The following is a 72,089-nucleotide window of genomic DNA, read 5'->3' on the forward strand; positions in this document are numbered from 1 at the left end:
AGGATCAATTTAAAATCAACTAATACAGCATGTTCTACCATAGCATATATAATAGCTGAAACCCATTTTAGAGTCAAATAAAAATAATGACATTAATAGAGATAATAGGCGTGATATTTACAAGGAAAAATTATATAGAACCACCAAAAATACTGGTTTGAAAATCTACATCAAGCCGAAGCAGTTACAGACCAACAAAATGTTTCTGTTAGTATCCAGCAATCATTTCCCCCTCATTCTAACTTTTCTTCATTAGGATAGCACTGACATTATGATACAGGCTTTATGCTTTTTGTTTTTTATTTTTCATTTGTTGTATTGTTTTCCCATTCTGCTACTAAGTAGTTGACATTTTATTGTCTATGGGGGAGGAGTGGACATTTAGATGTGAATCTAAGAATATAGGCGTATATGACCAATAGATCCTCATTCACAGATTCTATATTTGTCAACTTGCCTATGCATTAAAGTTTAATTTTTTTTTCAACGTTTATTTATTTTTGGGACAGAGAGAGACAGAGCATGAACGGGGGAGGGTCAGAGAGAGAGGGAGACACAGAATCGGAAACAGGCTCCAGGCTCCGAGCCGTCAGCCCAGAGCCCGACGCGGGGCTCGAACTCCCGGACCGCGAGATCGTGACCTGGCTGAAGTCGGACGCTTAACCGACTGCGCCACCCAGGCGCCCCTGCATTAAAGTTTTTTGTAACCCCCCAAATCAATACTTGCAGCTCATTCACGGTCATGCTTGGATTTGTATGGAGTGGCTAAAAATTGAAGTCATTCTATGTGTATGTTTGCAGGGAAGTTGAAAGAGTACAGTGCTCTGCCTTCTTATTTCAGCTCACATACTACAAATGCACCTTTTTCATAGTCTATTTAGTGTGACATATTTCACATTTTTTAGCTTTTAGTGATTTTACTATTTAAAATGACCCCAGATATAGTGCTCAAGTGCTGTCTAGTGTTCCTAAGTGCAAGAAGGCTGTGATGTGCCTCATGGAGAAAGGAAATGAGTACATGTGTTAGATAAGCTCCCTTCAGATATGAGTTACAATGCTATTGGCCATGAGTTCACTATACATGAATCAGTGATATATATTAAGTAAGGTGCTGTTGGAAGGAAACTTCTATAAGACAAAGCTATGTACTGATCAAGGCTAAGCTGATGAAAATGTTGTAACCAGAGTTTGCAGGAACCAGCTCTGTAGTTCCCCTAGGAACACTTGTTCAGTATTAGCTAATGCAATCTTTGTAGAGACTATACAGAGCACAACTATATGAAGAGGAAGAATTGACTGTATAATCAATTTTTTCTATATGTGATTTGGACCTAAAATTTACTGGAAGTTATTAAGGAAAAGTATACATACTTTGCTGCACTATAAGTCTGTCAAAAGCTAGGTTTTGATTATTTTGGAGAGAAGACATTCATTTCTCACACAACCTTAAGGTGCTATGGAAATCAAAGTATGATTAACAGTTATGCAAACTTGCTACTAGTTCATAGCCTCTTCAAAAGATGAAGCAATCCCACTAACATCACATATTTGTAAGGACTTGTTAACTTTTTGAAAGGTGTGTAAACCATGGCAATATTCAGACAATATGAATTGTAAATTTGATTTCATACTTTTTGAATATGCATATTCTTAGTTTTGACGGCAGGACCCAAGATGCTATGTAAAAATTTCAAAACATTATCATTTCAACTTAACATTCAGTAGCAAAGTATAATGTTTAATGTGTCTTTGGGAAATTTTACCCTCTGAGAAATTTATACCCTCCTTGCACTCTGGATTCTTTTATCAAACTTTTCGACCACATGGTTCTTTGGATGCTTGATAGGCATCTAATGGGCATCTCAAATACGTTTTTCCTAAGACCTTACTGTCTCTTCTGTTTTTTCCTTCAGACTTAAAAGCAGTTTCATCTTTGAAATGTTCATATCAACCACCTCAGTCTTCCTTAACTCTTTTCTTCACTTTATATGTTCATGCCATTAGGAAATCCTGTTGGGGGGATTAAATCCTTCAAATATATGCCAAGAACTCAGCCACCTTGTTACTATCCCTGCTGCTACCACCTTGATCATTTCTTGCTGTTTTCCCAGTTCCTCTCTTGGCCTCTTCAGTCCATTATCAAATGAGTGACTAAAGTGAAAGTTTTTAAACGGAATCTTACCATATTTTTCATCAGTGAAAATTATCTAATGGCTTCTTATCTTGCTTGGAATCAAAATCAGTGTCTTTCTGTGGGCCACAAGACCCTTCATAATTTGACTCCATCAACCATCACTCTTTTGGCTATATTAAATCAAGTTCCCATTTTTGAACTGAAAAACAATAAACTGTCAGGCAGATAATCCAATTATAAATGTGATGACAGAAAGAATATAGTTAGCACTTGATATGAATGGATACAAGAAAAAAAATTGGCACAGTATTGATTAATATATTGAAGGAAACTATTTTTGTAGAAAGTATTATAGAAATTTATACCAGCAAACTTAAACATAAAACTTACACGTTTCTTTTTACATTTTGAACAGCACTTATTTTTCTCAAGAAGTAAATAGATTCATAAACTCTGTTTCTGTTCAACTACTTAAATTATTACCCAACTTTAGTGAACAGAAGTAGAATATTGGAAAGGCTGCTTTAAAAAAAACTATTTGCAGTGATTCCAGATAATATATAATTTCTAATTTGCTCACCTCATTTTCTTTTTTAATCCATTAATAATATATTTAATGTTGAGGTGCTATTCATATCAGTGTGAAACCCATCTCAATATAGTCCTATATAAGAAAATAAAATCCTGAAGACCGTGAACAAAATGGTATATGTTATAGACATATGTATATTCATCATACTGCTTCATGTAAACTTACTACTGACTAGTAAGAAGGGATTTTCTCATATGGTTATTAGGAAGAGCAAAATATAAATATTACATATTTGATTATTCACATTGACTGTCTTCCTGGTCTTGAACAGTGTCTACCGTTGAACATATACTTTCCACAAATTATAATGGAGTGAAGAATTAATCAAAGGGTATCATACCTCTACCATTTTAATTTAAAATGGAACATTTAGGAAAAGGCAGAGCAAAAACATTAATGATTACGAAGAAGAGAGCATGATAGTGAAAGTCTTTCATAGAGAATTGCTTTTAGAGCAAAGACGGAAAGAAAAAAAGTGAGAGAGAAAAAGAAGGCTCAAAGATAGAAAGAAGAGAGATACCTAAGCCCCTGGGATTTCTCTTGGGAGAGGCTATTATTTGTATTGATTTTAGTTTGCAAGTTTTCTTCTTCTCTTTCTCTGCTGGCCCACCATGTAATCCATAAATAATAAATAGACGAATAGTGAGTCATTCTTTCGATCACAAGCATAGCAACCATCACAACACATTAATCCACCAGCTGAGCACCACATCATGCCCGTCATAAAATGCACTTCATCGTGGCATCAAGACCCGAGAACTTAAACTTGCTATTGGCCTCTGGACTCTAACAAATGGAGTAGCACAAAATGAAAGGATCCTTACATGCCAAGTATGTCAGCTCTTACTGTTACTTGTGCTTTCATTCACATGCTTGCTTCTTTTCCCATAAACCTTGACTTGAGTATTGAGTTTCTAAGGCAAGAATGGTTGTTGTTACATTTAACAAAGTGTTATACATGACCTGTTTCTGGGCGCTTGTGATGGGACTCATACAGTTTTCTCTAAGTAATATAACTCTGTTATTTGTCACATAAATCTGTGAGAAATGGAAAGCTTCAGACTGTGAGCATGTAACTGAATGGCTACTTTATAAGCTCAAAGAAGAGACGCATAGAAGTGACAAATGTTAATTAAAGGACTCTTTAGAAAGTAACATCAATAAAGATAATTGGGAATTAATAATATTTCGGTGAGTAATATGACTGGATAGGAATATCGTATCCTACCTGTATGAAGATCTTTCTTATTCTATTGAAGAACCATCTTATTTTTATGATTTTTTTAAGTCTTTCTAGTAGTATAACAAACATCCAGAAAACAGTACCAATCATTAGTGTGTACCTTAATGAATTTTAAAATGTCAGCACACTTGTCATCCCAGCACTAATAAGAGCCAGAAGATTAACAGTTATCTCCAAACCCACGTCTTGTCTGTCCAGATACTTTCTTCCCCAAAGGTTGACTTTTGTTCACGGAGGCTGATTTCTAAGTATTTGCTCTTTGTCTGACTTCTTGCATACATAATAGTTTGACATTTCTCATTTCTGTACAGTAGGAAACTGCTTAAGTATACTACCATTTCTTTTTCCATTCCATGGCTGATGGGCAGCAGTTATTTTGAATCTCAGGCTATTACGTATAGTGCTGTTATGAACACTTTTGTACATATTTTTGGTAAACATACATGTCAGGTGATACACTATGCACATATTCATTTTAGTAGATATTGGCAAACATTTTGGACAAGTTTTTATACCAGTTTGCACTCTCACTATCAATTTGTGAGCATTCCAGTTGCTCTACACTCTTGCTGGAGCTTAGTATTATGTATATTTTTAATTTTTATTTTGTTCATCTTAGCTTTTCTGGTAGTTGTAGTGTTATCACATATCACATTTTGGATTTAACTGGCATTTGCTAATGACTAATGAAGTTTCATATATTTTCATAAAATTATTGGCCATCTGGGTAGCTGTCTTGTTTTATGAAATATAAAATCTTTTGCTTATTTTTCTATTGTGTTCTCAGCCTTTTGTCATCATTTGTAGTTGTTTTTATATATTAAATGAAAGTCACTTTATATTTTTGATTATTTAATTGTGACTTTTGATGAATATAAATTCTTATTTGAACATAGTACAATTTTTCATTTTTTACTGTTATGATTAATGGGTTTGATAATGTTTCTGTGTAAGAGCTCTTTGCCTTTTCCAAAGCCATAAATGTGTCCCTAGTATTTTTTTCCAAAGACTGTATAACGTAACTTTCACATTTAGATCTATAATCCATGTGGGATATAGATTTGGAGAGGTGGTACAATTTAATTACGATAACTAGCACAAAAATCTTTATTTTATACTTCAGTATCATAAAGTGTCATAAATTTGATTGTAGAATGTCATTTGGTCAATGTGTCAGTGTGGATCCAATCAGGAGAGAGCAACCATGCAGGATTTGAACAGAGAATATCAATATAAAGAAAAATGAAGTGAGTTAGGGAGAAGAGTAGGGAAGATGGCGGCCTAGGAGGACGCTGGGCTCACCTCGCGTCCTGCTCATCACTTAGATTCCACCTACACCTGCCTAAATAACCCAGAAGACCGCCAGAGGATTAGCAGAACGGAGTCTCCGGAGCCAAGCGCAGACGAGAGGCCCACGGAAGAGGGTAGGAAGGGCAGCGAGGCGGTGCGCGCTCCACGGACTGGCGGGAGGGAGCCGGGCGGAGGGGCGGCTCGCCGGCCAAGCAGAGTCCCCGAGTCTGGCTGGCAAAAGCGGAGGGGCCTGACGGACTGTGTTCCCACAGCAAGCGCGACTTAGCGTCTGGGAGGTCATAAGTTAACAGCTCTGCTCTGAAAGCGGGAAGGCTGGAGGACAAAGGGAGGGAGAGCTGCGGAGCCCCCGGTCGACAGAGCTCAGTTTGGCGGGGAACAAAGGCGCTCGCCAGCGCCATCTCCCCCGCCCATCCCCCAGCCAAAATCCCAAAGGGAACCAGTTCCTGCCAGGGAACTTGCTTGCACCGTGCAAACACCCAAAGCTGTGCTTCTGTGGATCCATCCCTCCAGCGGGTCTGACTCCCTCCTGGTGCCGCAGGGCCCCTCCAGAAGCTCATCTCCGAAGGAAAAGCTAGCTGAGCCTGCCCCTCCCACCCCTGTGCACCTTGCCGATCCACCCCAGCTAATACGCCAGATCCCCAGCACCACAAGCCTGGCAGTGTGCAAGTAGCCCAGACGGGCCACGCCACCCCACAGTGAATCCCGCCCCTAGGAGAGGGGAAGAGGAGGCACACACCAGTCTGACTGTGGCCCCAGCGGTGGGCTGGGGGCAGACATCAGGTCGGACTGCGGCCCCGCCCACCAACTCCAGTTATACACCACAGCAAAGGGGAAGTGCCCTGCAGGTCCTCACCACTCCAGGGACTATCCAAAATGACCAAGCGGAAGAATTCCCCTCAGAAGAATCTCCAGGAAATAACAACAGCTAATGAACTGATCAAAAAGGATTTAAATAATATAACAGAAAGTGAATTTAGAATAATAGTCATAAAATTAATCGCTGGGCTTGAAAACAGTATAGAGGACAGCAGAGAATCTCTTGCTACAGAGATCAAGGGACTAAGGAACAGTCACGAGGAGCTGAAAAACGCTTTAAACTAAATGCATAACAAAATGGAAACCACCAAGGCTCGGATGTAAGAGGCAGAGGAGAGAATAGGTGAACTAGAAGATAAAGTTATGGAAAAAGAGGAAGCTGAGAAAAAGATTAAAAAATCCAAGAGTATGAGGGGAAAATTAGAGACCTAAGTGATAAACTAAAAAGAAATAATATATGCATAATTGGTATCCCAGAGGAGGAAGAGAGAGGGAGAGGTGCTGAAGGAGTACTTGAAGAAATAATAGCTGAGAACTTCCCTGAACTGGGGAAGGAAAAAGGCACTGAAATCCAAGAGGCACAGAGAACTCCCTTCAGACATAACTTGAATCGATGCTCTGCACGACATATCATAGTGAAACTGGCAAAATACAAGGATAAAGACAAAATTCTGAAACCAGCAAGGGGTAAATGTGCCCTCACATATAAAGGGAGACCTATAAGACTCGTGACTGATCTCTCTTTTGAAACTTGGCAGGCCAGAAAGGATTGGCACGAGATGTTCAGTATGCTAAACAGCAAAAATATGCAGCCGAGAATCCTTTATCCAGCAAGTCTGTCATTTAGAACAGAAGGAGAGATAAAGGTCTTCCCAAACAAACAAAAACTGAAGGAATTTGTCACCACTAAACCAGCCCTACAAGAGATCCTAAGGGGGACCCTGTGAGACAAAGTACCAGAGACATCACTACAAGCATAAAACATACAGACATCACAATGTCTCTAAACCCGTATCTTTCTATAATAACACTGAATGTAAATGGATTAAATGCGCCAACCAAAAGACATAGGGTATCAGAATGGATAAAAAGACAAGACCCATCTATTTGCTGTCTACAAGAGACTCATTTTAGATCTGAGGACACCTTTAGATTGAGAGTGAGGGGATGGAGAACTATTTATCATGCTACTGGAAGCCAAAAGAAAGCTGGAGTAGCCATACTTCTATCAGACAAACTAGACTTTAAATTAAAGGCTGTAAGAAGAGATGAAGAAGGGCATTATAAACTAATTACAGGGTCTATCCATCAGGAAGAGCTAACAATTATAAATGTCTATGCGCCGAATACTGGAGCCCCCAAATATATAAAACAATTACTCATAAACAGAAGCAACCTTATTGATAAGAATGTGGTAATTGCAGGGGACTTTAACACTCCACTTACAGAAATGGATAGATCATCTAGACACACGGTCAATAAAGAAACAAGGGCCCTGAATGAGACACTGGATCAGATGGACTTGACAGATATATTTAGAACTCTGCATCCCCAAGCAACAGAATATACTTTCTTCTCGAGTGCACATGGAACATTCTCCAAGATAGATCATATACTGGGTCACAAAACAGCCCTTCATAAGTTTACAAGAATTGAAATTATACCATGCATACTTTCAGACCACAATGCTATGAAGCTTGAAATCAACCACAGGAAAAAGTCTGGAAAACCTCCAAAAGCATGGAGGTCAAAGAACACCCTACTAACGAATGAGTGGGTCAACCAGGCAATTAGAGAAGAAATTAAAAAATACATGGAAACAAACGAAAATGAAAATACAACAATCCAGACGTTTTGGGATGCAGCGAAGGCAGTCCTGAGAGGAAAATACATCGCAATCCAGGCTTATCTCAAGAAACAAGAACAATCCCAAGTACAAAATCTAACAGCACACCTAAAGGAAACAGAAGCAGAACAGCAAAGACACCCTAAACCCAGCAGAAGAAGAGAAATAATAAAGATCAGAGCAGAAATAAACAATATAGAATCTAAAAAAACTGTAGAGCATATCAATGAAACCAAGAGTTGATTTTTTGAAAAAATAAACAAAATTGATACACCTCTAGTCAGGCTTCTCAAAAAGAAAAGGAAGAGATAAAATAGATAAAATCATGAATGAAAATGGAATTATTACAACCAATCCCTCAGAGATACAAACATTATCAGAGAATACTATGAAAAATTATATGCCAACAAATTGGACAACCTGGAAGAAATGGACAAATTCCTAAACACCCACACGCTTCCAAAACTCAATCAGGAGGAAATAGAAAGCTTGAACAGACCCATAACCAGCGAAGAAATTGAATCGGTTATCAAAAATCTCCCAACAAATAAGGGTCCAGGACCAGATGGCTTCCCAGGGGAGTTCTACCAGACGTTTAAAGCAGAGATAATACCTATCCTTCCCAAGCTATTCCATGAAATAGAAAGGGAATGAAAACTTCCAGACTCATTCTATGAAGCCAGTATTACTTTGATTCCTAAACCAGACAGAGACCCAGTAAAAAAAGAGAACTACAGGCCAATATCCCTGATGAATATGGATGCAAAAATCCTCGATACTAGCAAATAGAATTCAACAGCATATAAAGAGAATTATTCACCACGATCAAGTGGGATTCATTCCTGGGATGCAGGGCTGGTTCAACATCTACAAATCAATCAACGTGATACATCACATTAATAAAAAAAAAAAAGAGAGAAGAACCATATGATCCTGTCAATCGATGCAGAAAAGGCTTTTGACAAAATCAAGCACCCTTTCTTAATAAAAACCCTTGAGAAAGTCGGGATAGAAGGAACATACTTAAACATCATAAAAGCCATTTATGAAAAGCCCACAGCTAACATCATCCTCAATGGGGAAAAACTGAGAGCTTTTTCCCTGAGATCAGGAACACAACAGGGATGTCCACTCTCACCGCTGTTGTTTAACATAGTGCTGGAAGTTCTAGCATTAGCAATCAGACAACAAAAGGAAATCAAAGGCATCAAAATTGGCAAAGATGAAGTCAAGCTTTCGCTTTTTGCAGATGACATGATATTATACATGGAAAATCCGATAGACTCCACCTAGAACTGATACATGAATTCAGCAAAGTTGCAGGATACAAAATCAATGTACAGAAATCAGTTGCATTCTTATACACTAACAATGAAGCAACAGAAAGACAAATAGAGAAACTGATCCCATTCACAACTGCACCAAGAAGCGTAAAATACCTGGGAATAAATCTAACCAAAGATGTAAAAGATCTGTATGCTGAAAACTATAGAAAGCTTATGAAGGTAGTTGAAGAAGATACAAAGAAATGGAAAGACATTCCCTGCTCATGGATTGGAAGAATAAATATTGTCAAAATGTCAATACTACCCAAAGCTATCTACACATTCAATGCAATCCCAATCAAAATTGCACCAGCATTCTTCTCAAAACTAGAACAAGCCATCCTAAAATTCATATGGAACCACAAAAGGCCCCGAATAGCCAAAGTAATTTTGAAGAAGACCAAAGCAGGAGGCATCACAATCCCAGACTTTAGCCTCTACTACAAAGCTGTCATCATCAAGACAGTATGGTATTGGCACAAAACCAGACACATAGACCAATGGAATAGAATAGAAACCCCAGAACTAGACCCACAAACGTATGGCCAACTCATCTTTGACAAAGCAGGAAAGAACATCCAATGGAAAAAAGACAGTCTCTTTAACAAATGGTGCTGGGAGAACTGGACAGCAACATGCAGAAGATTGAAACTAGACCACTTTCTCACACCATTCACAAAAATAAACTCAAAATGGATAAAGGACCTGAATGTGAGACAGGAAACCATCAAAATCCAAGAGGAGAAAGCAGGGAAAGACTTCTCTGACCTCAGCCGTAGCAATCTCTTACTCGACACATCCCCAAAGGCAAGAGAATTAAAAGCAAAAATGAACTACTGGGACCTTATGAAGATAAAAAGCTTCTGCACAGCAAAGGAAACAACCAACAAAACTAAAAGGCAACCAACAGAACGGGAAAAGATATTTGCAAATGACATATCGGACAAAGGGCTAGTATCCAAAATCTATAAAGAGCTCACCAAACTCCACACCCGAAAAACAAATAACCCAGTGAAGAAATGGGCAGAAAACATGAATAGACACTTCTCTAAAGAAGACATCCGGATGGCCAACAGGCACATGAAAAGATGTTCAACGTCGCTCCTCATCAGGGAAATGCAAATCAAAACCACACTCAGGTATCACCTCACGCCAGTCAGAGTGGCCAAAATCAACAAATCAGGAGACTATAGATGCTGGAGAGATTGTGGAGAAACGGGAACCCTCTTGCACTGTTGGTGGGAATGCAAATTGGTGCAGCCGCTCTGGAAAACAGTGTGGAGTTTCCTCAGAAAATTAAAAATAGACCTACCCTATGAGCCAGCAGTAGCACTGCTAGGAATTTACACAAGGGATACAGGAGTACTGATGCATAGGGGCACTGGTACCCTAATGTTTATAGCAGCACTCTCAACAATAGCCAAATTATGGAAAGAGCCTAAATGTCCATCAACGGATGAATGGATAAAGACATTGTGGTTTATATACACAATGGAATACTACGTGGCAATGAGAAAAAATGAAATATGGCCTTTTGTAGCAATGTGGATGGAACTGGAGAGTGTGATACTAAGTGAAATAAGCCATACAGAGAAAGACAGATACCATATGGTTTCACTCTTATGTGGATCCTAAGAAACTTAACAGAAACCCATGGGGGAGGGGAAGGAAAAAAAAAAAGAGGTTAGAGTGGGAGAGAGCCAAAGCATAAGAGACTCTTAAAAACTAAGAACAAACTGAGGGTTGATGGGGGGTGGGAGGGAGGGGAGGGTGGGTGATGGGTATTGAGGAGGAGACCTTTTGGGATGAGCACTGGGTGTTGTATGGAAACCAATTTGACAATAAATTTCATATATTGAAAAAAAAAGAAAAATGAAGTATAACAAGAGTTTAAAATAATGAGAGATGGGCTAATAAGTAAGGACAACTCTAAAGAGTATAAAAATGTCAGCTATAAAGAGTAGTCACCAATCCTAGTATTGATATGAACACCCAAGGAAAAGCTCCATATAAATCCCCATCCTGCTGAGATACAGACCTTGTTGAAGAGTGTACCACCATGACTCACATGTTGCCAGAAAGTTGCCTATGGTGGATGATGGTGGAACTTGCTGGAAGCAAAGCCCTTTCTTCCCACAGTGTCTCTCTAACATTCTCTACTGTGAAAGCTTCAGGACCACCTGAAAAAATACCACATTTTAAAGGCCCATATCCATTTACACAGAGTAGAACGATGGGGTTACTTTGGAGCTGATAGACAAGGAATTAATAATATCAAGGACAAATTCAGGTTTAAATTATAAAGACTAGGCAATTGGATACCCAGGACATCTTGATTTAACTCTAGTATCAATGAAATATGGCCATTCCTGTGACATGGTTTGGAAGGTAGATCGATTCCCACAACCGGTGTGCCTGTGGCAGATGAAGACCACACCATACTAATCTGAGAATGAACTGCTCAGCACGTTCTGAATATGAAGTCCTCGGAATCAGCCTCTGTTCAAGACAGGCACCATGGACCATGTAGACTCTTTACAAGACAGAACCTGGGCACAAGTTATTAAAATGTATCATGACATTAAAAATACTGTTTCCAAGTTATCTCTCATAAAATTTACCCACATTAATAAATTCACTCATTTATGGTAGTAATATCACTTACGAGTTAAAATAGACTGGCAAGTATCACTCCCTGAAGTATCTTATTTCTATCTACATATAAGCATCTTGGTTATATGTTTTTTTGAGTGTGTACTTCCAATTAAAAACTTTGTTTGCTTTCATAACACTGCATTCTTCTAGTTTTCTTTTTTTTATGTTTACTATTTTTTTAGAGAGAGACTGGAAGAGGGAAAGAGATAGATGTAGAGAGAGAAAATCCAATGCAGGCTCTGTGCTATGAGCATAGAGTATGACGTGGGGCTTGATCCCACGAACCACAACCTGAGTTGAAATCAAGAGTTGGATGCTTAACCAACTGAGCCACCCAAGTGCCCCTTTTCCCCTAGTTTTCTTTCTATCTGTTGTAATTTCTTTCCTAATTCTTTTCCAAATGTCAGCATTTCTCACTATCTCACCTTTTTCACTCACTTTTTATTCTTTTTCTTTAAAATTTCACCTATTTCTGTGACTTCAACCCTCAACTCTCTGTGAAATATATAGGTATCTCCAACCCTTAACTCATTGTCAAGATTCTAGAGTCATAAATTTCTAAATACTTTTAAAACTATTACACCTTATTGAATTTCCAGCAACTCAGATTCAAAATAACCACAATTTTTCCCACTAAATGTGTTTCCATCCAGAATTCCAAATCCTTATTAATGTCAGGATTAGTCATCTAGTTGTCACTGTTCGATATCTTATCTCCACCTTCCATACTTCCTAGTCCATTATATTCATTACATTTTTAAGTTTTCTGGATTCACTGTGTTTCTTTTTGGTCCTATATTCTCATTCCCAGTATACATGCACTAAAATTTTAAAAGTACAAAGAAAAGTGACATATGGTATTTAGAATAAATTGTCTTTTGAGGGTATAGGCTAAGGAAGCCGAGATTCTACAATCTATTATTAATAAATCCAAAATACATAAATATCCTAGGTCTTGGAGTACATTAACAGGCCATGAGGTCAGCATTTAGGTTTTGATTTCAAAAGATATCATCCTAAGTGTAAAAAACAGGTTGAGCTTAAAAACAAAAGAGAAGGAGAGACTAAAGACCTCTTTCGGATTCTCACTTGAATGAAGCAAAGCAGATAGAGGACAAAGAAAAGTAAAGTTGGAAGACACTGGAAGAATACCTTAAGATCAAAAAGGGAGACTTAATCTTGATGGAGAGCCTACACAGGAACTCTCATGATGAAGAGAAAGGTAGCTCTAAAACAAAGGGTAGTAAGACATTTCTGAGATGTTAAGGTCAAAGGTAAAGATTAAATGTTGGATTATAAACATAAGAATAAGTTAGTGTACATCTTAGATAAATATTGAACCTGAAATGGTGTTTTAAAAATAGGATATGAAAATGATTTAGAGTCTAGATTTTCCTCTTGTCTAATTCCTTATAGCAAAATTCTTGGTACTGTTGGAAGGTGCACAGAAACACACTGAAAAAAACATTCACCTACAAGAAATTTGATTCCCAGGAGGATGAATGAGCTCTTGAGGTCAAGTGTAGCTCTAGAATTTTATGAATGTGTGGGATTTTTTTATTTACTGCTCTGTGAATTGCCTCCTAAACTAAGGTAAGAATTATTTATCTTTCTTTTTCAGAAGTGAGAATTGAAAGAAGGTTAAGTGACTTTACCAAAATGTGAGAGCTGTTCAAAAGTAGAATTCTAAGAGGAGTTCTAGAAACCCTAGTAAATTGCTAAAGTTGTTTAAAATTACATATGGTAATTTAGCAAATTCCAAATGAGTGGTCCTACTCATCTACTCATACCTTATTTGATCACATAGTATTAAAATTATTTCTTACGTTTTTATTTTCTAAGTGAACAAAATATCTTCAACAGTTTAAAAATAGTGCTTAATAGTATATATTTTAAAACATTTAAGAAAATAATTTTTATTAAACAGTCTGACCTCAAATTATTAGTCAATACATATTTACTGAGTTCACATTATTTGTAGAATACTGTGTGTGATCCTGTGAGGCTATACAAATACATTATAGTATAATGTGTAAAAGCATGGGTTTGAGTCTAATTGCCTGGGTTGGAACTATTTCTGTAAACTTGGGAACATTGTTTAACTTCTTTCATCTATGAAAAGTGGCTGATGATAGCGCTTCACTAGGTTATGAGTAATAAGTGAATATGTACTGTGAAGTAATTAGAACAATACTTCACACATAGCTATTTCTCAATATTTGTTCCCATGAATATATTATAACAAATAAATATGGTGCAAGGGATTCAAGCCACTGTGCCATGATCTTGTACTATCAAGCTTTATCAAGAAAATTATTTGTGGTATAGGGAGGTGTGGGGAATAAGCTTAGGAATTCCTTGGGGCTGCACCATGGGTTAACAAGGCATAAAGAATTAGAAAGGCATAGGATGTACACACCCAAATTTGGGTAAATAAGATTAGGCAAACCTGGCAAAGGCCCCAGTATAGGACAAAGGTATAAGAGGAGGAAATCTCAGGATGAAAATATCCAAGATTAGGTAAGCAAGATTAGGTATTCAGGGAAGAAAGGCCCCCCAATTTACTACAATACAAGAAAACTGCTTTCACAGAAAGGAAGGACAAAAACAGGATAACAGGACATTAGACTGAAGCAGGGCAAAGTTGCCCAGAGGAAGCTAATTAGCAAAAGAAAGGTGACTTGTCCCTAAGGTGCTTGCTCTTTCTTGTCCCCTAGGCCAGTTTAGGTAAACAGAGTTGGGGCTTCATGTCTGCTGTAAACAACCTTCCACCCAGCAGAGCAATTTTGTTTTGTATTGACCTAAACCCCTAACACCACATATCTTCAAAACTCCCTTTCCCCATGCTCATGAATTAATGTTCATGGTTTCATGGTCTCTTTACGCACATCCATCATGCTTGTAAGCCTTATGATCTTAATGAAAACGGAGCAAGGACCCTTACTCGGGGCTCTAGTCTCTTCCCAGACACTTGCCTCTCTCGCATTTTAATTCTGCATCCCACTGTCTGGCTGGACAAGAGAGAACTCCAGACCCAGAGTCTACAACAGGGAGGAAAATTTCCCCTGTATCTTCCAGAGTCTTTACTGAGACACCTGCAATTAAAGGCAGATTAAAAAGAGTTAAAGAAACATACATTTGACTAACATGTATGCCACAGGTATACATGGAAGATGCCCTTGGGGAAAATGAGTAACTTTGTGAGGTGGCTTAGAATGCAGGCTTAGATGCCATTCTAAGAGACAAAGGGGAGGAGATGTGGGCCTCTTAGGCGAAAGGAAATTATTTTTAGGAACGATGATGGGTACTTGGAGAAGAGATGGGAAGTGTGATAATTTGTGACAAAGTTTAGGTGTGATGTTGACTTTCAGGTTCCTCTCTTGTGACAAGAGTCAGTCCTTCCTGGTTAATGACACTCTTGGAAGGAGATTTATGACAAGGAGTTCCCTTTGGAAGATCTGCCTTTAAGCAGATAAGGGAGGTTCAGAGAAATCTCCCTGCATTTGCTGTTTTCTCAAGTACCTACAGCCCCAATAATCGATATCCCAAAGTGGCAGATTTCGGAGTGGCATATTCCACTATTCTTCTGTGGATTTGGAAAATTTTGGGGAAATTGTCCAGTGATCATGCTTTGAGAATCCCTCGATGTTGTAGAAGCAGAGGGAATGGAAAGTGATTCTGGGAGGAAATATGATTGGGAATCAGAGAGGAGAGAGGATCGGAAACCAGGTGGTAGCCTTGTCAACCAGTTTCAAAAATGGACTGAAGAACCATGTATACATAAGTCAATTAACTAAAGCTACTTGGCTTTCTTCATCTGTTTTCCTTTTATCTCTCCTGCCAGAAAATGCTCAAGGTTCTTTTGGATACAAGAAACGTCTGGGTACAATGTTCTTATACCAAAAGTGACCGCTGACTATAAAGAGAGTTCTTAGAAAGAGAACATGAATGAAAGTCAATTAACAATGAGTTACAACTCCTTAAATACAAGAGTTCCTTATAACCTTACAAAAGAGCATTTGTAATTTCAAACTACTAAGAAGGAGATGAATCGAACCACCCACCTTCCAGCTAATGATGTTTTCTTATAAACAGATTTCAGTAAATGACAGTCTTAATCTAAAATGTGGGTCTGTGATCCCAACTGCTACAACATTCTGGCATTGTCTTGATTGTTCATAGCAATATATACACTTACTACAATAGAGAGTACTGCATTGTGAGTACCGACATCACACAGTTGTCTTTATTTTAATTTTTATTAAAAAAATTTTTAACGTTTATTTATTTTTGAGACAGAGAGAGACAGAGCATGAACAGGGGAGGGTGAGGGAGAGAGGGAAACACAGAATCTGAACCAGGCTCCAGGCTCTAAGCTGTCAGCACAGAGCCCGACGCAGGGCTCAAACTCACAGACCACGAGATCATGACTTGAGCTGAAGTCGGACACTTAACTGACTCAGCCACCCATGCGCCCCTTTTTTTCACAGTTGTCTTACTTTAAATATCTCCTCTTCCAACCTCTCTATTGCCAGAGACTTCCATGTCTGACTTTGTTTCTGAAAATAAATCACATTGAAATACAGTGTTATCTCAGATAGGAAACATAAAATGGGCTTGGCTGCTTGTCAATCTGTCAAGTGTCTCTGTCAACATCTTTCCCTCTTTCCTTCATATTTGAGGAAAGAATTTAAAAAAAGGATCTTTCCCCATCTTAGGGTTCAGGGGGACATCTACCCAACTCATTTTGTGATGGACAAGAAAGGTTCCTGGCCTAAAAAATCATACTTAGGATAGCAGAAATGACATCAAATTGTAGTTTTCTCTTCATGGGTTCTGAGTATATTTTTCCTGATATTTTTAATGGAAAATTAAAATTAAACTTTCATTCTGGCTACATGAAGTCATGGTATATATAGAAAGATGAGTCTTGCCACAAATTGACTAATATACATTGGGATCTTGAACCAAGAAACTCAAAAGTGGAGAAGGTTTCAAAGGGGTGATGAACCCTTACAATTATTAAGTCCCTATTACCTCATTTAAGTATTGTCCCCAGAGATTCTCACTTGGTTTCACTGCCTTTATAGGAGCTGAAGAAGCTAGTTCTTCTTCTCCTCTGCTTTTGGTGTCAAATAAATCTACCTTTAAAATTATATCACACAGCCTATCATTTTCCACTTCTGCAGGTACCAGGAAACTCTTGGTCAGATCACCTCAATAAAAGATTTATCCCTCTTGTTTCTGTAATTCAAGTTCCTAACCCTTAGATGAATCTACATTAGAGATAATGGACACCTAGATAACATGCCAAGAAATGTGGCATGCTAGTACAGGCTATTAAATCAATATTAACACATGTGCCCAAAAGAAACCTATTTCACTAAAAACAATCCCTTAACTTTCTATACTGTAAAGTTCATCAAAAAGTAAAAGTGAAATAAGACTTTACTTGAGTAAGTCTAAACTTACAAAAAGAGCATAGAAGAATTATTTGCATGTACAATAAAAAATCTTAGATTAGCAACAAATGTTAAGTAGATAAATTTGACTACAAGTAGGAAAGTTGTCTGTAGTATGTTATATGACTTTGTTTATACTTAGGATTCTGTCTTCCTCCAAAAGACTCTGGAGTTCTATAGTTAACACAAATATTATTTAATTAAATTGGTGTTTGGGATTTTTGTCCTTCAGTCTATGAAGGAGTAATTTCTATGAGATTTGCCCTCTCACACAAATAACTAGAACCCTGGACAACATACAGGAAATAATAGGTTTCCATCATTGGACCACAGGTAGTGCAGAACTGTTAATACTGAAAGAAAGGAAACAAGAGATGAGTCTCATGAAGTGCGTTTTCTGCCTGGAGACAATTTACAGAAGGTAGTGTGGGAGAGGAAACCCCAACGGAGTCCAACACTTTCCCTGAGCTGAAGAAACTGAATTTAGTGTTCGAGAAAGGGAAGGCAACTACATTTGTGGGTCAGCATACCTAAGAGGCAGAAACTACCCAGAGAAATAAACTGCAGAAATTCAAGGTGCCTGAGTCTTTGGCTAAATACCAGTCCATACATGCTCAGGATTAAACTCCATAATGCCAAACAAGAAAAACTAGTAGAAAGAACAACTTCCAAACTTCCCTGATTCTTTTAGAGTAATGAACAACCAGAATGGAGAGAATCTGCTTAATACGAGAAACACAGGATACAGGCGCATGGTAGCATAGAAATAAAGCAGGCCTGATCTTAGAATAATGACATTCCCCTGTCTCTCACCAAAAAATTAAATAAATAAATAACTTAATGTGACCCATCAGGACAAAAATCTGGCAATAAAAAAAATGTAAGAAGTAAGAATATGGAATTAGCAAAGATTCTAAAAGGTATAAAATAGAATTTATGTCTGAAATTTTCCTAAATGAGATTAATAGCAGAATAGACACTGAGAATGAAATAACTGGTGAACCTGAAACCTCAGGAATAGAATATATTCAGAAAGAAGCACAGAGATAAAAGAGAGTGGAGAAAAAGTAAAAGAATCTGAGTGACTTGTAGAACAATAACACACATCATTGAAATCTTAGAAAAGAGCAAGGGACAGAACATATATCTGAAGAAATTGTATCTGAAAATGTTTCACTTTGATGAAAGCCACAAACCCAGGAAGTCAAGAAGCAGTACAAAAACAAGAGATACAAAAATGAAAACATACAATGTCACATTATAATCATCCTGTTGATAACAAGTACTAAAACAATCAAGAAAACACACATGCACACAATCATTACATACTGAGAAACAAAGATAAAAATTTACATAACTTTTTCATCAAAATGATGAAGCTTTAAAGTGTTCAAAGAAAAAGCTGTCAGTCTTCGATTATAAAGCCAGCAAATAAATAAATAAATACATAAATAAACTCAAACTAAAGAGTAACATGAACAAATCTGAGTGATGTAATTGCCAGCAGACTTGACCTAAAAGAAATTTTCTTTTTTTTTTCTTTTTTTCTGTTTTTTGTTTTCAATATATGAAGTTTATTGTCAAATTGGTTTCCATACAACACCCAGTGCTCATCCCAAAAGGTGCCCTCCTCAATACCCATCACCCACCCTCCCCTCCCTCCCACCCCCCATCAACCCTCAGTTTGTTCTCAGTTTTTAAGAGTCTCTTATGCTTTGGCTCTCTCCCACTCTAACCTCTTTTTTTTCCTTCCCCTCCCCCATGGGTTTCTGTTAAGTTTCTCAGGATCCACATAAGAGTGAAAACATATGGTATCTGTCTTTCTCTGTATGGTTTATTTCCCTTAGCATCACACTCTCCAGTTCCATCCATGTTGCTACAAAGGGCCATATTTCATTCTTTCTCATTGCCACGTAGTACTCCATTGTGTATATGAACCACAATGTCTTTATCCATTCATCAGTTGATGGACATTTAGGCTCTTTCCATAATTTGGCTATTGTTGAGAGTGCTGCTATAAACATTGGGGTACAAGTGCCCCTATGCATCAGTACTCCTGTATCCCTTGGATAAATTCCTAGCAGTGCCGTTGCTGGGTCACAGGGTAGGTCTATTTTTAATTTTTTGAGGAACCTCCACACCGTTTTCCAGAGCGGCTGCACCAATTTGCATTCCCACCAACAGTGCAAGAGGGTTCCCGTTTCTCCACAATCTCTCCAGCATCTATAGTCTCCTGATTTGTTCATTTTGGCCACTCTGACTGGCGTGAGGTGATACCTGAGTGTGGTTTTGATTTGCATTTCCCTGATAAGGAGCGACGTTGAACATCTTTTCATGTGCCTGTTGGCCATCCGGATGTCTTCTTTAGAGAAGTGTCTATTCATGTTTTCTGCCCATTTCTTCACTGGGTTATTTGTTTTTCGGGTGTGGAGTTTGGTGAGCTCTTTATAGATTTTGGATACTAGCCCTTTGTCCGATATGTCATTTGCAAATATCTTTTCCCGTTCTGTTGGTTGCCTTTTAGTTTTGTTGGTTGTTTCCTTTGCTGTGCAGAAGCTTTTTTTCTTCATAAGGTCCCAGTAGTTCATTTTTGCTTTTAATTCCCTTGTCTTTAGGGATGTGTCAAGTAAGAAATTGCTACGGCTGAGGTCAGAGAGGTCTTTCCCTGCTTTCTCCTCTAGGGTTTTGATGGTTTCCTGTCTCACATTCAGGTCCTTTATCCATTTTGAGTTTATTTTTGTGAATGGTGAGAGAAAGTGGTCTAGTTTCAACCTTCTGCATGTTGCTGTCCAGTTCTCCCAGCACCATTTGTTAAAGAGACTGTCTTTTTTCCATTGGATGTTCTTTCCTGCTTTGTCAAAGATGAGTTGGCCATACGTTTGTGGGTCTAGTTCTGGGGTTTCTATTCTATTCCATTGGTCTATGGGTCTGTTTTTGTGCCAATACCATACTGTCTTGATGATGACAGCTTTGTAGTAGAGGCTAAAGTCTGGGATTGGGATGCCTCCTGCTTTGGTCTTCTTCTTCAAAATTACTTTGGCTATTCGGGGCCTTTTGTGGTTCCATATGAATTTTAGGATGGCTTGTTCTAGTTTTGAGAAGAATGCTGGTGCAATTTTGATTGGGATTGCATTGAATGTGTAGATAGCTTTGGGTAGTATTGACATTTTGACAATATTTATTCTTCCAATCCATGAGCATGGAACGTTTTTCCATTTCTTTGTATCTTCTTCAATTTCCTTCATAAGCTTTCTATAGTTTTCAGCATACAGATCTTGTACATCTTTGGTTAGATTTATTCCTAGGTATTTTATGCTTTTGGTGCAATTGTGAATGGGATCAGTTTCTCTATTTGTCTTTCTGTTGCTTCATTGTTAGTGTATAAGAATGCAACTGATTTCTGTACATTGATTTTGTATCCTGCGACTTTGCTAAATTCATGTATCCATTCTAGCAGACTTCTGGTGGAGTCTACCAGATTTTCCATGTATAATATCATGTCATCTGCAAAAAGTGAAAGCTTAACTTCATCTTTGCCAATTTTGATGCCTTTGATTTCCTTTTGTTTGTCTGATTGCTGATGCTAGAACTTCCAACACTATATTAAACAACAGCGGTGAGAGTGGACATCCCTGTCGTGTTCCTGATCTCAGGGAAAAAGCTCTCCGTTTTTCCCCATTGAGGATGATGTTAGCTGTGGGCTTTTCATAAATGGCTTTTATGATGTTTAAGTATGTTCCTTCTATCCTGACTTTCTCAAGGGTTTTTATTAAGAAATGTTGCTGAATTTTGTCAAAAGCCTTTTCTGCATCGATTGACGGGATCGTATGGTTCTTATCTTTTCTTTTATTAATGTGCTGTATCACATTGATTGATTTGCGAATGTTGAACCAGCCCTGCATCCCAGGAATGAATCCCACTTGACCATGGTGAATAATTCTTTTTATATGCTGTTGAATTCAATTTGCTAGTATCTTAGTGAGAATTTTTGCATCCATATTCATCAGGGATATTGGCCTGTAGTTCTCTTTTTTTACTGGGTCTCTGTCTGGTTTAGGAATCTAAAAGAAATTTTAAAGGAACTTCTTCAGGCTGAAGGAAAATGATACAGATGGAAACAATAAAAGGAGAACAATGATAGGGGTAAATAAACAAATAATCATAAATTTTTCCTCCTAGTTTATTTTGTGTACATGATACTTGGTAATTTAATTTTGGATTTATAACATATAGAAGCAAAATATATTTCAACAAGAGAATAAATGATAAGAAGGGAATGAGCCTAAATTGTTGAAGCTTTTTTATGTGAATTACCATTATATTTTAGGAAAGTAGATTATACTATAAACATACATATTGTAAATCCTGGGGAAAAAAAACAGTACAAAATAAAAAATAAATGTTACAGTGATTATGCCAAGAATGGAAGAAAAAAACGCCCTCCTAAAAAATAAATTTTAGGAAGATGAAAACAGGAACAAAGAACATAAGGAATTTAAAAAGTGCTAGAGTTAAACATGTGGAAAATTACCTCAGATATAAATGGCCTAAAGTAAAAAAAAAAAAAAAAGAGAAAATTTCAAACTAGATAAAAAAATGAATTCCAACCATGTGCTATCTAAAATAAACCCATTTTCAATATATCAAAGCAGATTTCTTAAGTTGAAAGAAAGCAAACAAGCAAGCAAGCAAGAGAAAGAACGAACGGACAGATTAAGGAAATTTGCGAGCATGCATACAATTTTCCATTTTTAAAAAGTAAAATCAGTTACAACAACAAAACAACATGATATGTAACTCTAATCATAGGAATTCTGGTGTGGCTAAATTACTATCAAACTAGGCTTGAGAACAAGAACTGTTAAAAGAAATAAAGGGGAACTTTTCATATTATAACAGGGATCAATTTATCAGTAAAATATATCAATCCTTAATATGTACCTACTCAAAAAGATTAAAAAGAGAAGCAAAATTTGGCAATCTAAAAGGAAAGTAGACAAGTCTGCAATTATATTGTACAGTTTTAACATTCTTTTCTCATTAAATAAGGAGTGTTCAACAAAACAGACCCTAAAACAAGTCTCAACAAAGTTCAAAGATTTGATATGGTAAGAAAGGTTGTTCTCTGATTTTAATGAAAGAAATGATTTGGAAATCAAACAAATGCTTAAATAAACTGTGTGTTACATAAAATTAGAAAATATTTCTAACTTGCTTACATTAAAATCAGAATATATTAAAATTTGTTGAATGAAGATAAAATAGTGCTTACAGTGAAATTTATAGTTTTAAGAGGTATATTAGAAAAGGATAAAAGTTTTACAGTCAATGATTTAAGCTTCAATCTTACTAAGCTAAAATATAGAAGAACAAATTAAAGTCAAAATTAGCATGAGGAAATAACAGAGCACAAAATGAATGACTACAAAATGGACCAAAAAAAAACAAAAAAAAGAAAGAAACTAGTAAATCCAAAAGTTGATTACTTGAAAATAATCAACACTCTTACTTAGAATGATAGTAATAATAAAATTAATGACACAATTACCAGTAACAAAACTGAAGAGGGCTCATCACTACAGATCCTACAGAAATTAGAAGAAAATATAATGAACTACTTTTTTAAAAGTACTTGCTCAACAAATTTAAGTGAAAAAGTACCCTGAGAGACACAAAATAACAAAAGCATTCAAGAAAAATATAGCTTCTGAATTTTTCTTTATAATTAAGCAAATTAAATGTAAAACCTTCTCAGAAACACTGTTAAGAAACCTTCCCTAGAAGCAAACAATAAGATCTAGAGCCACGATTCAAGCTGTTTCACCAAGCACATGCTATTAAATGCTAGGCTATGCCACTGTGAATTGTCTTAAGAAAACTCGAAGTGTTAGAATAATATAAAGAAGCTATAGGCCAACAGATAAGAAGCTTAATTATTCTAAGTAAAGTTCTCTGGAAAGAGTCAGAGAGAGAGGGAAGTGGGGGGAGAGAGAGAGGGAAGTGAGGAGAGAGAGAGAGAGAGAGAGAGAGAGAGGAAGGAAGGAGGGAAGGAAGGAAGAGGGGAAAGAGGAAGGAAGAAAAGGGAGGAAGAAAGGAAAGGGAGGGAGGAAGAAGGGAAAGGGAGGGAGGAAAGAAAGAAGGGAAGAAAGAAAAAGAAAAAGAGAGTTTAATATTGCTTTGTAATAAAAGCTGTTAAAACAGATATAGACAAACCATCTCTGACTTGTTTATTAAAAAAACTGTCAGGATGCCTGGCTGGCTCAGTCAGTAGAGTGAGTGACTCTTGATCTCACAATTGTGAGTAAAAACCCCACACTGGGTCTGGAGATTACTTAAAAATAAAATCTTTTTAAAAATTAAAAAAGAATAAAGAATTGTCGTTTATCATTTTTCTGAACATTTCTCATGTTGGGAATATTTTAACATTTTAGAAGGTGATTAAAAATACTTCATAATGAAAATACAAATTTTAACATTTTTCTCTTAATTTTAAAATGCATTGCACTGTGGAATATTTTTTATGGAGATGAATTTAGTTCATTTTTAATTGTTCTAAACATGTAGGAAGAAAAATTTTAATACTTATTATAGAATATTTAGCTCCCATCCAAGAATACGTGCGTGTGTGCATAATTAAATTTAATATTCAATTAACTTATAATTATATGTTAATTATAATTATAAATTAATTAAATATAATAAATAATGCATTATTTAATATTTAACATTATCTTTAATATTAATTAATAAAATTAATATATATCTAAATTAATACATAATTATAAATTAATTAAATATAATTAATAATTAACAATTAAAGCTATACTATAAACATAGGTTTTAAGGAAATGCATTGGAATTGAATTGTGCTGTATTTGCAAAACTGGTGCCATTTATGGATGGATTTTTAATAAAAGTCATAGAATCTTATTTGAATGTATTAAGAGTTCTATCATAAAAGTTCCGAGTAAAATCTAAACATTGAATATTTGCAAAAGTTTTCTAACAATGGTGTACTAACTTAATTGCACTATATATACATATATATATGTGTATATATATATATATGCATGCTTATATACGTATATATATATATACACACACATATATACACATATATGTATATATACACACACATATATATTTGTAACTTATCTAACATTGGTAAATTACTTTGGAGAATGATTTTATATAGTTATACATGAATTTTAGCTATAATTTAAAAATAAGAACTCTAGGTACCCAAATATACAAGGTAAACAATGAATTTTAGCCTGTGACTAAAAGGGTATCTCTGACCTAAGATACAGTTTTACATCTTATCATTAGGATGGACTAGATTTTGCTGTAGTTAGCAAACCCCCAAATCCGAGGGGCTTGAGCAAAGATTAGTTGCTTACCTTGGCTGCATATCCATCACTAATGGTAGTGACTCAGAGATCCAGGCAGCTCATAACTCCGGGACTCAAGCTGGCAGAGAAGCAACTTGGTGAAGGATGTCAATGACCCTGCCAAAAGTCAAAAAAAAAAGCTCTGTAGGTAGGTCTCGCATCAGCAATTAAGTACTCTAGTTTGCAAGTGATAAACATCCTTTCTGTTCATAGTTTACACGCAAGACCCAGACATATGGCCCCCACAACTCCCAGGAGACCACAGGTCACAGGCCAGAAACATTTGACAAACAGTACTGATGACTACACTGAATGCATTCTTCTGTAACATAAGAGAGATCCAAGAGAGTAAATGTGTTCCTTTAAAAAATTACTTATGGAAAATTACAAATGTTAAAAATCAGACCGATCTGTATCAATATTATTAAGCACAAATATTAATGGAATTGGGGGTATCATGGACATAACTAATTGATAGAATTAGGCCAAGAACATTTTGACCTTAAACTTGCTACTAGGTTATACTGAAAAGAGGTTTCACAAATTTTTCTGTGCATATGAATATTTATAATCAAGCAAGCAGACCTATAAACAAAAAGTATATTTTCTTTAAATGCTTATTTATTTTGAGAGAGAGAGCAAGTAGGGAAGGAGTAGTGAGTGGAGGAGACAGAATCTGAAGCAGGCTCAGCGCTGTCATTGAAGAGCCTGATGTGGTCTTCAAAGCCAGAACCATGATATCATGACCTGAGCTGAATCTAAGAGTCGGTGCTCAACCGACTGAGCCACCCGGGTGCCCCTGCTCCATTAAATTTTAAATACATGGGGCGCCTGGGTGGCGCAGTCGGTTAAGCGTCCGACTTCAGCCAGGTCACGATCTCGCGGTCCGTGAGTTCGAGCCCCGCGTCGGGCTCTGGGCTGATGGCTCGGAGCCTGGAGCCTGTTTCCGATTCTGTGTCTCCCTCTCTCTCTGCCCCTCCCCCGTTCATGCTCTGTCTCTCTCTGTCCCAAGAATAAATAAACGTTGGAAAAAAAAATTTTTAATACAGTAATACTACATTAAATTTTAGATCTTCCATTAAAAATGAGTTTAAGTGGGGCGCCTGGGTGGCTCAGTCGGTTGAGCTTCCGACTTCGCTCAGGTCACGATCTCACGGTCCGTGAGTTCGAGCCCCGCATCGGGCTCTGGGCTGACAGCTCAGAGCCTGGAGCCTGCTTCCGATTCTGTGTCTCCCTCTCTCTCTGGCCCTCCCCCCATTCATGCTCTGTCTCTCTCTGTCTCAAAAATAAATAAATGTTAAAAAAAAAAATTAAAAAAAAAATGAGTTTAAGTTAGTTCATGGAAAAATGTATAAAAAAGGGTTGAGACTGTTAAGTTACATAATATCAGTGAAAATAACACAACAAGACTTTCTAGCAACCGTCATGTGGCCCGACAGACTTTAGGGTGATTAGGCATCATTTTCAACAATGTATTTCTCTACAGTTTGCTGTATTTTATGGTCTCAGTGTACTTTATCCCAGCAACTGTGATTTAGTAGTGCAAAAATGAACAAGGGGGAAACTTTACATCTAAATTAACACAATTTCTACATTACTACATTAAAATTATGTCATTCCCTACTTAAGAATGATATAAACTAATTTGTATTACACAAACACACATATCACACAAAATATGGTATGACAGAACAAAAAGTTCCAGTTTAAGACAAACCATCTGATGTAATCAAAGAGACATGACATGCTAGCTGTGGTCACCTTAGAGGATGGCCTTCCCCAACCACCTAATTCCTCCTATTTGAATTATCAATTAAAGCATCTAATTGCACCTATGGCTTAAATAAAATTAACCAGTGTAATTTTAACACAACATTGCCTATGATTAAGTGTTTTAAAGTAAATTGCAGACAAAATAAAAATTTCAAGTTATAACCCTAAATTATACTGGATATCATTTACATAGAATTTATATGGGAGCATGCAAGTTTTGGCAAACATCAAAAATCTGTAAACTTTGTTGAAAGATACATTTGTGTTCTTTAGTATCCCATTAAGTTAAAAACTATATTTGGAGTTAGAATTTTAAAAAGACAATTATATATATTCACAATAGAAATGAAAACTCCATTAATAAAATGAAAATTCTATTAATTCCATTCGATATAGATGGAAGTAGCAAATGTTTATGTTTGAATCCACAATTATGAGCTATGTTAACAATGTAGCCATAGTTCTGTAACCACAATTTAAAATGTAGAATTAAGTAATTTATTTGGTGAATGGTTTAAAATAAAGCCTTACTAAATTGTTGCTCATTATTAGAGTTAAAATATCTTCAGATTCACCATCTTTATGAACAAAATTTATCAAATTCATAAAAATTATTAAGCAACTGGCTTCCCCAGATTGTTGGTTCCTTCATTACTGAATTAAATAAATCTTCGACAGATGCTTAGATTTGTGACACAATCATGTTATTAACTTTTTGAAAACCATCTTTGACAGTTGATGGAGGTCCCACCGAGATGGCCAAGATGATACAATTGCCCAAGCCACTTAAAATATATTGGTTAAAACATGGAATTCTTGGACTCAAGTGAGTTTTTCGTCCCTGGAATGAATTACAAATACAATAAACTTTACCGTCATTGATCCTTTCTCTTTTGTCATTCTTCTTTCTCGGTTGTTTGTGCTTTTGTTTCTGATATTGGCCAAGCTTGGATGTGGTCTGGCTTCCTCATGGCGAATACATCATTTGTCTTTGCTGGTTACTGATGATCAAAAAACTGGATTTATTGACTGGCCAGTTGATGATCTCTGTTATGTACAGATGGGGATCTATTCTCTATCAGACAAGAGATGATAAAGGATCTGACTTTCAGCCATTTTTGTTTGTCTATACAATATTATATCTCACTAGAAAGAAGACAGCCTTTGAGATCTAGACTGGTATGATTGTTGTGTTTGCATTCACTTAAACCATGGCCAAATTTGTAAAACCAAATATAAAGCTCTGTATGCTCTATACATCTATAATTGAGAAGAAACTTTTATCTCTTATTGTATGTATTAGAAATATTTCCTATCTTGGAATGTTTTAATAAATTAAAGAGACTCCTTAAAAAGTACTGTTTTTATTGTTATATCAAATATTATACAACTGAGCAATGCAGGTGCCCTGAAACCAAGATTTGAATGGATATATGAGGCCATAGAAAGTTGGCAGACAGATAGGAATATTATTTTTGCCATGGTTTATAATAATGGCAAATGCTGACTCTGTAAAACTTAATAGACTGGGCTAAAATTTTGGCAAATTAGCTCAATTTAGGTAGATTTATTCACACACACACACACACACACACACACAACTTGATTACATTATGTTACAGATCATAATACTGTAAGATCAAAATTTTGTTAATATCATAAATTGGTTTTAGAATATCTAGTCTGCTCATAACAAAAGGTAGTAAAAGTGTTTCTTTCCCCTTTCTGTAATTTTTCCAGTTGACAGAGATTTTGTATCTCATCAGAGTAGTTTTCTAAGCTTTATGCTGACTTTTTTATAGCCTTGATTACTTAAACTTTTTTAACGTTCATTCATTTTTGAAAGACAGAGAGAGAGACCGAGCGAACAGGGGAGGGGCAGAGAGAGAGGGAGACACAGAATCTGAAGCAGGCTCCAGGCTCTGAGCTGTCAGCACAGAGCCTGAGGGGCTCAAATTCATGGAATGCAAGATTATGACCTGAGCTGATGTGGGACACTTAACCGACTGAGCCACTCAGGCACCCCTAACTTTGATTTAAAAAAAAAAATTAATGTTTATTTATTTCTGAGAAAGAGAGAGACAGAGCATGAGTAGAGGAGGGGCAGAGAGAGAGGGAGACACAGAATTCCAAGCAGGCTCCAGGCTGTGAACTGTCAGCACAGAGCCTGATGTGGGGCTCAAACTCACAAACCGTGAGATCATGACCTGACCCGAAGTCGTCCCTCAACCAACTGAGCCACCCAGTCGCCACTATCCTTGATTATTTTAAATAAATAATCAAGTTTCTCACTTCTGAGAAAACTAAGATTCCTTATGATTGTGGTACTTTCTTATATTTATATTTGAAAATATATGCTGTCTCTCAAATTACAGCAGGCAAGCTACAGCTTTTCACTATTTCTAAGAACTTACTGGATTATTTAATCACATTAACTATTATCCTCTGACAACTCTCATGATTTGGTCTTTCCGAAATGAATCTCTAAATTCAAATAAAAGTCAAGATGTCTTTTACATTTAAATTACATTTAAGATTTCCAGATGGGTAGTCTTTTACACTACACACACACACACACACACACACACACATATATATATATATACACATATATATACACACACATATATATATTACACAAAATTTATATATAATATATAAATAATATAGATACATAATATATATAATATGTGGTATGCTAAATGTAATTGTTTTTGGTATGTTCCATATTTTTTACTTAGCACAATGCATTGGCTTCCTGGAAAGAGCAATCATATTAAATCATATTCAAAAAGCAATCATATTAAATCAGAAACTCATTTTTCCCAAGGTTCACTGTACTCAGGTAAAGCTATGTTAATATAAAATGTTACAGAGGTTGTATATTTTGGAGAAAACCCGTGAATATTTAGGAAGCCCTCACGACTTATCAAATGTCTCTTTCGGGGGAAATACTCGTGAAGTCTTTTTGAACCAGTCATTTATTACACCTATGTTAGAGTATATTTGTTTCCTTTCATTCGTGAAATTTTTGGCTAGTGTAGTAAATTAGACACAGGCATCTAGTCATCTATAGGTGGTTTCTGCTTTTCTCTCATCCATCCTGAAGACTTGGCTAAATGCTGGAGAGTAGAAATGTGTTCCACCACACAGGGCTCAGAGCTTCATGGACAGAACTGTAACAGCTAATCTAAGCTCTTGTTACTTCAGGGAAGGACTAATAGCACAGGCTTCTGAGCTGATACCACATAGACAGATGCCAGAATCAGAGCAATTTTAGAATAATTTTACACAGGTGCTGAGGATTTTATAAAAGCAGACTAGAGAATCGATATGTATTAGAACAAAAGTCAGTTAAATAGAATGAATGAATTGATAAAGAACAGTTAAGTATAATTATTTGTTTAGAATATTGTTGATATCTTGAAGGTTCTCCTCCCCACACCTCCCCCACCTTGTAATTCTGCCTTCTTTCTCCCTTCCTTATTCGTATGCCGTCTTTATTTTAATTACTCAGAATACAGGAACAGATGTTCTTACTGACTTTTTTTCACTTTTAACGGCAGTAGTTATTTAAATAGGACAACCAAACTAAGTTCTCCCTAAAAATAAATTAGGACACAGTTTTATGAATCAGTTGCTGAAATGGTGGTTGAATTTTCTGGTGTGTTGTATTTGAAAAAAATTTTATTTATTTAATGAGATATGGCAAGCACAACACTGAGGAACGTGGGTTGCACTATTTTTCTGGAACCAAGGCCTAGGAAGCAGTACTAAAAAAACTGTTAACAGTTCTATAACAATGTCCCTTTAGAGGTGATAAAAGGAGGAAGTCACTTACTATCAGTGAGTTACCTAGAAAATTTTGGAGAGAGCAGTTCAACTGTGTTTATTGATATTGCAAATAACACCTGAAAATGAGTATCTGAGATTCAGTATCCTAAACATGTAATATAAGAGCAAGTAACAATACAACTACAATAATTTCATCAAGTCATAAAGCATATTAAAAACATAATCCTAGGGGCGCCTGGGTGGCTCAGTTGGTTAAGCGTCCGACTTCGGCTCAGGTCACGATCTCACGGTCCGAGTTCGAGCCCCACGTCAGTCTCTGTGCTGACAGCTCGGAGCCTGGAGCCTGTTTCAGATTCTGTGTCTCCCTCTCTCTGTGACCCTCCCCCGTTCATGCTCTGTCTCTCTCTGTCTCAAAAATAAATAAACGTTAAAAAAAAAAAAACATAATCCTAGATCCCTTTCAAAATTATTACATGGAAATTAGCTCTATGGTCTTAGTAGTTAATCAACACTGTATGACTTGATTTGTATATCACATAATAAGGTGAGTTAACCAGCACCTTCTGCTGCCACCAGGTATTTTGTTTAAAAAAGTCTTTGAAGATTTTATTTATTTATATTTTAAAGAATTGTTATATTTATTTTTGAGAGAGAGAAAAAGAGACAGAGTGTGAGTGGGGGAGGGGCAGAGAGAGAGAGGGAGACACAGAATCAGAAGCAGTCTCCAGGCTCTGAGCTGTCAGCACAGAGCCCGACAGGGACTTGACCCATGAACCATGAGATCATGACCTAAGCTAAAGTCGCATACTCAACTGACTGAGCCAACCAGGTGCCCATGTGGAGATTTTCTTAAATCACTGAGTGTGGTTCACTATTAGGGGAAAAAAATAAGTATCTGAAGCTTGGAAATAAGAAAAGAATGACTATGTCATTTCATGTCCTTACCTAACAAGCCAATCCAAATACGATCTCATTCTCTATAGGTATGTATCTTTGCTTTACTTATTATTTACTATTGATTACTTCAACTTACAGCTCTGTAAGGATAGAGGTTAACTTGTTGAAAATAGGTAACAATGTAATAGATTTTCCTCCGAGAGCAATAAATGAATTTTGTTCTGCAATCATGCAAAGGTTTTCTGTGCAAAAAAAAAAAAAAATCAGAACAGAGTTATAATTGTATTGCTCTATAGAACATTATTCAGTTTTGCATGCAGATTCACAATTTTATTCCAATTTTCTTCTTTTCAGTAATTATATACACATCTGTATCTCCTGTCCTTCTTTTTAAAATGACTGTTGGGAGGAAGGTACAGATATTCCTCAATATCCCTGCCCCCACAGATATGTGGCCTCTTCCATCATCAGATTCCCTATCAAAGTGGCCCATGTTTTATAACTGATAAACTCTGACACATCATTATCGTCCAAAGTCCGTGGTTTACATTAGGGTTCATTCTTGGTTTTGTACATTTTATGGGTTCCAACAAATAATGACACATGTCCACCATTATAGTATCAAACAGTTTCACTACTTTAAAAAAAACTCTCTGTGCTCTGTTCATCCCTCACTTCCTTACCCTAGGCAATCACTGATCATTTTACTGGCTCCATAGTTTTGTCTTTTCCAGAATGTCATATGGTTGGAATCATACAGTACAAAGCTTTTATATATTGGCTTCTTTTACTTAGTGATATGCATTTAAGTTTCTTCCATGTCTTGTCATCGCCTGATACCTCATCTCTTTTCAGTGAAAAATAATATTCCATTGTCTGAATATACCCCAGTTTGCTTAGCATTTCATCTACTGGAGGGCATCTTGGTTACTTCCAAGTTTTGGAAGTTATGGATAGAAATTCTATAAATATCCAAACCTCCTATAAATATTCATGTATAGGATTTTGTGTGGACATAAGTTTTCAGTACATTTGGGTAAATACCAAGGAGTATAAATGCTGGATCATATGATAAAAGTATGCTTAGTTTTTAAGACATCTCCAAACTGCCTTCCAAAGTGGCTGTGCTGGTACTCCCACCAGCAACGTATGAGACTCCCTGTTGCTCTGCATCCTTGATGGTGTTCTGAATCTTGGCCATTCTATTAAGTACACGGTGGTAGCTCATTGTTTTAATTTGCAATTCCCTGATGACATATGATGTGGAATCACTTGTTATATGCTTATTTGCCAACAGATTAACTTCCTTGGTGAGGTGTCTGGTAAGGTCTTTGACCCACTTTGTAATTAGGTTTGTGTTTTCTTATCACTGAGCGTTTTTTTTTAAGCTTATTTATTTTAAGAGAGAAAGCTTGCACACATGATCCAGTGGGGGAGGGGCAAAGAGAGAGGAAGGGAAAGAATGCCAAGCAGGCTCTATGCTGTTAACACACAGCCCAACACGGGGCTCAGTCTCAGGAACTGAAGTGATATGACCTGATATGAAATCAAGGGTTAGAGGCTTAATCAACTGAGCCACCCAGACATCCCTCCTATTGCTGAATTTTAAGAATTTTTTTGTATATTTTGAATTATAGTACTTTATCACACATATCTCTTGTAAATATTCACTCCAAGCTGGCTATCTTTTCATTCTCTTGATAGCATATTTCACCAAGAAGAAGTTTTTAATTTCAATGCCACTGCAGTCTAACTTGTCTAAATTTTCTATCATTTTTTTCTTATAGGAGTACTTCTAGTTTTGCATTCTACATTTAGGTCTATGATACATTTTGAGTTAATCCTTGTGAATATTGTGAGGTCTGTGTCTAGATTTACTATTTTTGTATATGGATAGAATTGTTTCAGTATGATTTGTTGAAAACACAGTCTTTGCTCCATTTTATTGCCTTTGTTCCTTTGTCAAAAATCAGTTGATGTATTTCTGTGGGTCTACTTCTGGGCCTTCTATTCTAGTTCATTGATCTTTGTCTGTTCTCTCACCAGTAACATACTGGCTTGATTACTGTAGCTTCACAGCAAACTGAAGTCAGGTAGACTCGGTCCTCCAGCTTTGTTCTCCTTCAACACTGTGTTGGCTCTTCTGGGTCTTTTGACTCTCCCTAAAAACTTCACAATCATTTTGTCAATATCGACAAAATAACTTGGTGGGATTTTGATTGAGCCTGCATCTGTCAACCAAGTTGGGAAGAACTGACATCTTGACAATATGCAGTCTTTCTTTTATTTTAAATTTTTTTAATGTTTGTTTATTTTGGAGAGAGAGCATGCGTACACATGCGGGAACAAGTGCGCGCGCGCACACACACACACACACACACACACACACACACACACACACACGAGTGGGGGAGGGGCAGAGAGACAGAGACAGAGGATCCAGGCTCCATGCTGTGACACAGAGCCCAATTCTGGCTCAAACTCACAAACTGTGATAATGATCTGGGCCATAATCAAGAATTGGGCACTTAACCAACTGAGCCACCCAGGCACCCTAGCAATATACAGTATTCTTATTTGAATATGAACTATCTCTCCATTTATTTGGTTCAATTTCTTATCATTTTTGTAATTTTTCACAAAAACTTCATATTTTGTAGGACTTACACCTAAGTTTTGCATTTTGGGGAATACTAATTTAAATGGTATTGTGTTTTTTAATTTCAAACTTGACTTGTTCATTTCTGGTACACAGGAAACCTAGTGATATTTGCATATTAACCTTTCATCCTACAACTTTGCAATAATAACATAATAGTTCCAGGAGGTTTATTTTATTTTTATTAATTATTTCAGATTTTCAACACTGGTCAATACATCATCTATGAACAAAGACAGTTTTTTCTTTCCTAATATGTACACCTTTTATTTTTCTTGTTTTATTGCATTAGTTGGTGTTTTCAGTATGATGGTGAAAGGCAGTGAGGACTCTAGTAGGAAAGTTTTAAGATTCTTACCATTATGTATGATGTTAGCTACAGGTTTTTTTTGTAAATATTCTTTATCAAGTTGAGGAAATTCTCCACTCTCCACACTTTGCTGACAGATTTTATCATGACTGGATGTTAGATTTTGTCAAATGCTTCTCTGCATCTATTGATATGATCATGTGATTTTTCCTCTTTAGCCAGTTGGTGTGATGAATTGCATTAATTGACTTAGTAATACTGAACCAAGCTTCCATACTTATCATAAATTTCACTTGGTCAGATAGTTATTTTTATAAATTGTTGGATTTGATTTGCTAATATTTTTGTTAAGTATTTTTGCAACTATGCCCATGAGAGCTATTGAGTTTTCTTGAGATGTCTTTGTCTGGTTTTGAGATTAGGACAAAGCTGACCTCATAGAAAGAGTTAGGGAATATTCACTATTTCTGTCTTCTGAGAGAGATTGTAGAGAAATCGTTTATTTTCTTCCTTGAATATTGGGTAGAATTTGCTAGTGAACTCTTCTGGGCCTGGTGCTTTCTCTTTTGCAAGCTTATTAATTACTGATTCCACTTCTTTAATATAGGCCTGTTTGGATTGTCTGTTTCTTTTTGTAAGAATGGCGTACTTTTTGAAAAAATTTCATCATCCTGTTACCCTCTTTAATGAGTTAAATTCAATTTTTACATTGTTGTCACTTAAAAACAATTAGTGCCTTAGAAGATTTTTTTACGCTGATTTACTATAGTTCAATACTTGCTAACATGCTAATTTGTTAGTGCAGTTTGGAAAATGTGTAAGGTGTTCAATTAAACATTTAAAATGAAAAAAATAAATAAATACAAATAAAATGAGACTAATTTTTTCAAATGTATTTAAAGGAAGTATTAATATTTGAGGTATTTATAAATTTAAAAAAAACAATTTACTCAGTGAACTTAAAACGCTTAAACAAGAAATTTTAATTTTTGTATCTCTTTGTTACTTTACCATTGAGGGGCATTATTATCAGACTGAATGAGGACCAAAACCAGTCCAAGGGACTTCAGTGAAGACAAACCAAAGAACCCTGTGGTTTGCTACACACTGAGAAATTGTGAGCTAATTTTGCAGTGAGATTCTTAACCACGTTTATCTTATTTACTGTCTGTCTTCCTCATCATCGCTCTATGCTCTTCTCTCTCAAATGGTCATCCCTATCTTGGTGATAGCTAATACATCTGCCTCCAAGACCCCTGTCCTCAATCATCACATAACACCCAGAATGCAGTCAAACAACTTCTATCTTAAACTCACTGCCCTAGCTATACCAGAACTCATGCCAAATGTTACATATAAAGCAATACATAAATTAAGGAACAACTCAGGAGGAGTAGCAAAAGGGCAAGACTAAAGTCCCCTCTAAACTTACCGCTTGGCAGAAGTGCCCTTTGCTTTCTCTGTCACATGATATTTCTATAGAATGTTGAGGTCAGCTGTTGACTTTTAGCCAAAGAATAAAACTTATCTACAATAGACTCCTGGTACTTCCTTGAGATACCAAACCATGGGCATATAATTATTCCACATAAAAATGTCTAAAAGAATACCTGTAACTTCAAAGGAAGAGGGTTCTCTTAGACTCCAGACTTTCAAAGTTTTGCCAGTTTCTAGCATCAAGAATGCACCCTTCAGTGGGTCAACACTTACCACGTTCACAAAGTCCAAACATGAATTTCTCTTCTGTTCATTCCCCTGAGTTGCAACTGACTCAATGACCAACTATTCTGGGTCTCACACTCTTCCCCCTTCTGAGACAGAAATCTTTGCCTCCAGTTTCCCTTTCCCTTATTCCATTTTTTCCCCTCTTGCACTTTTGGCATGTGATTACTCATTTTATTTCTTCTACCCACTAGTAACCCTCCAAGGTACTCACATCTGAGTTATTTGTTTCTTTGCTTTTTCCTGCATGATGATAACAGTGTATTAAAATTGTAGTCTAGAATGCGATTCTGTGGTGATTTTCTTTTTCCCTCACTACCACCAAATTCTTCGTTGTTGTTTATTTTCAGATTTTTTGTTTGTTTCAGTCACATTTCCTCCCACATGTTCTGGAGATAGTTTGTAATTTGGCCCAGACTAGACACTAATATAGCCACACGTAATAACCCCAGACCACATCCTGTTTAGTATTTACTTCATTCTACATGTAAGTCCTCTGAGGTCAGAGGCCATGTATTCCGTTATTTTTATATCTCACACACTGCCTAACTTAGAGATTGGCACACACTAGGCAAATACAAGTCATACAATCAATGAATAATTGATTGATTCTGATGCTCTAATACACATCCATATTTGCTTCCGGGAAGTAGTTTAGTTGTTCAAGGATCAAGTTCTAGAATGAATAATTAATCATTTATCAAATGCCTCCAAAAGGCAAGGTCAAATGTGATAGAAAGGATGAAAGCCATTAGGAGATTGTTGATATGCACATTAATCCATTTCGGAAGTGTCAGTTTGCATTTGTTGGTGGTTAGTCTGTGGAGCACTGCAATTGCGGCTTTATTGGAAGATGCACTTTTCAACACCTCATTACTAGAGACTAGATAGGAATAAAGTCCCCAAACACTATACTGTGTGAAATCATCCTACCCGGACATCGTGGAGCATCTTTTCTTGCTACTTACCTGTTTCAGGCGATTTTATACTTCCCATCTACAGTGCAGCTTGCTTGTTGTGTCCAGATATTTATTCTCCCTTTTTTTTCCATGATAATAGTTGTTTAAGCTGAACACTGAGCCGGCCAGAAACTGCAACATTATCCATAGGCCTCTGGAGCCAAGTATTTCCTATGAATAAGTTATGCAAATGACATTTAATGCAAGTGAAATACACATCTCCTGAACTGTATTCTTAAAAGTAAGGGCTGTTTCCCTTGTCCTTTTTCTGCTGGCTGAAATGCAGAATTGTTGGGTTTGCCATCCTGCACAATGGCTTGGAGAGAAACAACACAGGAATGATGGACCACTAAGAAGATGATTGGTCCTTGGACGAATTTTTCAAATAGAGCCTTTATAACAGCCTGCATCTCCTATCTTTGGAGAGTTAGATAACTTTTTCTCTCTCTCATTCTTCTCTATATATTCTCTCTCATTTGAGAAAATTAGAGAGAAAGAGGGAAAAACTAAACAACAAATCCTATTTTGTATAAGCCATTACGGATACTAATGTGTCTAATAATAAGCAGACAAACATTATCTACAATTATGAAACAAATGTATTTCAAGACCACCAATGATGGTTCCTGAATCCCATGATTATTTAGAAGCATGAGGTGCTCTAATGATTGAACCAAGATGTAATCATGTTCAAATTTCTGAGAGTGAGTTTATGATAAAAAAAATCTATCTTGTATAGTAGTTTTTCTCATCAAAAAGTAGTCAAGTCTTCTTAAATACAAAATATTTCTAACCCCTTTGTAAAATGGATTGGAGACAATCAAAATCCATGGTTCTTTCCAGCATAATGACATAGAAATTTATTTATTCATGTGGCATTTGCCACTGTCCACTGACATATATATATATACATTTTTTTTTTACCCATACCTTGTCAGTTGTTTTCATTTTCAGCAAAGGTCTGTTGATAGATGATCTCTGTGGTGGACTTGATGAATCAGGGGCAGAGATATCAGAAGCTGTATCTGCACAGTTCTAGAAATTGAACAACCTAATTGGCTAAACTGTATTTTCTAGATGCATGTTACTTTAGGGATCAAATCTGCCCTCTCCTGTGAGCTGCCTGGTAGAATTATCATTCAGGGGAACTGAATGCTCTAAGAAGATAGTTCCACAATGGGGTCACCTGACTGAAAATGAATTCAGCTTATTTCTTCCTCTGTTCCAGTTGGTTGGTTTCTCAGTTCAGTGCTTTCTAAGTCTGCTTAGAGAAGGAAAGAAAAAAGCATTTGCTGAATGTAATTAAGGTCGTATCATGATGGCTTTGAATATTAAAAAAATACCCAGTTCAGATCATTTTAAACTTTTTTTTTAATTATTAATTTAGTCACTCTGATTTAAAAACAACTCCCCGAGTCATTTCACTAACAGGCCAGATCGTAAATTTGTTTCTAAATGTCTTTATGACCCCAGAAAGCAGAGATGAATTGAGCTGGCTTAATTGGCTGAAACCCCGTTGAAATGTAATGTGGGTGATTTAATCAGCCTATGGCACTAATGGAGTTAAGTACTTTGTCCACTAGGAAACTGTATGATCTTTCACTGAGCTTCTAAGTGCCTGCTTATTGCTATATAGAAGGTGCTTTCTTTTGTAGCTTACATGTGGCCTTGCAAGGTAGACTAAAGGGCAGAAAACAGTTTAGAGCATGTATTTTAAAAATGGAGCTGTGGCAGTTTTTTTTTTAATCAACACTGTAATTTGGGGGAAAGAATTGAATTGCATCTTATTCGTTATTGCAGAATACTTTCTGAGCCAGTCTATTCCAACTGCTCCTAAGCCACCTGTTGGCCTTGAACAAATGCAGCCCACTTAGCACCAACCTCCTTATTTATTTAAAGAAACATTGTTAACGTTTATTTATTTTTGAGAGAGAGAGAGAGAGAGAGAGAGAGAGAGCGAGCATGAACAGGGGAGGGGCAGAGAGAGAGGCAGACAAAGTGAGATCTTGACCTGTGAGACCATGACCTGAGCCGAAGTTGGACACTCAACCAACTGAGCCACCCAGGCGCCCCAGCACCAATCTCTTTAATCATTCAAGCTATTTGTTGAGCAGTGGAAGAGGGAGGAAGGCAAACATTTTAAAAAGTAAAACAAGAATCATTTGTTTCCTAACTTGTCTAAAAGTGGCGCAGGATACCCTATCAGGAGCTGATATTGCATCTCTAAATCCAGATGGCCTCTGGTCACACCGTGCTAGTGCCTGTTCCTTCTCTAACACTTCCTGATTGTGTCATCCTGGGTGAATTACTTAACCTGGTAATACCACTGGATCCTGGATCACTGCTGGGTTTCACAGCACGATCTAAACATCAATTTGTGTATTGCAGCTGCGATGCTGAACTCTTACTACTTCCCAAACCATCGCTCCTAGACCCACTACTCCTGCTCCAGGAGGCTCATCTCCTCCAAGGCTGGTCCATTAAGAATAGTGATTTGGGGGCGCCTGGGTGGCTCAGTCGGTTAAGTGTCCGACTTCGGTTCAGGTCATGATCTCGCGGTCCGTGAGTTCGAGCCCCGCATCGGGCTCTGTGCTGACAGCTCAGAGCCTGGAGCCTGTTTCAGATTCTGTGTCTCCCTCTCTCTGACCCTCCCCCGTTCATGCTCTGTCTCTCTCTGTCTCAAAAATAAATAAACGTTAAAAAAATTTTTTTAAAAAGAATAGTGATTTGGGGTGCCTGGGTGCATCAGTCGGTTGAACTTCCGACTGTTGATTTCAGCTCAGGCCATAATCCCCGGGCTGTGGGATCAAGCCCCACATCAGACCACGCTGAGAATGGAGCCTGAAGATTTTCTCTCACTCTTCCCCTCTCCCACTCTCTCTCTCTCTCTCTCAAAAAAAAAAAGAAAAAGAAAATTTGAAAAAATAAAAATACTGACTTCACTTCTTGGAAGTTCTTTTCTTCTTAAAATCCATTGGGGAAATTGACATATGTATAATCTCCCTTAGTAAATAGAAGTGTGTAATAATATAAAACAAAGTTGTTGTTTTGTTTTTTTTTTTTTCCTGGCCAGCATTGCAGACCAGTACACACTTATCTCTGGTTAATTGTTAAACCAAAATATTCACTATGGACTGCTTTTCCTTTATGATGGGAGGCAATCATAACTATATTCCATAGAAAAATTTCCAAACAGGGGCACATGGGTGGCTCAGTATCTGACAAGAGCATCTGACACTTGATTTCAGGTCAGGTCATGATCGCACGGGATTTGAGTTCGAGCCCCGCGTTGGGCTCTGTGCTGATGGTGCAGAGCCTCCTTGGGATTCTATCTCTCTCTCTCAAAATAAACAAATAAACTTAATAAAAAAGAAAAATTTCCACAGGACTTTGCTTTACCTTTTTCTGTCCTCCTCATTTTTGTAACCATAAACATATTTTAAATATCTTAAACACCCATGATTATTTTTACATGTGAGTTTTAAACTGACCGTGAATAAAATCTAGCAGCATTACAACTGTCAAACAGAAAATAACTTAACTGTCCTTCTTTGTAAATTATTGCTATTTTTGCGTGAGCGCTATGAAAATATGATTTTTTTAAGTGAAGAGAAATGCCGCATTCTGGCTGACACAGCAGTAGCCAATTCTCCTTGCTTGACCCTGATTGGCACCTGCTCCAGGCCAGGCACAGGATGGCAGCACCTTGTACATCTTTCAACACAGATGTGCTGGAATTCCTAGTACTGCTCACGTCACCCACTTCACACCCCTGAACTCAGATTTTTGGGAAATTCTGATACCCGTTCCAACCCAGAACCTCAAACACATTCTCAGTCCCAAAAGGTGAGCGAGATCGACTTTAAAAACTGAAAAATGGGGCGCCTGGGTGGCGCAGTCGGTTAAGCGTCCGACTTCAGCCAGGTCACGATCTCGAGGTCTGTGAGTTCGAGCCCCGCGTCGGGCTCTGGGCTGATGGCTCAGAGCCTGGAGCCTGTTTCCGATTCGGTGTCTCCCTCTCTCTCTGCCCCTCCCCCGTTCATGCTCTGTCTCTCTCTGTCCCAAAAATAAATAAAAAACGTTGAAAAAAAAATTTAAAAAAAAAACTGAAAAATGGCACAATTTTAGATACACTTGAGTTAGTGGGTTTAAAATGTGGGTTATATACCTTTGCCTCTTCTTCTGTTTTCAGATGCTTTTGTTTGGCAACTTAGGTGTTAGCCTGGGATCAGGGAGATTCATAGTTACATACAGATAGAGTTACATTTGACGGGACAATGTGATGGCTTCTAAAAATAGGATACGTGAAACAGGAGATGAACTTGCGGAGGGGTGGTTGAAAACTGTAGAAAAGTGAATTTTAAGTATAGACAAATTTTAGATTAATCTGTTTGGGGGAAGGCAAAGGCTGAAGAAAATGTGAATAAATAGCTTAAGCCAAGTGAACTGTAACACGTGACTTATTTTATATTGCCGTCATAAAGCATGGAATTGTCTGTTTCTCCCATCATTCTTTCCATTTTATAGATGATTAGCCACTTGTTTTCCCTGCTTTTCAGCCAGTAGGATGTTTATACTGTTAACATTCTTCTGGTATACTAAGTGGTTTTATGAATGTCACTTTTGAAATATAACTGACAAACTTTATTGAGAATTGAGAATTTGTTTTGTGCCAGCAATGTTGCTAAGTATTTAAGTGTAGTATCTCATTGGCTCTTTACAACAACTCCATACCTTAACTACTATTTTATAGATGAGGGAATGAAGACTTTGAGAAATTAATTGACTTGGAAATGTCACAGAGTCAATAATTTCAAAACTAGGATTCAAATCCAATAATTTACGCTTTTTTCAATGTCCATATGTTGCATAACTTTGTAAACTGCCAGTCTACATATTCTCAGTGGAAGAGAGACTTGATGTTTGATTTCCCCAGATAATAAATATTATACAAATATTCAAGAATAGAGTATTTGTATGCCTCTGAAAATATTTCATTTTCATTACTCACCTTGGTCAATTTGTGTGTAGATACAGCGTGTGGTTTTATGCATACTGGCTTCAGTTATTCATGGAAAGATGATAGCTTAATCCAATCCAATCAGCAAATATCCATAGTAGTGAATCAGATCCTGCTTTTCATTAACAAAATGAAGAAAAATCCCTAACATCCGGATTAAAGGTTAATTTGTATTTTTACATGTTAAAATATTTGTGAATGATGAAACAGCTTGTAGACATACACATATTTGTGCAAAAGACTAATATGAGAATCCAATAATCCTCTTTTTTTTCAAAAACACTGAAAAATCTTTCTTTTCTAATAGATTTTTTTTCCCAAATTGATTGATATTTGATGTAACTTTGTGGACACTACAGACATTGAACGTTTTTGTGTTTCTCTGCAGACATGTGGATTTTATTCTTATCTACTGAAATCATGAACATTACCCTAACAATGATTCCAAAAGAAATTACTCTGAATACGTAAATGGATTTTAAAGCAGTTCAGTTTAACTGACTTCACCAAACATTATTAAAGACCAAGAAACATTATATAAAACATTATTAACATTATGATATTACAAAAATGTACATACTGCTTTCTTCTTTAAAAACTTATGTTAGTTTTATAGATTGGACAAACTATAATGCGTCTGAATTCCACACCACATTGAATTTTAATTTGCAGTATAGCTTCTGACAAATAAATTAGCCTCACCTCCTTCATCTCATCATCTGACCTCTAAGGTCGTTTCTAATTTAAAAAAAAAATGAGGTGAAACTGTAAAATAATTGATGAGAAGATTCTTCCCCATAGATTTATCAATGTGATAGTTATTCCATTATTTTTAATGCAAATCTTAAAACCAGTACTGTAAGTCATACACCATATTTTGCAAAAGTATCTAGAAAAACTTAAAACTTCAGAAGTAAATGCCGAATTTAATTACTACACTTTTTTTCGCCTGTAGATAAAATGCTTCCTTTTGTCAGATCAGTTCATATTTAGTGTAATTAGATATCTACAATACTCTTTTCAAATTAATCTTCATTGATTTTTATAGGAAACAGTTCACAAAAATAGTGATCTTGACACTAGATTCCTGTCCTAATTAAGTTCATTTTTATATTGATGCAATGTATATTTTAAGTATAATCAACACAAGATATTAACTGTCCTATGTTCATTGGATTACATACTCATCTATTAAAATTGAGTGATACAAAATGCAGTTAATACTTTTTTAAAAGCTTTTACCTTTCCTTCCTGCTTCAAACTGCATGTAAATTAAATGAACAGTAAAATGTTTAGGACATTTATATTAGGTTTACAGACACTTTTAAGGAAGTACGTTTCTTTTTCAGAAAGAACATTAAACTTCCCTCAGGAACAACCAGAGTAGTAGAGTGACATTTCCCAATCTATGTGATTCAGAAGCTCGCAGGAAAAGGATGTGTCTCTGAATATCGCTGGTCTTCAGGATGTACTTTTCCCCATATTTCTTCTGGTTAATTTTTAGCACATGCACATTTTGCTATTTCCTTATTATTGTCAGTGACCCATATTTAGAAATAAATAAGAGCCACAGATTTTTATTTTCCATTTAACTAATAATATTCATTTTTTTCTTCCCTCCTTTTTTCCAAAAGACTTAATGGGTTTTTGCTTATATTTCTATTCTAAGGAACTAATTCAAGCTTCAGAGAAAGTTTTAATAATACTCAGTGGAAAAACAAAATTCAAGTTATATATAATCCTCACTCTAAGGATAAAATATAGCTAAGACTTTCATATTTTGTGTTTAATTATATATTTTGCTATTAATGAAAAATTATATAAGAATTTTGAGAAAACCTGAAAATTCTTTTATAATCTTTTATTATATAACCTTATATAAGAATTTTCATGTTTTCTTGAAATTCTTACAGACACAACTTAAAAACTGCATGATCCCTTATGAAGACATAGCATAAATTACTCAATAATTCCATTTTTCTGGACTTTTTTTAAAGTTGATTTATTTATTTTGAGAGAGCAGAGTGCAAGCACTAGCAGGGGAGCAAAGGGAGGGAGAGACAGAATCCCAAGCAGTGTCCACACTGCCAGTGCAGAGCGTGACTTGGGGCTGGAACTCACTAACCATGAGATCACAACCTGAGCAGAGATAAAGACTTGGACCCTTAGCTGACTGAGCCACTGAGGTGCCCCAATTCTTTCGGACTTTTACATTGCTTTTAGTTGTTTAAAACTATTAAGGTAGCAATGATGAACATCTTTTTTCACAATGGTGAAAAAAAAGTTTTAAGTTTGTTTTTTAAGTTTTTTTTATTTTTTTGAGAGAGACAGCACAAGTTGGGGAAGGGCAGAGAGAGAGAGAGAATCCCAAGCAGGCTTTGCACTGTCAGTGCATCGGCAGAGCTCGAACTCAGGAAATCAAGTCAGACGCCCAACCAACTGAGCCACCTAGGTGCCCCACAAATTGTGTGTGTGTGTGTGTGTGTGTGTGTGTGTGTGTGTGTGTGTGTTAAATGATTACAGTTATTCTTTAAGGACATTTCTAGATATAAAATTACAAGGTCATAAATATTATTTTAAAAAATAAATCACATATAACTGTCAAATTGGCTTTGGTTAAAGGAGCCCTCTCTAGCATGTGGGGATGCCTATCTAAGATATTGCCTATTTTTATATATCAAACGTGGAATTTCATTGTTTTCATTTGGATTACAATTACTCATTAACCCAACTTTTAATATTCATATTTAACCTTCAGTATTTAATATTCATTTACATTTGTCTCTTCTGAATTGTTCTTAGTTTTACTAAGATTTCTGTGGAGCTCCCAGTGTTTATCTTCTTGTTTTCACTAACAAAGATATTAACATTTTGTTGTATTTGGTTCAAATTCTTGCCTGTTACATTTTTTTTTCTTTTTATTACATACAGGAGTAAAACTTTTTTGATGCTTACACAGTAAAATAAGTATTTTTTTTCTGTCGTTGCTTACATGCTTAGTAAGTTATTACCAATCCAGTAGTCAAATACTTACCAAATTTCCTTTAGTTTTAATATTCCATCTATAATTAAGGTAGTAATTTTCCCTCAAATATCTAAAAGGTTGTTTATGTTAAAGCTATTCCAATTTGATGAGGATATTCTAAAGATCCCAACAGGTAGTAGGATAGTCCAGTGATAAAAAACTTATGAGCACTTTACAGTGGGTTCACATCAAATCAATAGTATAAAATGTGTCAGGGAGTACAGTCTAGACCATGCACTAGTAATAAAGGCCCTCCAAACTTTAGTGAGTAAAACCACATAGACTTGGGACATCTGGGTGGCTCAGCTGGTTGAGTGTCTGACTTCGGCTCAGGTCATGATCTCATGGTTCGTGAGGTCAAGCTCCACATCAGGCTTTGCTCTGACAGCACGGAGCCTGCTTCCTATTCTCTGTCTCTCTCTCTCTGTCTCTCTCTCTGCCAGTCCCTCCCTAGCATTCTCTCTCTCAAAAATAAACATTAAACAAACAAACAAAAAAACCAACATAGACTTACTTCTCATTCAAGCTGTATGTGCATCTCAGATTTACTGAGGGTTGTCCCTCCACAGTGTCTTCATTCTTGAACCTCAGCTGAAGAACAGCCACCACCTGGACCATTGCAGAAGGCAAAGAAAGCATAGCAGAAGACAAGACAGTATAAGGAATGCACAAGAAAGCAATGCACAAGGAATGCATTTGAAAGAAGCATATGCCAATTATTTTCATATTAATGTAAAATGAAATGGCTTCATTTGACTTTAAGGTGGTAGGGATGATCATATGTGCCTAGATGGGAATTTGCATATTAGGGGGAACACTAATTATGACTACAGTCTGAATTTCTTATCACTAAATACTCAGTGTATCCTTTTCCCTATATACCAAATCTGTTCATACCCTTTGACAAATAGTACTCAAAGTCCATTACTCACTGGGTCTACCTAAAGGTTCAAGAACTTGAGTAATGACTGATATTTTCATCATCCACTCAGCATGGGTCTCCTTTCATCTAGAGGTCTATGAACTAAAACAGAAAAAATTAGGTGCCATACATATTCAATATAAAATGGAGGAACTGGGGGAGGTGCAGCCACAATAAACACTCCCACTGAGGAAGACATGCCATGGGAAATCATAGTGATTCTGGTATCCCACTGGGCATCAACATCATGGTCTCTGACTTGGGTGGTAGATAATATTTCTTACCTAGGACACAAATCTTCTTCCTAAAGAGGGACTTTCCAGTCTGTAATAACCTCTGTTCCCTGATTCTTTCTGCACCAGGAGATGGTTTATTTTCTGCTATTCTCCTTATCTGTATGTTATGGGCATTAAAGTATATCTTTTCCTTGAGGCAATCCATTTTCTCAGACTGCTTTATTACCATTGAAAGTTGGAGGTTCGATATCTTAGACATTCTTAGTTATGGCTTGTGGGTTATTTATTTACTTAATTTCTTTGTGCAATTCTATTAAAACTTACTTGGCTTCTTCAGCAGAAAGAAAAATCGAGGAATCTATCCCATTTACGATTGCTACAATTGCACCAAAAAAACACCCCAAGATACCTAGAAATAAACCTAACCAAAGACCTTTGCACTGAAAACTATAGAAATATTATGAAAGAAATTGAAGAAGGCACAAAGAAATGAAAAATATTCCATGCTCATGGATTAAAAGAACAAATATTGTTAAAATGTCTAGACTACCAAAAGCAATATACATTCAATGCAATCCCTATCAAAACAACAACAGCACTCTTTACGGAGCTAGAACAAACAATCCTAAAATTTGTATGAAGCCACAAAAGAGCCTAAAGAGCCAAAGCAATCCTGAAAAAGAAAACCAAAGCTGCAGGCATCATAATTCCGGACCTCAAGCTATATTACAAAGCTGTAATAATCAAGATAGTATGGTATTAGCACAAAAATAGACACATAGATCAATGAAACAGAATAGAGAACCCAAAAATGGACACACAAACGTATGGCCAACTAATCTTCAACAAAGCAGGAAAATGTATCCAATGGGGAAAAGACCGTCTCTTTAGCAAATGGTGCTGGGAAAACTAGACAGTGACATGCAGAAGAATGAAACTGGACCACTTTCTTATACTACACACAAAAATATCCAAAATGGTTAAAAGACCTAAATGTGAGACAGGAAACCATCAAAATCCTAGAGGAGAAAATAGGCAGCAACCTCTTTGACCTCGGCCGCAGCAACTTCTTACTAGGTATGTCTCCAGAGGCAAGGGAAACAAAAGCAAAAATGAACTACTGGGACCTCATCAAGATTAAAAACTTCTGCATGGAGAATGAAACCATCAACAAACTGAGAATAAACTGAGGGGAGACAGGTAGGGTGATGGGTTAAATGGGTGATAGGCATTAAGGAGGGCACTTGTTGGGATGAGCACCAGGTATTATATGTAAGTGATGAATCACTGGGTTCTACTCCTGAAACCAATACCACACTGTATGTTAACTAACTTAAATTTAACTAACTAAATTAACTAACTAAATAAATAAACTAATAACTAACTAAATAAACTAATTAACTAACTAACTAAATAAAACCACCAACTTACTTGGCTTCTTTTCTATTTTATTTCTCTTGACTTCCATGAGCTAACAGTTACATCCAAAGTTATTTCAAGACAACTCTTAGATATGCTACACATATCACTTTCTTCTTCCTGTGCCTTTTATCACAAATCAGTTGTAGTACCTTGACTTTAAAAGACTTAGATTTAAGAATCCCATATTGAGCCTTTCTCCAAGCCACTTCTTAAATTCAAAGGATTTACTGGGTGCCACAAGCATAAATGTCTCTTCTTTGAGTCATCTTAATTTATTTAGATATTTTAACAATGGGTCAGATGACTATTGCATTGATTCGCTATTTATCACAAGGTCGAGTTGTAACTGGCCTTAACTCTCAAGTATCTTTTCAGTTTTATCACTAATCATTTGAGATTGAGGAACATTTGCTAATTCTAACCCTTCAAGTCCCTATATTTCTGCACTTTATTCTCTTTTATTCCTGTTGTTAAACTAGACTCTCCCTTATTAGACTGCCTCTTTTTATACTGCATTTTCCAAATGCAGCCATATCAATGAACACACATAATTAACATTCTACTTTGCAATATCTTTCCCTAGAGCTATGGATTCTTTAGATATGTGGTCACCTTCCCACATTAAGGGAGGCTACGGTTTTCCACATCCTTGGCTACTGTACTTTATGGATCACCAGCACTGATCCACAGCATCTATTTCCTTCTTGTTTTCCAACCAACCATGAAGACAATACCATGTCTGTTATGGCAACACCCAAAAGTGGTAGCAGTCAGCATGGTCTGGGTTATGCTGTGGCAACAAACGACTCCACAATAAAGACTTCTTTATTTTAATATTCTTAATGTTTATTTTTGAGAAGGGGGAGGGACAGAGAGAGGGGGAGAAAGAGAATCCAAAGTAGGCTCCGTGCTGTCAGTGCAAACCCTGATGCTGGGCTCAAACCCACAAAATGTGAGATGGTGACCTGAGCTGAGGTCGGAAACTTAAGCCACTGAGCCACCCCGGTGCCCCAAGGCTTATTTCTTTCTTGTGTCTTATGGACATCTCGGATTGGTTAGGGTCTCCATTAAACGCCATGCCTCCCTTCAGGGCCCAGAGTGAAAGAGGAATCACATCTGGATCTTTGTAAGGCCCTGTGACAGTAGAAAGGAGACTCTACAAAAATTCCTTCTCGGGTCTTCACATCTCTGTTTGGAGACGGTACCCATCATTTCTGACCATAGTTCATTAGCCAAAGCAAGTCACATTGTCACACTTAATTTCAAAGTGGTAAAAAAGGAAAATTCTACCTTGTACTTGGAGAACCCAAATGATTACCAAAGCAACCATTTCAATAACTAATGGGTTTAAGTTATTTTTACAACTTTATATTGCTTTTATTAATCGACATCCATTGAGGCTAAGAAATGATCTAATATTTATGAAAGATTACAATAAACTTGTGGTGATACTAAATAATGTTATTCCTCAAAGTAAGATAAAACATTTAGAGTACATTTGAAAGAGTCTTTTTGACCATGGGGGCTGATGAATATTCCACTGTAGGCAGAATCTGTTAATGCAGACAAGTTTTTTAATTGTAAAAATTTTCACCATTTTTGGCAATACTGACTCTTATTAAAGCAATGCGACATAACAATTAGAAAACAATACTTTAGTGGTTACCTCTCAAATTTTATGGATTACATATTCATCAGCTCTTTGTTGATTTTAGCGGTACAATACTCTTCACTAATCTATAATGGCAGCCTGCTGGAGAGTTCTTATGCTATAAACCACATAATTATGCTCTCACAGTTTATAATAGTCATCCCATATTTGAAGTTACGTCCTGCACCCAGCTGTATCACTCTTTGAGAAAGACAGAAGGACACAATTAGGGTCCTAGCAAATTCTTAAACTCAAGTGATTCTCTTTACTTGACGCATCAGTAAGAGAAAGGATAGTTTAGGTACATCTCTCATTTTTGTTGGTTTACATGGGAATAATATCCAATGAAATCATTTGACATATTCTCTTAAAGAGGGCACTGGGGACTTTTTGTAACCCTGTCTTAAAGTACCACATCTCTAGTCAGTAAAACATTTTATTACTTATACTGATGCATGGGTGCACTGAGCCTCTGTGCCCAGCATTATTTAGTATTATTTCCATATGTTCATAGGCATATAGTTTAATGGGCATTATGATATACGGTTAAGTAGCATAGGTGACATCTGATAGTAATCTTTGAGTCAATAAAGGGAACAGCATTTTAAGAAAAGAATGAGCAAACCCTAGCTATAGAAGCAAGAAAGGGAACATTATAAAAGATTTAAAAGCAAGGTACACATTTTCTGGTCCAGAAGCCATTCACTACAGCAATAAAATCTGTTCTCAACCATATTGTAAAGATTTGTCTATGGACTATAGTGTAGCAATTTGTTCAGGGGGATGATATAACATTAACATTTAAGAATGATTTTCCAAGGTTATGTTTCTTGAATATTATAAAAGAAATAAATTGAAAAATGAATATTAGTAATGTAGCACTGCTATACCTCTAGAATACTGTTGTTTTCCACGGAACTTTGTCCCAATCGATCAAATTATTGAGAGGTTAATAAATTTCATTGCATCATGCCTGCACATATTGCCTGTTATTATGAAAGGCACTTTCTCCAACTTTTACTTTTTTAGCTTACCAAAGTTGTTCTAAATTGAGCATATAAATGCTTTTATCAGCCTCTTAAAAATAGCAAAAGAAAATACTGAAAAAACAATATTTAATCTAAGTCTTGATGACTATTAAAGTTTCTTTTTAATAATTTTATTCCTAAAATACTTTTTCAATTATAGTATTTATGCTTTTTAAGGTTTGAACTTTACTTTCTCTCATGAACTATGATAACATTAATATGCTGATTGTAAAACTTATAATATACTTTTTTGAAATAAAGTTATGGATAACATTTACAGAAAATCAACTTATTGGAAGTTTGTCAGTTAAGAGCTAGAAGAAGACTTGGTATTTAGTGCAAAGTTAATTCCTAGATTAAGAAACACAATTAAAAAAAAATAAAACATCAAAAACAGTCACTAAAAATTCTGCATGATAATCACCAGAATGACTTAACTGGAAAAAGATTGTTGAGACCAGCTACCAATAAGATGCCAAGCAACCAGAACTCTCAGACACTTATAGTGAGTTATATAACTCATATATATATATATATATATATATAAATATATATATATATGTAGTGAGAATATAAAGTCACTTGAGAAAAATTTCTGGCCTTTTCTTATCAAAGTAAAGATATGCCTATAATACAGAAATATCTGTCTTCAGTATTTAACAAAGAGAAATAATATCTATTTATATATCTATAATATATATTATAGATATGCATTAGATATGCCTACCCATGCATAAAAACATTCAGAGCAACTTTATTTATAATAATCAAAAACAAAACTATCTAGATTGTTCACAAAGAGGTGAAAGTATAAACAAATTGTGTGTGTTCATAGGAAAACGCTAGTCAGCAATATGCTGGTACCTTTGTCCATATGATCAGTCCCGGCACTGTGCTGAGTGAAAAATGCCAAACACATAAAAGTGCTTAAGACCGGAGCAAGTCAATCCAATCCATGCTGTAGTGGGAAACAGTGCAACAGAGGATGGCCTCTGGGGGTCCTAAGAAGAATGGTGATGTGCAACACAGAGCAAGACGAAACTTTCTTAGGTTATCATAATGCTTTATATCTTGATAACAAAGAGGTATGTATTTGTCAAAACTCAGCAAACAGGCACTTAAGAATTGTGCCTTTCACTATGCAAAGTTTTTCGTAAGAAGAAAAACTCTAAACAATGCTCAATTGTAGTTAATGTGATAAATACCGAAGTTTTTGGTGGAAGTGTGCAGAGATCTGCATTGTACGTTTATTGCATGAAAAATAGTACGGAGGGATGGATACGTGCTAAGTCATGTAATGTGTATCATTCACATCAGTGGTAGAACCCAAATTCCTATTATGTGGGTTTTCACTGAAAAATCCTTTCAAAATTTCTGTATGATGAAAATTTTCCATTATGTTGAAAAATTAAAAGCCGGTACAGAAGAAAGGAGTTTGTTATCATAAATGCTAGCAACAATCTAGTGGAGTTTTAAGGAAATTATTTAATATAAATTATTTGTGGATAAGAGGAAGAGAGTAAATTAGTCCGAATAAAGTGATTTGCCAAGCAAGATAGCAGCTTGAACAACCTTTTCCCAAAAAAGAAGACGTAAAAGGTTTCTGTTTTCTTTTCCCACTGAATGAAAAACTGACTCAGGAAAACGTGCTTCAACATAGTTTCTTCACTGGGGGCAGCGAGTGGGAAGATCAAGGCCAGTTAAAAACTTCTAGTTTTGCAAGAAAGTCCATTCTCTAATCCTAAAGGAAATTAACAAGGGATTTCCTGCGGACAACCGCAAACAGGAAAATATGTTGCCATCAAACAGGCTTTGTGGTCACTAGCATGCGCCAGCATTCAAGAGACTTAATCCAGCAGCCGTTGGCCTAGGACTGGCTTTACCATTTGAAAAAGTAATCTGGAACTTACTCCTTTCCAGTTTCTTAGCTTATCCAGTTTCATGCATGCTTAAAAATTACTCATTCAATTGAGTTTGTTCATATGGAAAGGTATTACTATTACAATATGCCAGTATTTAATTAAAAATTTATATATCATACCACTACTAATAATACATTATTAATAGTTTGTATAAAAGGTTAACTACAGCTGCTTAATAGTTGAGTGCTTAGCATGTACTAAGAAAACATATTTAGCATTTATGCATACATAACATACCAGAGATTTTAACTTTTATACTATAATCATAAATATATCACTTGCTACAAACTTTCAGTGTTTGCTTTGGCTGTTTGGTTTTAAAGCTATTGAAAAATCTTACTGACTATAAGTAAGTCAACAAACAAAGAAAACTGTTAGACAAAAAAAGAACTTGAAAGCTATTTGAGTACCTTGTTGAGAAAAGATGTTAAGAACTAGCTATGAAAATGATAAAAAGGATAAAATCTAATGAAGTTACCAGTGTTGCTGTTGGAGCTATTATCAGGCTATTAAAAAAACTCTAATTCTGTGTTTAATCCCAATAAATTTTGTGTCATGCCATGAAAAGTATTCCTTCAAATATCATGTATTTTTCACCTAAATAACAAAAAAGAATAAACAAAGTACTGATTAATAAATACCTCTTCCTAAAGATACAAAATAAACATTTTGGCAATATTTTATCTTTAATTCCTTAATGATTTAAGCTGAATTTCCTAGAGGATTTGTAAAAAATAATGTAAAGCAAACCATGACTGGTGAGTTGTCTTTGTTCAATTAAAAAAAAGGGGGGGCTGAAACTTTTCTTATAAAAATATAAAGAAAAGGAGACAAGTGTAGATTACCTCATTAGCTAATTTATCACATTCCTGTCTCAGTGTCTTTAACTCTCACGTAAGGATGCATAAAAGTCTCCAACTGTCAGCCAAAGACATGTTTCTCCTTTAACATATTTGTAGAGTTCACTCTAGACAATGACCTTGAGCAAACAAGAGGGTTACTCAGTTTCATCATTAACATGAGGTTCAGGTCAAAGTCTCAGAAAACAACAGCTAGTTGAGGTCCAGTTAATATTTCCAAATGTGTGTATTACATTTCAACACAGAAATAACATTGCTTAGGATAACAGTATCCCAAAAGGTCAAATTAAAAAAAAATATTTTGAAGTGGTTACATAAATATAATTATGTTACTAAGTTTTACAGGATATGAATGAACCCTTTTTTATTCTGAATTTGGAAGAAGGAATAACAATATTTTGGGCATTAATCCTATTTAATTGTAACAAAAATTATTATTGTTAAATGGTAACTGCTAGCAACTGTGAAGGTTACTTGCTACTCAAGTCAAATTACGGTTGCCTGACAGACAATAGGTGGGATACTTTCTATTTCAAATAATACACTTTTGTATCTCAGAACTCTGATTAGACATGCCCTCAACTGCTGAACAATCCTTAGAAATATTTCAATCATGTTTGGTATTTTTTTTTAAGTTTTAATGTTTATTTTATTTTTGACAGAGACAGAAGGTGAGATGGGGAGGGGCAGAGAGAGAGGGAGACACAGAATCCGAAGCAGGCTCCAGGCTCTGAGCTGTCAGCACAGAGCCCGACACGGGGCTCCAACCCACCAACCTTGAGATTATGACCTGAGCTGAAGTCAGAGGCATAATCGGCTGAGCCACCAGATGCGGTATTTTGGTCTCTTGTAAGACAACATACCATCTCTTTCAATATTAACTCTGAGTCTGGCAAAAATAGGGGTTTAGTATTCTACTCTATCATTGGCTAACTAGCATTTCTAGCAGGCAGAGGTTTCTCTTATGGCAAATCAAATGTGAGAATGCTACATTTTAAATGTATCGCATACAGATTCTAACAACGGTTATTTCAAGCATTTAGATTTTAACACATCTAATAATGTAATATCATGTATACCACACACTACTGGCATTATCCGTGCATTCCTCTTTCTTACCAAAGAGAAGGTGTTCAGGTGTATGAAGGGGTGAATACTCCATCTTTTTTTCTGGGCATTAATCCAGTGACCAGATGCTGGGCAAAGTCCACATGGATTTGTGATTGCTAGTACAAACAATTCCTAATTAAGATTCCTTAACTGGGGCGCTGACGAAAAAATGTACACCTTCAACAAGACATAATAAAAAGTATACTGTATTCCTAATTACTGGAATTCTCATTAATTTAATAAATATTCATCAAGTCCAATGGGGGTGAGTGGTATTTATTACCATATTTAGTCTTTAATAAACTATAAAGACAGACTTCCTGTGTACATTTGGGAAAATTGAGCCTCACCTATGTTTTGTGACTAGTACAAAGATAATATGTGATAGTACTGGGATTATTCTTAATTCTGACTTTAAATCTTAAACTCCTTTTATCCTGCCACACTTCGACCCAGTTATTCTTCAAGGACAGAAAAGGTTTCATTTACGTACTTAGTCATCTTCTGCTTCTTCTAATGCTATATAGGTCTTTCCTTAGCATTTTTTTTTCCTTTGCTGTTCTGTGTACACGTCTCTCTTTCTCTTTTCATCTGCACACTCTTGATTTTGCACTCCTAGTATCTTATAAAGCACTGGCCACCACAACTATTTGCTGGATTAAACATGTAATGTATTTTGAAAGCATATGTATTTCTTCACCTCTTTTTACTGTGATATCCAAAATTGTGTCACAATTTAAATAGTTGCAAATGATGTAATTTTTGGCCAAATGTAAACATTTGCACTTTACAATAAACTGCACATAACTACTTTAAATGTACCAAATGGAGGGGCTCCTGGGTGGCTCAGTGGGTTAAGCAACAGACTCTTGGTCTTGGCTCAGGTCATAGCTCACGGTTTATGAGTTCAAGCCCCACATCAGGCTCTGCACTGACAGCACGGAGCCTGCTTGGGATTCTCCGTCTCCCCTCTCTCTGCCCCTTCCCTGCTCTCTCTCTCTCAAAAATAAATAAATAACCATTTAAAAATTGAAAAAAATTAATCTACCCAATGGAATAAAAATATATTAGGTTGTGATACTATTATCCATTCAAAATAAAAATGAGTTTCTTTAAAAGCCAGAAATTTTATATTATTTATTCTCTCTTCATATCCCCATTCCATTTTCTCTACAGAATACTGGTTTCAAGAAATGCAATTTTACACTCAAAATTATTTTATTGGTTACACTATCATGCTTTTCTGAATCAAAAACATAAATTACATGCATTTTTAAAAATGCTTTAGAGTAATAAGGTTTAAATATCTCTTCTAGATTGATTTATCATTGCAATTTTTATTATCGGTGAAATATTATTACTAACTTTAATAATTTACTAATAATATTACTAACTTTAATAAACTTTAAAAAAAAGTTTTATTGGAAATACATCCTTAATGGATGGAAATACATCCTTAACAGATGGAAAGGCCTATTTTATTTTTTTCAAATTCATTCTTGTATCTACTAATTAGTAGAACTTACTGCTTGAAGAAAATGCTATTGACCATTAGTTCTCTACTTTCCTTTTTAAACTAAGTATAAAACATACATGTAAATATTAAAAAGCATTAAATTGATGAAAACAGATGATTTTTTATAACAGTTATAAAATTCTTTTAATTTCTCCAAAATAACATACAAAAGATCACATAGTAATTTATAATAAAAAACATTTATGGAAGCCTAGGTTGCATAGTCAGTTGAGCATCCGACTTCAGCTCAGGTTGTGATCTTGCGGTATGTGTACGAGCCCCGCGTCGGGCTCTGTGCTGAAGCTCAGAGCCTGGAGCCTGCTTCAGATTCTGCGTCTCCCTCTCTCTCTGCCCCTCCCCCACTCATGCTCTGTCTCTCTCAAAAATAAACAAAATAACTTTAAAAAAATAATAAAAAATATTGTTAATGATCTACCAGATTAAAACTCAACCCTTCCTTCAAATGTTTAAAGAAAGGGAAAACGATGGACTTTCACAAGGATAGATCACCCAGTTGTTAAAGTCATTCACTTTTTCAATCCCGACAGAAATATTGTGAATTGTCTCTTACATACAGGAAGTGTCATGGGCCACAGGGCAGCACGGTGCACGTCGTGGAGGTGGCTGGGAGGTCAGGGCTTCTCTTCTAAGGTGTGGTAAGGCAATTTTGAAAGGGGCGTGATAAAACAGCAGGTAGGATCTAAGGCAGATTAATTTAAGAAAATTGTGTAATAAGAGTTGAGGAATTGGCTAAATCTATTCATTCCTCAAAGTCTGAGTACCTCCAAAGGTAGGAATACTGCAGTTTGAAAATCCTGTTCTAAATAATCAGCTCCCGTAAACCGCAGATTCCTTACAACTAATAACACAGATGTCATTTACCTTCCTAAAACCTATTTTTGGGGGAAGCAGACAACAGTCCAGAAGATCTACATCTCCCTTTCCCATTTTCTAAGTAAAACAAATCTTTTTTCTTTTTCTCCCTCGTATTCAGGTTTGTTTTTAAGTTTACTTATTGATCTGGATAGATAGAGGGAGAGGGACAGAGAGAGGTGGAGAGAGAGAATCCCAAGCAGGCTGAGCACTGACAGTGTGGAGCGTGAAATGGGGCTCAAACCCATGAACCGTGAGATCATGAGATGAAATCAAGAGTCAGACGCTTAACCCACTGAGCCACTCAGATGCCCTTCATATTCAGTTTTTAACCTTGTCCTCGTTCCTTCATTTATATATTAACAAAGAATACAATACTGTGTTTTATGCTTTTGATACATGCATGGTTCTATCTTTTCACTGCTTATGAAATTTCTGTGATCTTCTAGGTTGATGGTGGCCAAAAGTTAGTGAGATGAGATTCACTATTCTCCAACTTCTCTTTGGAATTCAAGCAATCAAAGTAACAAACACGATATACATTATAATGGCCAAATCCTAAACAATGGTTATGAAATTACAAACCTTTATTAATCCAATGGAGCAATGGATCAGCCGGAAAAAAAAAAAAACAAAAAAAACATGGTATCTTCTTACCGCAAACCGAAGAGTCCAAATAGAAAGAGGGAAATCACTTTACTACAGTAAGAAATTAAGGAAAAGACTTTCTAAGTAACTCAAAGATATTTCAACTTTTGCCCAACAATCTGTCTCCATTATTTCCATTTAAAAAAAAAAAAAAACCTACATCTACTCTAACAACACAACTTCCAAGAAAACAACGCATCTATGGATAAAAGTAGCAAATGTGTCCATATACATAGGGTGATTTAAAGTCAACAAATGCCTATGGTGGATACATGGCCTTTTGTTCAATGCTATTTCTTGCTCACTAGGTCTAATCAGCATAATGCCATCAATGCAAACAGACTCAACTATAGAGAACTGAGGGTTACCAGAGGGGAGGTGGGTGTGAGGGTGGGTGAAATAGGTAATGAGGATTAAGGAGTGTACTTGGTGATGAGCACTGGGTGATGAAAATAAAAACTAAAAAAACACAAAAAACGAAAAACAAAAGCCTGGCTCACAGTGAGTGACGTGCCTTGATTTAGCGTGGAGGAACAGATTCAGATGCTTCGAGAGACTGAATGTTAGGTTAGCGATGTCCTTTAAGACTTACTGAGCCACATCAGGAGTGTCTAGAAGCATGCCTGTCACCAATACTGTGACAAACCCTGTCTCCAAATCCTTGACAAGCCGTGCAGCCACTCTTCTCTGAAGGCCAGACCTTACAGGGGGAACTGCAGTCACTGAGTCAGGAAACCAAAATGCGATGGGAGTAACTGGATCCCAGGGTGACAAGAGCCACAAAGCGCTACTCAACCATGGGAGGCGAGGTGGGTGTGCTTACGTGATGGAGAACAGAGTCAAAGCAGCAGGCAGTGGCTGGTGGATCATGGGGTTCCTAGAAACAAAATAGGTAGGAAACCTACTAAATTCTTACGTGATCTGCATGAGGAGAAAATGAGTAGGCCCAGGGAACAAAAGTCTAACCTGAATAAACAGTGAGTCGTGGCCCTGAGTCAATTCCCAGCCTTCAACCAGTTTCTAGACACTGACCCTCTTAAATGAAGGGCATACCAGGTCCCCTTGAGGAAGGACCTCAGTACAAAACTGGAGAGTGTTTATCTGTTGCTCAGCCTTCCCCAAAGGGTGCTGCAGCCTTTTCCCAAGGTAACTATGCACAGGGGAGAAAGCGATCCTGGACTCTCGCCCTGAACTGATGACAATTCCCGGAGACCCAACTGTCACTGTGATCTATCCGATCTATCTGTGAGTAGGAACTTATGAAGATCAGGGGATCTATGCAGTTGGGGCTTAGATCCATCTCATCCTGGGCCACATGGGTCATGGAACCCAATCTGTGATTATTTCCCCTGTTCTGGAATGTACAGTTGGAACCGACCTGCTCCGTCGCTGACAGAATCCCACAGCAGCAAGGCCAGGTGGAAGCCACTGAAACTGCCTCTCCCTGGGAAGAGAGTAGACCTAAGTAATATTGCATTTCTAGGAGAATTGTAGAGATCGATGCCATCATCAAACTTGAAGAGGTAGGGGTGGTGGTTCCCATCACACCCCCACTCAGTTCGCCTACGTGGACTGCACAGAACACAGGTGGAACTTGGAGAAAGACACTGGATCATCAGAAGCTTAACCAGGTGGTGACGCTGACTGCAGCTCCTCTACCAGATGTGGCCACATTGCTGGAGGGAATTAACACGTCACCTGGCACCTGATATGATCTGGAAAATGCTTTTTTATTGATACCTCTTAGGAAAGACCAGCAGAAACAGTTTTCTTTCTGCTGGCGGGGTTGGTTATACACAATTAACCCTACCTAACCCTACCTCAGGGGTATATTAATTCTCTATTTCCTAATTTAGTTTAACTTCCTACCTAATTCAGTTGACTACCTTTGCTTCCACATGATATCCTACTGGTCCAGGGCATGGATGGCATTCTTCTGACTGCACTCCCTGAACTAGAAATAACACTGAACGGAAAGCCACATGTCCACGATAAGCATTTGTTGCTTTATGTAAACGGTTGATTACGAGGATCCAACAGAGATTTTGCACATTTGTATCGCCAGGCCATGTCATGGGTTACCTGTGATCTCTTTATAATGGGAAATAAGAGTTATTACCGTTGTAATCAAATCAGACTGCAGAGTCAATTCCAAAAACTCCAGAACTAGTTTCGAAAACTCAGCCTTAACATTCTGTTGCTCTAGAACTACCCATGGACAAAAATCCATATGAATCTCACTTCTCTAGAGAAACAGAACCAGTAGGAGATCTGTGTATGAGTGTATATATGTATGTGAGTGCACACACACGCGCTCACACACACACACACACACACACACACACACACACACACACACACCATAATCTCTCCTGGATAGAGACAGAAATATAGAGACTTATCCAGGTGCTTTGGGTGGCTCAGTTGGTTAAGTGTTCAATTCTTGATTTTGGCTCAGATCATAATCTCATGTTTTGTGAGACCAAGCCTACTTGGGCTCTGAGCTGACAGCACAGAACCTGTTTGGGGTTCTCTTGTCTCTCTCTGCCCTTCCACCTCTCATGTGTTTTCACTTTTTCTCAAAATAAATAAATAAAAAGAGGGGCATCTGGGTGGCTCAATTAGTTGAATGCTCAATTCTTGGTTTCAGCTCAGGTCATGATCTCACAGTTTGTGGGATCAGGTACCATGTCAGGCTCTGCACTGACAGCATGGAACCTGTTTGGGATTCTTTCTCTGTCCCTCTCTCTGTCCCTCCCCTACTCACTCTTTCTCCTTCTCTCTCAAAAATAAATAAATAAAACTTAAGAAAAAAGAAATATGGAGATTTCCTATAAGGAACTGGCTCACTCAGTTATGGAGGCTGAGAAGTCTTCTCTTGCCTTCAGACTTGGACTGAAACTCCACCGCAGGCTCACAGCTTGACAACTGCAGACCTTAGGGTTGCTGAGCCTCTCATCATGTGTTGAGGGAGAAGTGCGTGAGCAGGAATGAGATTCATAAGTCAACAACAATTAAATGACTTAAAGACAGTATTCAAAGCAGCACTATATACTTTTCAAGGACATATACAAATCTACTGCTGTAAACACATTATAATGGAAGCTTTCAGGTGGAGTGAGATGAACTGAATGGAAATGACTAAATAATACAAGAGATGGGCCCTTTACCGAAGATGATCGGACGCCGTGGCCTGAGGAGATGATGTAGTAACCCTGGACATCTGAGAACAGATAAAGAAACACATGGTGAGTGCATCTAAAAAAATGACAAAACAAAAAGCAGTGATTTGGGGGCATGTTCTATATGATAGTAACATTTAGTAAAGTAAAAATAATTAAATGTGTCCCATGCTGTCAAAGAATTGAGATAGCAGGAGACATGAAACAGCCCACATATGAACTATTATGTATAAATATGACACACAGTATCTATAAAGTAACTATTCTGCCCACACATAGGCACACACTTGATTCTTTTTCCGGGGGCTTGGAAGTCTGGTCATTCTTCCTCTTTGGTCCCATCAACAGGAACAATGCTTTGAAAACTTTTTGACCAGTGTTAAACCAGGATTTTTAACTACTTGCTTGCATGGTCATGTTTTTCTCTCCTAGGTAAAATTGGGCCTGCTGAACTGGAAGGATTTGACACACAGGGGACAGAACAGTTGGATGGACCAACTGAGAGGAAGAGGAGGATTTCAACAATGAAAAGGGAGAAGATAGGTTTTATTTCTGGAAGAGGCAGTGAAGTGGAATGGATGGTAAGAAGCTGACTGCTAGTGTGTGATTAACGCTGCCTGCTAGAACAGACAGCCTGTGAACTCTGGGTTACAGTTCAATGGATGCAGGGGGCCCGGAGGACGTCAGTGTCAAAGATGGCAGCCGCTAGCCACGTGTGGTCCTGCCATTTGAAATGTGGCCAGTCCAAATTTGACGCTGAAGACTTGGTTTGAAAAACTAAGATATCTCCATAATTTTTATATAAAAAAACACTTAAAGAGTGATAGCATTTTGGGTTAAGTATATTTTTAAAGTTAATTTTGCCTGTTTCTTTTGACTTTTTTATGTATGTACTAAATGTAAGAAGTTACATTTGTGGTTATTGCTTGCATTATGTTTCTATTTGGCCATGTTGTTCTAGGGTCTTTTTTTTTAATGTTGTGACTCTAGGATTTGGGGACTTCTTTAACTCCTGACTGAAGTTGTTGTTTGAGCAATTTATTAAAACTTAGCACAACAAAAATATTCTTGGCTGAATTATCATCTATATTTTGTTCATCCGAGGGAAGCACAGGGAAGTATAGACTGAGGACCGGTAAGGAACTGATGGTTCATCACTGGTTATTTTAGTGAAACACTAAATTTAAATTCCCACAAAAACAACAACAAAAAACAAAATACCAAGCAAAATAGCATAAATTTGTCCATAATCCTTACTGTTTTGAGGCCCATTCTTATAAATTTTCCAAATCCCAAAAAGGCTGGCATTGGAAAGAAATGCTTATTTTTAATGTGAAAAGACTCAACGAGAGGGGTGCACAAAAATGTTTGGGGCCTCATCCTTGGCTTAAAACTCTCACTAGTACTATACTTTGTTTTTACCCAAATGTTTAGAATTCTATTACTAGCAAAGAGGTTCAAAGGATGTCACAATTAGTGCATATCCATAGTATTACTTATCTTCAAAGACATAACGGGAGGAACTAGACATTTTAAAATGCACAACATACTTAAGAGCTTAGGTAAAATTCTATGTATGTATGAGAAAATTATAATGAATAAAACCGTAGAGGCAAAATCAGACCTCTGAGGTTTGCTTACTAATCTCATCTAACTCTTTATTTCTATGGGTACTAATATTAGTATTTATATTTTATGACTAATAGCAAGGGTTAGGATATAAATTTCAAAAGGTCTTTAAAAAATATATATGTATATTCATTTCTGTTTATGTTTAAAATTATATATATTTATGTGTCTATGTACATAAATATATGTACATATATATATATTTATCAAATTATATGACTGTCAAAACCTAATTAAAAATATCAGTCCATGCAATCATATACTTTTAGGAATCATGAGAGACTTCCAAACTTGACTGACTTCTTAAATGGAGTAATTTTGTTAGGTCCATAAATGTCCCACAGTGTCCCAGAGTTCTATAAGAATCAATTTATAAGAAAGTTACTATATTCTGATTTACATATTTTTTTGTTGGCTAGTTCTTAGAAGTTTTTAGTTTCACATAAAACAAACTTAGAGTTCATTTAAGTTACTGATACAACATACCGCATCAAATATCCAAATTTTTATGTGTATTAAAATATTCACCTCACACCCTATATTTCCTGTCAGTTTTTCATACTATGTTGAATGTAAGATCACTGAGGAGAAGAAAACCATGGTTACTTATAGGACTTACCTATGGATGAGCTCTAATAAGCTCCCCGAAAGTAGGTTATAGTTTTATAAAATTCTGAACAGGCTGATCAGGCACTTAATTTCCCATTTAACTCTGGTTGGATACCTAATTTATTTTTAATTGACTGGGTGGTTTCTGTTCCTAAGATCCCTAGAATTGTAACTACTAGTAACTCTTTATTCTGAGTTGATAATACTTGAATTTATTATTTTATATGCCAAACTGATCATTGTATTCAGGTAGGGAAGTTACTAATAGCTAAAATCTGCTATTATCCTGATTCTTGGACTTTCTATCATCTTGGGAAAGAGCCACTAGTCTCTCAGATGAGGAAGCAAAAACACCTTGAAGTGTCTTCTCTCGGAGATGCTCCATTGTAATTTAAAGAGTTTCATTGAGGTATAATCCATGTATCATATAGTTTCCCATTTAATTTTTTAATGTTTATTTATTTTTGAGAGAGAAAGAGAGAGCACAGCAGGAACTCAGGAGGAGCAGAGAGAGAGAGAGCGAGAGACAGAGGACCCAAAGCAGGCTCTGTGCTGACAGCAAAGAGCCGGATGCTGGGCTCAAACTCACAAACCATGAAATCATAACCTGTGACAAAGTTGACCGCTTAACCGCCTGAGCCACCCAGGTGCCCCCAGTTTTTCCATTCGAAGCATCCAATTCAATGTCTGTTTTTAGTAAATTCAGAGTTGTCTAGGAATGGTATATACTACAGCATGGATGAACCCTAAACACATTGTGGCTAAGTAAAAGAAGCTAGTCACAGAAGACCACGTAGCCCACATTTTCATTCATAGGACACGTCCAGAATAGGCAAATCTATACGACAGAAAGCAGATTATAAACGGCCTGAGCCTGGAGGCTGGCAGTGCTAATGACAATGGGCTTCTTTTTGGGGGTGATCAAATTGTGCTAAAATTAGATTGTGGCATGGGAGCTGCTTTTATTTTGAGCAATTTCCATCGCACCTGTATTCTCCTTTCTTCATTTTTCTTTCATTTTCCTCTGAAGAAGAGGCCAGCTTCTGTTTCCCTAGACCTGATATGACTTTCCTCTACTTTCTAACTGAAAAACTGGCCCGGCTACATCTGAGCTGTGCACACACATACCGAGGGGCACGTGAAGTTTGTGGGGGTGCCTGCACGGGCTGGTCTTTATCACCACAGCTCTGGGCAAGAGCTCACTTTTGTCCTCTGTTACCCTCCACTAGCCACAACTCCCAATACTTTGATAAGTAACTTTGATAAAATACCTTTTTTCACTGACTAATACTGTCCATTTAATAGCTTCTCACATTTTCAGATGGGGATCCACTTCTGATACTCACGCAAGCACATTCAGCTTGCCCTTTTCTTTAGTATTTCAAAGACAACAGGAGCCAAGAATATGCAAATGTCATCATTTCACTGTACCCATATCATTTTTTTCTTCCTTTAAAATTCGAAATCTTACCCAGACTGAGTGTGAGCCTATATTTTCTGTTTCCCAATTTAATAAGGTCAAGTTTACTTAAATTAAGCTATGTTGAAAGTAGAAATGTCAGCTATTTATTACTTTAGCTGTATTCTCAATACATTTTATTTAGTATTCTTGGAAAATATGGATAACCCCAAAATTATCAAATGTATAGGTATCAATGTATATTCTAAATGGCTTATTTTAAATCGTGGCCAGATAACTCATTAATGGAATTTTTAAAAAGAGGTTACCTCTTGGATATTTTACTAGAAGATATTTCATGATACAATATTTTGACATTTTACTTGGAAGACATATGGTCTAAGTTGTGAATCCCTCTGTCTAAACTCCATTTTTCCCTTTGAGCTACCTAATTATTTTATAAAAGCCCCAGGATCTCAAGGCCAAGCTTCCTGGAGAAATATATAATATCCACAATGAAAAACACATTCAGTTAAATTGATGTTAGGCAAAAAAAAAAAAAAAAAAAAAGAAAAAAAAAGAACAGGCACCAATCTTTTACCTTTTTTTCTGTCTCTTATGATTAAGGCTTTTATCATGAATATGATATACAAAATAATATATATAATATTATTTACATTAAATTTAACTTTACAAAACCCTATTCATTTTATGTTTCAATACAACTCTTTTTTCAATATTGCTGTTTCATACAAGTACATTGCTTTTATTAATATTGTTAAGAATTCTATTGTGTAGAATTTGACAAGCTGTCTGATACAGACAGTAAGCCTGATGCTGACGTTCCACAGTTCACTTAAATAAGGAACTTGCCTGCCATGCAGTCTAGAAAAGCCACTTTCCTCCTTTTGGTCTTAGTTTCTCCATCTATAAAATGGACGCAATACCAGTACAGCTCAGGGGGCTCCAGTGGACACCGAGGAGTCGCAGTGAACCCGCCAAACATCCAAACCATACCTGGCCTACAGCAAGGGAATGATTCAACAAATAATGCCATTATGAGCACCACCACGTTGACTTACGCGTACGATTCTGCCATCCCATCAACTGCTTTGGTTGAGGACTTAAGTTCTCTGAAAAAAAAATTTTTTTAAAGCTACTTAGGAAAATGACCACTAGTCACTTATTCCTCACTTGATATCAGTACCTGATACTGATTCTATGTTATTGGCATTGTACGTTATTGGCATTCTGTGAAGTCAACTCCTAAGGGGAGGAAACTGGCCAGTCTAGGCCTGGCAGCTGCCATTTCACTAGCAACTGGTTTCATGAAGGAGTTTGGGAGAGAACGAGGAGTGAAGACTTTCCCGAAGCAGAAGGGTTAAGAAACAGATCCAAAAGTATATCGCAAAAGACCAACAACCAATTGATATGAAGCAGGCCTTCTGAGAAGTTGACCCTTCTGGACATCCATGCCCCTTTAATTTGGGCATTTGCTAGTGAGCTCTAGTGGACTGTGGATGTGTGTGAACGTGAATTCTCTGATATTGAATATTGTTTATTATTTACCTTTCTTAAAGAACTGTAAACTAAAATGTCCATCAAACAGAAATCTATAGTGAACACCTCCCATAATACTGTCCAGGTAATACTGTGGCTTATCAAGAAGGACCCACAAGTACCTTTCCTATTATTACCTGGCCTCTTGCTGTTGGTCTTGTCCTTGTCCTGTGTGGCCTTTGTTCCTATCTGCTGCTTCCTAGTCTATTAAGCATGCCCTTTTTTATTACTTGGTTTAATTGCCTCTATTAGCTTTTGGTTATAGCTTTTCAGATTGCTTTATTGGCATTTTTCAACAGAAATTACAAAAAATATATTTAACTTATTTTAGTCTATATGAAAGCAACGTTTTTCCACAACAATGCTTTTCAAACAACACACAAGATCGTATAATATTTTAACTGAATTTTCCCCTTTCTTGCCTTTTTTTTTACTCTTGCTATATTTTTTTACTTTTACAGTTTATAAACCAAAACATTATTCTTATATGGATTACTATTGCTTTAAATAGTTTCACTCTTATATGTATATACTCATATATTTACAAATTTTAATAATATTCATTCCTTCTTATGCTTTCATGTTTCCAAAGGTAGTATTTAGTATTTGTTGTTTTGGGACTGATAGTGATGAGGTTTACATTTTTGTTTCTGATAACATCTTTATGTTGCTTTAATTCTGAAAGATAGTTCACAGGGTATAGAATCTTATATTGACAATTTTTGTTTCCTTTTATCACTTTAAAGCCTCCCTTTCATTATCTTTTGGTTTTTGTAATTTCTGTTGCTGTTGGTCTCCCTAATCTTTTATTAGCAATTTTCTACAATATATCTGGGTGAGGTTTTAAATTATATTTATTCTGCTTGGGGTTTGATGAATTTCTTCAATCATGGCAAATATCTTTCACCATATACTGAGAATGGTCTTCCAGCATTGTTTTTGTCTTATTATTCCTCTTTTTTGTTTGTTTGTTTTTTCAAGTAAGCTCTAGGCCAAATGTGGGGCTTGAACTCATGATCCTGTTACAAGAGTCACATGCTTTACCTATTGAGTCTGTCAGGTGCCATTCTCCTCTCTCCCTGAGACTTAACTTACATTATATTAGTGTGTTTCTCTAACATATATATTCTGCATTTTTCTATTACTTTCATGTTTTTCTTTCTGTGCTTTGGGTTCAACTTTTCCCCCTTAATTGCGTTCAAGTTTTCTTTTTTTTTTTAAGTTTATTCATTTTTGAAAGACAGAGAGAGACAGAGCATGAGTGGGGGATGGGCAGAAAAAGAGAGGGAGACACAGAATCCAAAGCAGGCTCCAGACTCTGAGCTGTTAGCACAGAGCCTGACACAGAGCTCCAACTCATGAATGAATTGTGAGATCATGACCTGAGCCAAAGCTGAACACGTAACCAACCGAGCCACCCAGGTGCCCTATGTCTTCAAGTTTTCTAATCCTATCTTCAGTTGGGTTCATTTGCTATTAAATCTCCCTGATGTGTTCCTCATTTGAGGTAGGATTTTGCAATTCTAGAAAGTTTGTTTTTGGATTGATGCATGTGGATTCGAATACTATATTTAATATTTCCTTTCAACCATATTGTATGTATATCTTTCCTGCTAGTTAACTTATTGTTTGAAAATCTTTGCTCAGTTTAATATCTGGATCATCTCTTACATCTGTTATTTACTGTCTTGTCTTTAGATTGCTTATCAGCTTTTCCTATGGCTTTGCTTCTCTACAATTTTTTATTTAGGCTTTCTATTTTAGGTAACACTCAGAAGATTCTTTGAAGTTTAACTTCCTCTAAATAATGTCATTTTCTGTTTTGGCAGGCAATCAAATGACCAGTGAACCGTGGTCAAAATTGACCCTATTTTAAGTTTTGGATACAAATTTTGTTAGGGTGTGTCTATATCCAATTTTCATCTTACCCATTGAACAGAGAATTTATTCTTAAGAATGGCCTTGACGCCTATGGCATAGCCTTTCAAATGAATACCTGAGATATTCTCAACAGTCTTTCCATGATGGTTGGGTCAGAATCCTATTATTTCTCCAACAATGAAAATTTTGAAATATCTGTTCAAATTTCAGACTCCCAGAAGTCATTCTTTGATAGACTTCCTTGAATCTCACCCTGCATATAATACAGCTTAGGCATCAGCCAAAGAGGGATGAGAAATCCCAAGGCCAATATTTGGAGATTGGCATACGAATGTGGGGATAAGAAGTCCCAGGGGGGATGGACTGAATGTGAAGAACTTTGTGTGATATAGTAACATCTTCCAGGATTGCCTACCACAGAAGATGCATTAAATAAGTAAGTGTTATATTGAGGATCTATGAGACTTAAGAAGTTTTATCAATCAACTATAAAACTGAGTAGGAAACATATTATGATGGACCTTGTAGGCTATGTTAAAAATTTTTAATTTTGTCCTCTAGTAAAAAAAGGGGCTATTTTTCTCCTGTAAAGAGAAGATAAGCAAGGATTCCTATTTTAAAAAGCAATTCAAAGCTTGTGTGAAGGGGCCTGAGCAATCCCCAAGTTGGAAGAAGGAAAACCTTTGAGGACAGTGGTACAATAATCCAGGAAAGGAATAATTAGCATTTAGCAAGTGATGACAGAACAGGGAGATTTGAATGATATTTGAAAAGCAGAGAATACTCGATAAAAAATTAGATTGAGTGGGGAAGGAAGAGGAAGCACTTAAAATGACTTCTTCATCTCCAATTTGGATGCAGATTCTATACCAGTAAGACTAGAAATGTAGTAGGATGAGCTAACTCCAGTGAGAAAGGATTTTACTTTAGTTTTGACACACTGACCATGAATTATATGATTTAATTTGAAGTATAATATGTTTTACTATATATTCCAAAATGTGGACTGAGGTTAAGAAAATCAGAATAAAAAGAGAAAGAGAGAGAGAGAGAAGGGAAAACCAGAAGACAACATAGTTTTGAGACCCATGCTAGAGATTGTGGTTATGAAGAGTTTGTAATAATATGAATGAATACATGAAAACTGTAGGTATACTATTATATATAAATTATGATTATAACTGTCTGAAGTCTTACACACAACCACATGTATAAATTTTTTATATATTTATATATAGTTTAGCAGAAATGTATTTGTAGGTTAACATGATCCCAGAACCCTGTTAAGGGCTAGAATTAGAGAGATCACTAAAATTCCTCCTTACTAAAAATATGGGGAAAAATGAATCATCTACTGGAATGAACTTCCTAACATTTTATTCCGTAGGTTATCAGTTTCACATACAGGATATGAGAGAACACCAGCAGGTTTTTTTTTTTCTTTTTAGTAAAACTGATGTGCATTCTCCTATCAAGCCATGAACTGTTTTTAGATATTCACACTCAATATAGCCTATGCAGTACAAATTAATCCCACATGTAACTTTGCAGTTCCATTTTTGCTGATATTCAAAAGCATTTGTAGTAGCCATTAGTAAAATACAGAGAAATCTATATGCCTGCTAAGACTCCTTTCTTAGGCTTCAGGGTATACAAAGTTCAATCAGCAATGACTGTCAGATTAGATTTGGATAACATTTAGTGTGTATGATCACTGGTATTTCCTTTATCCTTTCTGCAATGAGGATTAATTGGGTTCACGACCTCAACAGAGGAAAAATGCCGATAGTCGTTGCCCAATGGACATTTATGTTCCAGACGTTATCTTCTTGTGGCAACAGTGCTGTTCTATACATATTAAAAGGAACCTAATAAACTGAAGAATGGACTGAAATGTATAATTTAAACACTGGCGTATTCTTTTAGATTGGTTAGTTGTTTCGGAAACTGGCACTTCTGTTCGGTAATAGTGGCAATATACTGAAGCATATAGACAGCAAAATGCAAATTATTTTACATTAAGTTTGTGAATATAAAGTAATTATCAATCTCCCAAATTGAGATTTTTCTTTTCCTTTACTATTTGAGTGCCTTAATTTGACTTGTTACGGAGGCAGCGATCTCAGGCTTGCTTGTGACATGTGAAAACAAAAAATCTTAGAACTTGTATAACCGTGTCAAGAGAATCTGAGTTGCCTGTCTTCATGAAAAATAATAGGCTATAAAAAATTACAAAGACGTTAAGAAAAAGCAGAAAGTGCAAAAATGATGGCAGTAAGCGACGTAATTCACACAGCAGAGAAAAGCTTAAAGTTGCCATAAACTCCTTCACAAAAGGAAAAGAGAAAATAAGATGGATAAAAGCCATTCAAGACAGGACGGACAGAACAAAGAACTGTAGGTAAGCTGTAGCTTAAATAATGACAAAAACCAATTAAATGTTTTCCTCTCTCTAGACTTCTGTACCGCAAAACAAAGGGAGTGAGGTTGACATTTTCTGAAAATGGCTTATCTTCCAAACCTCCGTTATAAGTCTTCTAATTAAGTTATATGTTAAAACCAATGACTGATTATCATTTCAGTCACTTTTTAGAAAGGAATGCCATAGCCTGTCCTGAGAGTGCTTTTATATTATACTTTGTTGTAAGTTGGAACGAGAGAGAGTAAATACAGATTCCTGCAGAGATGAAGTGAGCACCAGAAGCTTAGAGCCAGAGAAATGATCTTGGAGAGATGTGATAAATTTAGTATTATAAAAATCTCCACTTGAGAGTGACAGGAAATTGAAACAAAGTGTAAAGAAAAAGTGCAGTCTTTAAAGGCCCATTTATAAATGTCACAGTATCAAGGAAACCTATTTCTAAAGACAGAATTTCAATTCATTTTGGTGTTAGGTGTCAGTGACAAGTGACACAGGTCAATCCTTAGTCAATGACAAGAGGCAAACGAATGGCAAATATTTATAAATATACTAAACTACTCATGGAAGGTCATAGAAACACCAAGTACTTTTAACTCAACCCTGAATGGCATAACTGCTTATTACTCATCCTGACCTCAGAAAAGAAATTCATCTTTAATATCAGCAGCAGAAACTACATGGTTTCCTTTCTTCATGAGCAGCTGTGAGAGACCTTTCCCCAGAACATAGCAAGAAGTGCATCGTGGGGAGCAAAATAAGAGTGATTTTTCTGGTGATAGAGCTGTCCTTTCAAAGGGTAAAAATTCTCACCCTGAATTAAAGGGATCCTCGAAGATATTCTTATATGATTTATAATTGAGTATTGTAAATGGCATCCTTGGTTTGGGGGAATAGTAATTCTATGTTACAACATTTCAAGGCAACTTTAAGGTGTAATTCTCATAGACGTCAAAGAAAAATATTTTCCTTTGATCATTTTTTTCTTATGACAATAACCTATTTTCAAAGAAAAACAAGGATGTGATTTAAAAAGATAAAATTTATCAAAAGTTCACCATCGAGAAACAACCACAATTATCATTTTGGTGGAAATTCTGTTCATTATTTGTATTGAACAGGTATAATTATTCACCTATTTTAACATCAAAATTGTGCCATACATACTTTTTGGTAGTCTACGTTTGTTTTTATAATACTATATAATAACAGATTTTTGTTTCAACATGTTCTGCTTAATGTAATTGTCAAATAGTTCATAGATGTAGACTGGATATTTAGTCACTCAAACAAAGGTTCATTTTTTCATGGCTAATATTTTCGTTGCTAACTGTCTACTGGTGTTTATTGCTAATGTTAATCCAAGCACTCTTATCTCACTTTTTTATGAAGATAATTCTCCAGTTGCAACTAAAATTTTTGTAAAAATGATAATCAAAACACTGTACCAAGTTTTGTTTGTCACTACCAAAGCATACATTTTTATGAGTTCATAATAATTATTTTATCATCATGAATAAAAAATGGAAGGAACTAAGGGGTAAAAAAACACCAGGGATATTACTTAAACTTTGTTCAAAGAATAATGTTTCTTTGGATGTAGAATTTTGTTCTTTACTTGTATAATATCCTATACTTCAATTCCCATTGAGCTCCACCTATGTTCAATAGTGGTAAAATCAAAGGCAGATTTTCTGCAAATAAAAAATAAAGAGCATCAGCATGAGGAAAGCAATCTAGTTAAAGAAATCTAGTTAAAAATAACTAAGAAAAAGGTTCATCTCTCTTTAGCACATAATGTGTGTGCATGTGTATGTATATGTATATACACATATACACGTTTAAAGATAAAAAGTATGCCTACAAATTTATGGAACATGAAATACGATGAAAAGGGGAAAAAAACCACATCGGGACTCTCTGACAAAGAAAACGTCCATTCTACGATACATCATAATGTGTGTGATTTCTTTCACGTATGAAATTACTAAAAACTATTGTTTTTTGTTCAACTAGCATTGTATATTGTTCAACTAGCATGATGCTGTTTTCACTAAAATTCAATAAATCTGTAAAGGACAAAATCTGACAACATGGGGCACATGGAATCAAATTTGTACTGATTCACCTGAGATGGGACAGGAAGAAAAATTGTCTGTTTTTACCAGGTTTATTTGTTTCTTCATGATTTTCTGGCTGAGGAAGAAAAACTTCATAGAAAGAAATTAATATTAGCATTGGCCATATAGTTTGATTGTGATTCACACATTCTTAATTGACTGCTTTT

Source organism: Lynx rufus, unplaced genomic scaffold (assembly GCF_022079265.1).
Source record: "Lynx rufus isolate CCGP_SWC_20201006 ecotype Redwood Valley unplaced genomic scaffold, mLynRuf1.p SCAF_3, whole genome shotgun sequence".
Classification (NCBI taxonomy): Eukaryota; Metazoa; Chordata; class Mammalia; order Carnivora; family Felidae; genus Lynx; species Lynx rufus.